The sequence below is a fragment of the Nymphaea colorata genome, chromosome 11 (genome assembly GCF_008831285.2).
Source record: "Nymphaea colorata isolate Beijing-Zhang1983 chromosome 11, ASM883128v2, whole genome shotgun sequence".
Lineage (NCBI taxonomy): Eukaryota > Viridiplantae > Streptophyta > Magnoliopsida > Nymphaeales > Nymphaeaceae > Nymphaea > Nymphaea colorata.
In genome coordinates this window covers 20,962,550-21,027,458 of record NC_045148.1, presented here as the reverse complement: position 1 = coordinate 21,027,458, position 64,909 = coordinate 20,962,550, and the positions used below count along the sequence as shown (strand labels likewise).

The following is a 64,909-nucleotide window of genomic DNA, read 5'->3' as shown; positions in this document are numbered from 1 at the left end:
AGCTGCAATAAACTCTGCTTCAGTAGTAGATAATGCTACACATTTTTGAAGTCTGGATTGCCAAGAAACTGCACCACCTACATATGTCAATAAATATATGGATATAGATCTTCTCCCATCACTGTCTCGTGCCATGTCTGAATCTGTATAGTCAACAAGAATAGATTTTCCTGCCCCAAAACAAAGTGAAAAACTGCTAGTCCCACGAAGATATCTCAAAATTTATTTAACTGCTTCCAGTGTTTCTTTCCAGGATTTGAGACAAACCGACTAACAACTTCACAATTGAGCAATGGCTCTAGTACATACCATAGCATACATCAGACTACTTGTGGCTGAGGCATATAATCTTCTCCATATCTTCCTTTTATGAATCTGTCATTGGACTCTTCTTGGTGCTCAACTTGAAATGCGGTGCAAAAGGGGTGCTAACAGGTTTTGCCTTGTCCATGTGAAATCTTTAAAGTACCTTTTCAATGTACTTCTCCTGAGATAGCCATAGCTTCTTCGACTTCCTATCTTGCGTGGTCTTCTACCCAAAATCTGACTAGCAGTCCCAAGTCTTTCATAGCGAAAGGCTTGCTCAACTCCTTTTTCAAGCTTGAAATCTCGATATATTGTTCCAACGATAAGCATGTCATCAACATAAATCAACAAAATGATAAAATCATCACCTGAGAATTTCTTCACGAAGACGCAGTGATATAAAGTAGTCTTGGTATAGTCATACTCTCCCATAAATGACTCGAACTTCTTGTACCACTGCCTAGGTGTCTGCTTCAGACCATACAAGTTTTCTTTAATCTGCAAACATGGTTTTCTTTACCTTTCACAAGAAAACCTTCGGGTTGCATCATGTAAATTTCCTCATCAAGATCACCATGAAAAAAAACTATCTTCACATCCATCTGCTCGATCTCCAAATCAAGACTGACTGCCAAACTAAGAACAATTCTGATATACGACATCTTGACCACCGGTGTGAATATCTCGTCAAAGTCAACTCCTTTCCTCTGATGAACCCCTTCACAACCAACCTAGCTTTGTATCTTGGGTTTAGAGAGTTTTCATCATGCTTCACTCTAAAAACGCATTTGTTTCAAAATGTCCTTTTGCCTTGGGCATTTCCACAAGCTTGAAGGTGTGGTTGTCGTAAAGTGACTGCATCTCATCTTTCATGGCTTCCATCCACTTTTCCTTGTGCACATCATGCATAGCTTCTTCATAGCATTTAGGCTCACCACTGTCCGTCAACAAAATATAGTCATGTGCGGATATCTAGTTGAGGAACGCCGCTCCCTCGTGGATCTCCATTGCCGATCTACATCTGAGGAAGAACCCTCCAAATTATGATTGTCACCTTCGTCATCTGAATTAGGAATATATGACATGTCTATTTGTTCTTCTCTATCATGCATCTGCCCAATAGACTCATCTGGTACTACTTTTGGAGCGTTCTGCAAGGGAATAGGCTCCACATCAACTGGCTGATAGCTGCTATGAGAAGAATCATTTACTGTTTTATGAATATCCTCAATATCCTGATCTTCAGCAAATACCATATCCCTGCTTCTGACAAGGTTCTTCCCAACTGGATCATACAATATGTAACCAAATTCATCATGGCCATAACCCAAAAACACGCACTGCCTGCTTTTTTATTCTAACTTTGATCTCTCATCCTTTGGTATATGCACAAATGCCTTGCATCCAAATACACGTAAGTGCTCACAGGATACATCCTTTCCATACCAAACTCTGTTAGGAACATCATCATCCAAAGGAACATGTGGAGACAAGTTAATCACATAAGCAGCAGTATGCAAAGCTTTATACCAAAAAGAATCAGATAATTTAGCTTCAGATAGAAGACATTTAGCCCTCTCCATGAGTGCCCTGTTCATTCTTTCTACCACACCATTCAACTGAGGAGACTTAGGTGGAGTCTTAGGTAGAGTCTTCTGGTACCTGATGTCATGAGATCTGCAATACTCATCAAATAAACCAATATACTCTCTCCCATTATCGCTGTGAACACACTTCAGCTTCTTTTCTGACTGCCTTTCAACCAGTGCATAAAAGTCCTTAAAAACACCAAGGACTTGGTCTTTCCTCTTTAAAGAATAGACCCAAACTTTCCTGGAAAAATCATCAATAAATGTAACGAAATAAAGTGCACCACCATGTAAATTTACTTTCATTGGACCGCATACATCTGTATGAACCAACTCAAGTGCTACTGACTTTCTGGAAGGTGGATGACTCTTGAAAGAGACCCGCGTCTGCTTTCCTGCAAAACAATGACTGCATTTGTCAAGTTTATCCTTCTTTACATCTTCTAGAAGATTCTTCTTGATCAAGAATTTCAGTCCCTTGTCACTCATATGTCTCAGCCTCCTATGCCAAAACTCAATAGATTCCTCATCTTGTGTCACATGTACCATGTCTCTGGAAATCAATGCCTGCATAGTATAAAGATTATTGCTGCATCTTTTGCCTCGAGCAATAATTAAGGAACCTCTGGTAAGCTTCCATGCTCACGTCTGTCAGCTTCAATAGAGCTTCATTCGCATTCTTCAGAATGACGTCGCTTCTGCCTACAACATAAGACAAAGAACCATTATCCATTCTCAAAGTGCCAAAATCACCAGAAATATATGAAGAGAAAAAATCCTTATGGGACGTAACAAGAAAAGCTGAACCACTATCAACAAGCCAACAAGTATCATCTCTCGCAACATTAACCATGACAGCATTACAAACAATGAACATTTCATGTTGTGCAGCAGCTGCGACATTATCATCTCGGTCATTTTTCTTCTCCTGTTTCTCTCCAATTTTATTCTCCTTCTTCAATTGGAAGCAGTACTTCTTTATGTGTCCTTTCTTTCCACAGTGGTGGCATTCCAAATTCTTATATCTCGATTTAGACTTGCTTCTGCTTTTATCTCTGCCCCTGTCACTCTTGAATTTACTCCTCCCCCTGTTCTCTGTGAAAAGAACCTTTGTCTAAGAAGAGCAAGCCTGGGATTTTCTTATCATTTCCTCATTGAGAATACCTGACTTAACAGTCTCTAAAGAAACTACCCCATTAGCTGCAGAATTAGTAAGCGAGACTCTAAATGTCTCCCACAAATCAGGCAAAGTAGCAAGCAATAATAATCCCAAAATCTCATCTTCAAATTTAACACCCATACTGGATAACTGACTGGTGATCCCTGAAAATCATTTAGAAAATCTGACACTGAACTGCCCTCCCTGAATCTCAAATTCATCAATCATTTTAGAAGAAATAATTTACTACTTCCTGTCTTGGAGGCATAAAGATTTTCTAATTTTTCCCACAAACTACATGAATGATTTTCATCTTGGATATGGTTATAAATATTTTCATCCACAAATTGTCGAATGAAACCACAAACTTGTTTGTGTTCAAATTTTCATTCCTCATCAGACTTAGAAGTAGGCTTTTCTTTGGAAAAAACAGGGAGGTGCATAGCCTTCACATATAAGAGATCTTTCATCTTATTTTTCCATAGACTATAATTAGTCCCATTTAGGCTAATCATACGGCTAGTACCAAAATCAATTTTGTTATCCACCATGTTGGCTCTGATACCACTTTGTTGGGATAAAAAATGGATAGGACACAAATCTACTAAAATTGATTCAACAACAAAATATATCCCAAATTGATCATGTAATGAGCAACGAATCAACTACCAAGCAATCCAAGCAAAGTAATCACAATCACAAACTGCACAAGAAGATTTTTACGTGGAAAACCCCTCAAAATAATGAGGGTAAAAACCACGGGGTATTACGACCCAAACTCAATCCACTATAATCAATGATATAAGTTATCCCACGAGGGGCTATACAAAGCCAACCCTCAAACAATAATATCTCATCAAAACTATATGAGAAAACAAGGGAAATATCACCGATGGATTGGGAGAAATCATGGATTGGGAGGAGATGTATCTGGCTTCCTCCTTGGAATCGAATCTTGCTGGAGCCAAGTGCTCGCAACCTTCTCTTCCTTGCCATCCTCTTCTCCTTCCATCATTTCCTCTTCTCCCTCTCTCCTCTTGTCGTGCAGCCACAAGAATTGCTCCCCCTTTCTTTTCCTTTTCCCAAAAGAAAACCCTAAAAGAGAGAGAGACGTAAGAAAAGAATGGGAGGCACCATCGAGTGCCCTCCCCTTTATTTCTCCCGCCCGTCACTTAAGTGACGGGCCGGGTCAGGTTCTCTTGTGGCTGGACCCGACCCAACACCACCATCGTTGATCCATCTGAATGCCACATGCTGCGAGGCTCTGGAGACAATTTCAGATGTCTCGAATTTGAATATGCTGCGAGAATTAAATCTAAACAAGTGCGGGAATCTCGTCGACATTCCTGGCCTTGAGAAATTGAAATGCTTGGAGGACTTGGATCTTAGAGAATGCACCAGCCTTTCCGATGCCTTGTGGAACAGGCTGAAGGTAAACAAAGAGAGAATTGTGCCTTCTGAATGGTGGCTTATTAAATTTGGTTTGCTAATCTGCAATTTATTATACTATAAATGTTTGTTTTCAGGAGGCGAATTTTGAAGGCTATGTAAAGCTCTGCCTTCCTGGATTTCTGAATTGTTCGAGCCCCAATGGGACGGCAGTAATATCTTTCCTTGTTCCAAATGTGCCGAGTGTGGGTTCTTTCAGCGTCCTTCGAGCGTTTCTGGAGGGGGCAGTCCGTGACAAGTACTCGGTTTATAGTCTCAAAGGATGATTTTTTGATCTGTGATCGGAGGGGAATGCAATGGAGAGAAATGTTGTTAAGGGAAATGGAATGTGGAGAGTTGGAATCAAATGCCCGCATCGGGTGTTTGGTTCTTCGAGAACAGAAGGAGGCAGAAGAAGTTACCCAGATGCTAGCAAACGGAAACGGCTACCGGACGATGGATCTTACAGTCGTCGGAGCTTACAAATTGAGAAAATGTAGTATCGTTTTGAGGAGGTAAACCCCCACTGCTGCGCATCATGGTTAAGCTACCGCTTAATTACTTGGTGCAACACACACTGCTGTTTTGGATCCTTGAATTGTGAGGAAGATTTTTCTTGTTCAAGGCAAACAGGGGATGAGCACATTTGTGACCTCTGAATAATTCATTTGAAACGAGAGATCATTAAAGGTTTAAGTGGTCGAGTATAGATCTTCCTAATCGATCACGAGCTAATCTTGATAAACAAGTTAAAGTTGTACAACCCAAGAAATTGGTTTCGCAATTTACTTTCATTCGTCAGGAGCAGAACCATTGTACTTCTTGGGGTTGCTTTTCTGAGGATTTATGCTTGTTTTCCAACTTGTGCCTTTTTCCTCAACCTGATAGACTTGCTGAAAACGAGGAATCACACAGGAAACTCGATGGGCATGCCCGTTTAGTGAAACGGTAAAGGAATATAATCAATATCATCAAACGGCTAGAATGAAGATTGTTGCGCCAGTTATAGAAAATCACAAATCAACGAGGCTGTCGATTACGTCAGTTACTAAAGAAGAAGGCAACGATGAAGGAAATCAGGCCACCATTACACAAAATGATAAATCAGCCAGATTGCGGATTACGACAGTTACTAAAGAAGATGACGATGAAGGGAATCCGGCCACGGTTACAAATGAGGATCCAAGAATGCAACGACTCAATAGGGAAAGTCAATCCCAAAACGTTAGCAACATGAAACGTATATGTACAGCTCGCAAGAGCAATCATGAAAGGACTATAATCTCTCCTGAAATCAAGGAGAAGTCTCAAGTGTAACATCATAAATAGTGGAATGAACCTCTCCACCACACACGGTGGAAGAGTCTCTCTCATGGACGTAGGTGTGCTTCACCGAACCACGTAAAAACTTGTCTCTTGTTTCTTTCTTTCACATGGTATCAGAGCATTAGGGTCTTGCACCGTGAGTTTTTTTTTTAGTATACCTTCAATGGCTTCCACCGTCTCTTCTCCTTACCCATACCCTTACAACTTAAAGTCGCAAACTTTCTTACCATTAAGTTGAACCAGACCAATTTTTTGATATGGAAAACCCAACTCCTTCGAGTCATTGAGAGCCAAGATATGATTGAGTTCATTGAAGGAGAGACAGCTGCGCCCGAACCTACAGTCCATCACACCAAAGAAGACGGTACGGTGGAGGAACGAGTGAATCCAATCTATCAAGCATGGCGAAAATCAGATCGACTATTGCGTGGATGGATCACCGGCACTCTTGCAGAAGAAGTCATGGGTACCGTCATTGGACTTCAAACATCTAAAGAGGTATGACATACACTTATGACACATTTCTCTCATAAATGTCAAGAGAGGGAACACTTGGTTATGCAAAAGCTTGAGACTTGTAAGAAAAGAAATCTGTCTATTGCTGATTTTATTTGTGAGTTCAAGAAGATATGTGACGAGCTTGCGGCTATAGGCAAGCCTATAGAAGACCATTCCAAAGTTTTTTGGCTCGTGGATTGGAACACGAATATGATTCCTTTACCACCACCATGATGAAACCCCCAACACCATCCTACATAGATGTGGTAGCTTTACTCCAGAGTCATGAAACTATGCGGAGTATGTATCATGAGGATACTAGTCAGCAGGTTGCACTTTACAGAGAGAAATATTCAAATTCCAAGTTTAAATCAAATAGAAATTAGTTCTTTAACTCAAAGGGGCGAGAATTCACACAAGCGGCCCAAGGAGGCCGGAGGAGCTTTTCAGTCGACCCAAGGAGGAGGACATTTTCAGTCGGCCCAAGGAGGAAGACAATTTCAATTCAATCAAGACAAGAATGGTGGACGCGGAGAGAACCAAAACAAGAACAAAGGTGTTCAATGTCAAATCTGCCACAAAATGAATCACAATGCTGCTAATTGTTGGCATTGATTCAATCACGCTTTCCAAGTGTAGGAAGTACCCTACGCTTTGGCAGCAATGAAGACAGCTGACGGACATGATGGCAAATGGTTTCCTGATACGGGGGCGTCCACACATATAATGTCTAATCCAGATAAACTTACAAACTATACTGAATATCATGGTAACGATCAAATTATGGTGGGAAATGGTGAAAAATTAAGTATCACTCATATTGGAAATGCTGATATTCAAAACGGGAAAAAAATGCGTGCCGCTCAATAATGTTCTAGTTGTGCCTCAAATTAAGAAAAATTTAGTCTCTATCAGCCAGTTAACGTCTGAATATCCATATGTTTTTCAATTATCTACTGATGGTTTTTCTGTTAAGGACAAGAGGGACAATCGTCTAATAGCGTTGGGCAGTAGAACCAGAGATCTTTATGCATTTCAAGAAAACTCCAAGGATCGACAACATGCAGTCTTCTTTTCCAACAGGTTTCAGTCAATCAATAAAGAAACGTGGCATCAACGTTTGGGCCATCCTCATCATCGGATAGTTGATTTTCTTGTTAGCAAAAATAATATTGAGGTGAGTGGACCTCAATCAAGAATGTCAGTTTGTTCTAGTTGTCAGCTTGCCAAAATGTGTCGGCTTCCATTTCTTCCTATAGAAGAGCATTCTCAAATCTTCCTTGAATGTGTTCATTGTGACTTATGGGAACCAGCCCCTATCACGTCTACAAAAAAATTTCAGTTTTATGCTATATTTGTTGATGAAGCTACAAGATTTGTTTGGTTATATCCTCTTCGACACAAATCTGAACTTTGTCAAGTGTTTATGGATTTCCACAAACTAGTTGAACGTCAATTCGAAACAAAATTAAAAAATTTTCAAACCAATGAAGGAGGTGAATTTAATAGTCGGATCCTAGAAAATTATTTGAGAAATCATGGCATCTGACATATTAAGTCATGCCCCAAAACGCCACCGCAAAACGGACTGGCTGAACGGCGTCATCGATCAATAGTTGAGTTGGGTCTCACCATGCTCTTCCATGCTCATATACCCATGAAATATTGGGTCGATGCTTTCTTGACTGATGCATGGTTAATCAATCGGTTGCCTATACCCACCTTGCAAATGAAATCACCATTTGAATGTGTTTTTGGAAAGAAATCATATTATACATGCCTTGGTATTTTTGGAAGTCGTTGCTTTCCTTACTTGAAAGATTATGCCAAGCATAAATTTGAACCAAGACCGTTACTTTGTGTATTCTTGGGATATAGTTCCATTCACAAAGGCTATCGCAGATTATATCCTCCTACTGGTTGTATATATACTTCACGGCATGTGGTTTTTGATGAAGCTAACTTTCCGTATCACAAGCCTGGCATATTATTTTCCAAAGTTGAATATCAACTGCAACCTACAACATTCAGGGATTAGACCGAGCCCCCTAATAATACTCAGAATGTGGATAGACAGCTTGTTGTTGGCTCCTCCACTTGTATGCATCATGAAGAGCTCCCAACTCCAGAAATGTTACTAGCTACACCTGCTGTATCTTCTCCTCATGAAAACTCACTGATTCAACAAGTTGTGCTATCCCCTATTGCAGCAGCCTCACCATCTTCTAGTGACGAGCTTCCACCTCAAGCTGAACCATCTCTCGATCTCCATGCCGCAGCCACTCAAGTTCCGCCTCCATCCTCAAACTCTCATGTCATGATTACTCGAGCAAAGGTTGGTGTCGTTAAGCCTAATCCTTGCTACTTGCTCACTATGAGTATTCATCTAGAGCCCAAAACGGTGAAAGATGCTCTCATGCATGATGGCTGGGTCGCGGCGATGAAAGGGGAATTACACGCACTTCACTATTGTCAAACTTGGACTCTAGTTCCTCGACAACCAAACATGAATGTGGTATTGGGTTTTTAAAACCAAATTAAAAAGTGATGGCACTTTGGAATGCTTGAAGGCACGGCTGGTAGCTAGCGAGTTCAACCAAATTCCTGGTGTTGACTTTATGGAAACTTTCTCTCCTGTTATCAAACCGACTACAATTTGCATTGTTCTTACTATTGCCTTGACCAACAATTGGGACATTAAGCAGCTCGATGTCAAAAATGTGTTTCTCCATAGCAACTTGGATCAAACTGTATTCATTGAACAGCCACGAGGATTCATTGATCCTTCCAAACCCACACATGTCTGCCGACTTCACCGAGCTTTATATGGAGTTCCCCAGGCACCTCGAGTTTGGTACAATCGGTTTGGCTCCTTGTTAACCAAAGGCTTTTACGCCAGCATCTCAGACTCTTCATTGTTTGTTTATCAAGAAGCTCAAGGTACTATCTTTCTCCTTCTTTATGTTGACGACACCATATTAACAGGAAGCAATAGTATCCTTCTTCAACAAATTATTAAAGAGTTGAGTATCGAGTTCGCCATGAAAGATCTTGGATATCTTCATCACTTCTTAGGTGTGGAAGTTATTAAGACTAAATCTGGACTGTTTCTTAAATCAACGGCGTTACGCCTTTAGTCTTCTCGAACGTGCAAAATTTCTTGGCTGTAAACCAGTCATCACCCCTTTAGTTCAACATTATCAATCACCTCTTCATGATGGACCTTTTTCAGATCCAACACTGTTTCACAGTTTGGTTGGGGGGCTACAATATTTGATGTTTACCAGGCCCGATATATCAGTCAGTGTTAATTATGTCAGTCGGTATATGCAGACACCAAAGAATAGTCATTTTCAGCTTGTTAAACTTATACTCTGCTACATTCACGAAACTATTTCTGATGGTTGTACTCTCTCCCCTCTGACTGATTTTCAACTTCATGCCTTCTCTGATTGAGACTGGGCAGGATGCAAGGACACTCGATGCTCAACTGCTAGATATTGCACTTTCATTGGCACAAATTGTATATCTTGGGCAGCTAAGAAACAACCTACTGTCGCTCGATCTATGACAGAAGCAGAATATAGATCTATGGCCTCTGCCGCCACCAAACTTACATGGATTCAATATATATTGAAAGATCTTGGAATATATCTAGCCTGCACTCCAATCTTATATTGTGACAATATGTCTGCCCTACAGGTTTCTATCAAACCAGTTTTTCACTCTCGAATGAAACATGTTGAGTTGGATTATCATTTCCTTCGTGAAAAGATCACGCTTGGACAACTTACCACGCAATTTGTGCCATCCTCTCAACAACTTGCTGATATATTCACCAAGGCATTGTCTAGCAACCACTTTAATTCACTTTGAGACAAACTGGGTCTGGCTAACGGCCCGCCCAATTTGAGGGGGGATGAAACGGTAAAGGAATATAATCAATATCATCAAACGACTAGAATGAAGATTGTTGTGCCAGTTACACAAAATCACAAATCAACCAGGCTGCCGATTACGTCAGTTACTAAAGAACAGAGCAACGATGAAGGAAATCAGGCCACCATTACACAAAATGATAAATCAGCCAGATTGCAGATTACGGCAGTTACTAAAGAAGATGACGATGAAGGGAATCAGGCCACAGTTACAAATAAGGATCCAAGAATGCAACGACTCAACAGGGAAAGTCAATCCCAAGACATTAGCAACATGAAACGTATATGTACAGCTCGCAAGAGCAATCATGGTAGGACTATAATCTCTCCTGAAATCAAGGAGAAGTCTCAAGTGTAACATTATAAATAGTAGAATGAACCTCTCCACCACACACGGTGGAAGAGTCTCTCTCGTGGACGTAGGTGTGCTTCACTGAACCACATAAAAACTTGTCTCTTGTTTCTTTCTTACACATTTAGATGTTAAACGTTTGCTTGGCACTCTGTTCCCTGCAGATACTTGGTTTCTCACCGGCGCCAAAGGTGCAGCTTTAGACAGATCGAAGATAATGAAAAATAACTGTGCTTCCTAAAAGAAGTGCATCCGAAGTCCAGATGGGAGATTCAGATGTTGAGTGGAGATGCAGGACTGTCTCAAGAAAGCTCTGGATTTGAATTCAAATTATATGTGATTCTGTGACAACGTGCAAGATTACATGATATGGTACATCGTCGATCATTTTTCGAGTATCAACGACTAGCAACAATTAAAATGAATGGGGTAGAATAAATTACTTTTTATTTGGATATGGCTATTACCTAGTTCAAGTTAACCGAATCAAACCTATTTTGATGTGGATCGAGTGTTCGACTCCAAATTGATTTTCTGAAACTAAATCCAAACTTGTCAAGCTAGTTTAAAATCTATCATTTTCTTGTACTTCGATTTTGGTTCTGCGTAGGATTGAGATTGGATTCATAGTCAAACGTGGAACTGAATACCAGATCCCAACATGGATTCTTTTCTCTTAGCAAGCTCTAGTCAAATCAACTTTTCTTTTACACAAGGTCTTTATACAAATCTTCAACAAATTAATTTATGCACGACATTGCAAACGTTTTGCAATTCGAAATCAAACAGACCATTCCTGCAGTTTCATACAAAAGAAAGCCAAACAACATATCAATCCACAAACAAGAAGTTCTTCAATCTCAAAAGCCACTCAGCAGTAGCAATCCGGAGCTTCACTCCCAGCCCCTTGAAAAAGCTCTGAATCCACTACCCATTTTAAACACCAAGTCAATTCGACCAAATTAAGCTTTGTCAAAGAACCCTTCATACTTATCCACCATCGATGATGCAGCGGCTAGGATCTTGGCAACCATGTCTTCTTCCTCAAATTCGCTCTCCCACTTGTTGAATTTGCCTTCAAACTTCATAGTCGTCGACGTCTCTAAGATTCTGCACTCTATGGTAACGTCATCTTTCCATGACTGTAGAGATGTACTTTGGTCAAAGAATTCAAAATCAGTAACACTTCTCACTACAAGTGCTAAATCATCTAAGCGTCTCAAGCCCAACAGCTCCTGCAAGCTGGCTTCACCGACCAGGCCCTCGCTTTGCCAAGCATAGGAACTGCCTCCCATCTTGAGGATTTCCAGAAAACAGAGTCTGGGCAAGATCCCACTAGCAACTCTCTTGAGATGCACAGTGGCAAACATGTGCAGGCGCCTCAGCTGAGTCAGTTCACCAATTTCCACTGGTAGCTCTTCTATTGGGGTGGCTGAGAGATCAAGAGTGATCAGTTGCTTGAGAGCCCCTACACCTGTTATGTTTCTCAAGGACCTGCAGAAGTCCAAATCAAGCAACCGAAGCTTCACAAGATGAGAGATTGATCTTGGCAGAGAATCAATTCCTGTCCATGACAAATCTAGAAAGCGAAGTTCCGGCATTTGCTCAAAAAACTCTGGGGAGATCTTTCTCAGCTGATGGTTGCTACAGAGGTGCAGGCAAGTGAGATTGGGACAGTTTGGGTTCTGCTCAAGGCTTGTTATTTGGTTTTCTTTTAGTGATATCATCTCTGCTTCTTCCCATGCTTCTCTGTCTGGTGCTTCGAGTAGCTTTTGATCGATCTTCTTTATGAACTCTTTGGATTTGATAATTAGAGCTAGGTCCCTCATCACATCATTGAATTTAATAAGGCCTCCATCACGAACTTGGATCATACTTGCATCTCTTAGATCTGCTATCAGATGAGCCCCCTTCTCATAAGCCTCCAACAATGCCATTTCCTCTGTAAGGTCAATGTAGCCTTCATAAATCCACCAGTGTATCAGTTCTATCACATTGACCTCCTGTTTTTCTGCATAGAAAGAACAAGCTAAGAAGCATTTTCTTAGGAGTTCACTTTCCAAGTGATCGTAACTCAACTTCAAACGCAGGAACAACTTTTCGAAGATTCGCCTTGAAGGCCTGAAGTGCATCCAATCACCCAACATTCTCAGCCAAGAAACCTCATCGCTTCTGCCCGCCATAGCCTACATTGTCGCTTTAAGTGCAAGAGGCATGCAATCACATTCTTTTGCAACTCGTTTAGCTATGGGCTCGATTGATGGCTGCTTCACGACGTCGCCGGCTGCTTCACAGATGTAGGTCCATGCATCTTCCTCAGTAAAACCAGGCACCCTGATATCAACCTGAGTGCCCATACGGTCACACAGTTTGCGGTTTCGAGTGATCACCAAGAGCTTGCAGCCATTTTCTTCGGTGGTTTCAGGAACTCCCAGCTCTTCTAAACTGATTGTTTCCCACAAGTCATCTAAGACGAGAAGGAACTTCTTCCCTCTCAGCCTCCTGTACAACAAGGCCGCAGCTTTCATGTCATCATCTTCACTATCAACCTTAATAACGCCTAGTTCCCTCATCAAATCATTTCTCAGAGTTCTCAAGCCGTCTTTGACGGTGAAGAAGAGGATAAAATCAAATATTTTATTTTTCAATTCATTTAAAGTTCCCAGTGCCGTCGTGACATTCAAGGTTTTGCCTGTTCCAGCCATGCCCCAGACTCCAATCTTTTGAATTGCCGGGTTTAAGAAGCATAGAATCAATTTTGCGTTGAGGCCAAGCTCACTGTCCTGTGATTCTTCGTTATTGGTGTCACGATTTTTTGAATCCTTTTTCCTGTTCTTTAGGCTAAAATGGCGTAACATGCCGGTAAATGTGCTCATGTCTGAGACAGAATGGGATGTGTCAATAGATCTGCAAAGGAGAGATATGTGCATGAGTTAATAACTTATCTCAACCTTGAAAAAACACCATCAATGAAGAAAGTCAGGTCTTTCCTCCATCCACATTCTTCACCCGATTTCAAGTAAAAAGACGTGCACATTGGCAGAGAAAAAACGATGTACAGGTGAGGAATGGAAGTCCTTGCTTTTCTCGCTAAGCGTTTCATCAGATAGATAGTTGGTTTGAGAGCAATGATGTTTTTTTTGTCCTAGTGATATTTTTTGCCCGAAGAACTTGACGTAGTTGGTCAGATTGATGGGCCGCTAATATTCTAGGCAGCTGCTGTGCTCTTATACTCTTATTTGGCTTAACGGTTCTAGCCTTTGCTATATATAAAAGAGAATATATTGTAATTCGGCTGATGAGAATTAAGTGAAATAGATCACTCAGTTCATGGATGTAGGCATCTAATAGCTGAACCACGTTATTCCACTCTTATTATGTTTCTATCTCAATCGAACATCTTGACAACAATGATAATACTACACGTTAGTTGACGAGTATATCAAACAGCCTTGAATGAGGGGCAGGAGAAAGGAAAGGGTTACAACCCTTGTTCAAGAGGTTTCCCCTCACATGAAGAAAGGAAGGAATTTTTTTTTTTTTGTAAACTAAGATGGTTAACGATGAATTTTGCATAATCTGTAAATTAAGATGGCTAAGAATGAGTTGGAGAAAAGGTATGGGGAGTGGCAAGCATGTTTGGTGTTTCTACATTTTTGGTCAAGGCATTCGATTGACAAACTGACGTGCGTTACAATTTAAGAGATTAAAATAGACTTGTTCACAATAGTAAAAATTATTTTATTTGAAATTAACAGGTCATGGTAATAATAATAAGATAATAACAATAGTAATAATAATAGTGAGAAATGGGTACCCCTTTGGCAAGTTATATTGCTTCGCACCAATGTTGCTAAAATCAATTGGAATCAAGCCAGAGTCGACCTATTTGATTAAATTTATGGAAAATAATATGGTTTTAGCATCGATTCGTGTCATGCCATTACTTAATTATACTTTTAGAGTTTTAAATTATCTTGTATTTTGTTATTGCTGAACGCCTTATGTTTTTTTTTTTTCTCTTAAGACTGATGAAACCTCATTGTTACTCCATTTCCCCAATTTGTTGTCAAATATTTGAACTTCTCTTATTTTTCTTTTTTTGTTTGATATATCTTTCGCTAATTTTGGAAAACCAAAGCTAATTTCAACCACAATTAGTCAAATGAATGGATTTGTTTCATTTAGGAAAATTTCGTTTAAATTACTCAAACTTTGAGCTGCTTACAGGATTTCTGTCAAGTATCCTAAAAATGGATTGCAGTAAATTATCTTGGACTTTTTTGACAAAAGTATGATTTAGTAGTAAATCAGCCATATGAATTCATAAATCTGACGAAATCCAATGAAATAATCTAAGACAAAGAGTTCTCCAAGGGGAAGACGTTTAGGAGATGGGAATCAGTTCCGGAGCCAGGAGATCCAAGTCAATGTTTGGTGTACTATGGAGCATATACATAGTATGGTATGTTACTGTTCCAATTGCCAAAAAACCCAAAGGGATCAAACTCAAATTGATAAGACACTTGTAATTAAACTCAATTTGGACTCACAGCAAAGTGAAATACCAGATCCAAATCTTTACTGATTATTGGATTCAGATATCCATCGGAAGCAGACACGAGTGGGCATAGAATCCAATTAATTATTAGATGTACAGATTCACAGCAAAATGAACTACAAGACCCAAATCTTTACTGGTTGCTAGATTCAGATATCCATCAGAATCAGATACCAATCGTATGCCACGGAGAATCCAACTAACTATTAAATCTCGTTTTCCTTACAGGATTTAAAACCTTGTCCTTGAACATGCGATTCAGGTTCATGAAATCTCTTGAACTTATTCCTATTTTTGCAAGTTACCCGGCCTATCATTTCAGCGTCGGAGTATACAATCCGGCGACGTCGATACTGTTATAAGGTCCTGACTCGTGATAATTCACCACAAATCTTTTGCCGGATTCTCCAAGATCAAAAGACTAAGGTTCAGTTTAATTAGTAACTAAGGAAACTCCTTTGACCACCCAAAGTAATCAACGTGTTCTAAGTTTAACTCAATAAAACGAATTACATGTAAAGTATCATTATATATCACAAAAGGTAATTGAATTACTTACCTTTAGGAGAGAGATGACGCAGAACGATGTAAGGAGAACCAAGATTTAAGTTAGAGGAATTAAGAGAGATGAATCCTACAATTGATCGATTGACTATATATAGCACATGGTAGTCATGCAGAATGTCGTTTATGTAGATTATTTATTGTTTGCTTATTCAAAGCAGAGAGGGAAGAGGTGACATTTTGAGATTAAACAAATGAAGGTAAACTAAAAAAAATGGGTTTCATTTGCCAAACCCAGGCATCCCTTGTGAGATTCGTTTGGTAAACAGTTGGCTTTCGTGCACTAACACGTTGAATACAAGCATTGTCGTCTGTGCTTTTCTTGGTCGAGAAGTTGCGCTCTTTGACCTGTTAAACGAAAGCGACATCGTGCGTTCCCAAAGACGAAACCGATAATACCAGAACCATGACAATGGCAGCTTAACTTCCAATTCATATGGCCCCTTCCGTGGTAAGAAAAATGAATGAGACACTTAAACGGTGACCCTGCAGTGTCATAGCTGACTCACATTTAAGACTAACATAGTCTTTGTTTCTCTCTCTCTCTCTCTTTAGAAGGAACCCAAAAAACAGGGTCTTCAGGGACACTTTCTCATCGTCGGAATCTGTGGCATGCTTTGTGCAGGGAGATGTTCACTTTGCTATTCGGCTACGGCACCGTCCTTCTTCATCTATTGCTGGGTGACTCTGTTGTTTCATCTGTCCACTCTCTCTCCACCTCTCTTATTATGTTTTATTGTGCTACTAACTTATATATTCCCTTTTTATATTTTGTTTATGTGATTTGTTTTTGTATTTAGGGGACTTCTTGTCCCTAAATTTTCTTATATATTTTTATTTATCGGCTCTCTCTCTCTCTCTCTCTCTATATATATATATATATATATATATATATATATATATATATATATATATATATATATATATATATATATATATATATATATATATATATATATATATATAATGACTAGCTTTTTAGATAGAGTCACCCAGCCACATAATTTGTACCGTCTAACATGATGAATGGTTAAGAAAAAAGAAGAGGAAGAAGGTGATGGACATTTTCGTCATTTAATATTAGTTTACACATTATTTTCTTTGTTTTTCGCTCAACCATATGTCTGCTTTAGATGGATGACCTTCGTTAGATAGCAGAAAATAACGTATAGACTAATTTTAAATGACAAAAATGCCTATCACTTTTTTCTTCTTTTTTCTTAACCATCCATCATATTAGACGGTGCATATTACATGGCTGGGTGACTCTAACTTTTCATAGTCACTGAGCCATCTAACCATGGTCATCCAATCTCAGAAAACAACAAGGAGAAAAAGGTGATGACTATCATCATTTAGTATTAGTTTATATCTTTTTTGTCCTTGTTTTTTTTTTCTCGACCATCTATGTACTTCAGGTGAATGGCCTTGGTTAGATGGCTGGTTGACTCTAGAGAATCAAAATTTTCATTCACTGACTATTATCATCAAGAACTCATTGCAATTCTTAATTAAAAAGCAGAGATGAATTTATCAATACCCATACTATGGAGACGAGTTGGGGTAATTGGCTAGTGACCCAGAATGTCAGTATTATGAATATAAAAAGGAAAACAAGAAATAAACATTTATCTTTCATTGTCAATGAGTAATGAAATATCAGCAGTTATCTCTTTTCTCGTGTGATAAGTCTTGGCGTCGAAGGCTAAAGTATCGTCGCAAATGGATTGGATCTGGAAAGAGATTTAGAAGATGATATTTCACATTTTACTTGTTCCAAAAAATGCAGTGTTCTTGTTACCAAACGCCCCTTCAGTAACATGGGTACAGGGGTATGCAGAAAGGCAACTGGGTACATGTTGAATCGGGTCTAGTTAATGGTACAAGCACTAGTAAAGTTTCAATCTTTCTTTGACTCTGAAAAGAATGCTTCTCTAGTTTCAACGTGTGTTTTGGCTATTTACCATGCAAAGAAACATATTATGTACTAGAACAGTTCTGTTTGAGATCATCATGATTCATTAAAATTCCAATTGATATAGATTCCTCCAGGAAACCGTGTAATTAGCCAAATAAAAAACATGATTAAAGAATATTTGCTAAGCACATATATAGAAACAAGCTATAAGGTATTCAAGAACCTTCCACGTTTTTCCATGGTAGATGCTCTAGAGAGTAAGGGACTCTCCCATTCTCCTCTTCAGTAGCAGTCGTTCAAGCGTGAGAATCAATGAAAGTTTATGTGTGCTGAGTGTGTTGATAGACGGCTGGTGAGGGGTTCAAAGATACAATCTTCCTAGGCCTACGGAGGTAAAAGTTTGTAGGTTCTAAGGCCATATTCGTTATATTAAAGCCGTTTTCTATAAATCCAATTGCAGAATGACGTCCAATTGTTTAAACTCTAAAATATAAAAGAAAAAAAATGTAAGTTTATGATGTTATACATATGCGTGTGTGTTTGGATGAAAACAAGTAGTTGTCAAACTCGTATAATAGATTTTGATGGGAATCATAGAGCTACCAATTCCAAAATCCAAGTTGATCAGATGGTAAAAATTAAGTTGTAAATGTAGAAACCAAATTGTTTTTTCAAGAGTTTGAAATATGCTTCAAAGGGTGAGAGTGGGAAAGAAAAAGAGAAAGAAGGAAACAAATGAGATTCCTTAAAAGGAAACTCTTGTTTGGGATAAGTATTTTGAACTCTTAAAAATACAATTGCCTTGTATATTTGCAATTTAATCTTAAAAGTCGAATCTTTTTGAAATCGATTGCTAGATAATTCCTATTAAATCAAGTATATGAGACTCTGTAGATGGTCGGCATCTGCGGGATGGGCGGGATCGGGAAGACCACCCTTGCCAAAGCAGTCTATAACAGATTACATTCCAGTTTCGAAGCCCGCAGCTTTCTTGCAAACGTCCGAGAAGTATCACCACATGCCATTGGCGTTGTCACCTTGCAAGAACAGCTGCTCCCTGACATTTTCAGGGACAATAAAACACGTAGAAGCAACTAGGACGAAGGCATCAGCCAAATCAGATGGCGAATTGGTGGTAAGAAAGTTCTCATTGTTCTCGACGACGTTGATCATAATGATCGACTTGACGAATTGGCTGGTAGTCGAGATTGGTTTGGGGGTAAAAGCAGAATCATCATCACCACTAGAGATGAAAAGGTGCTAAGTTCGTGGCTGCATGTCATGTACAAGCTTGCAGAATTGGATTGTGCCCAATCGCTTCAACTTTTCAGTTGGCATGCGTTTGGGCAGCCTGAGCCAAGGCCGGAATACGGCGAATTGTCGGAGAAAGTTGTGTCTGTTGCTGGTGGTTTACCTTTATGCCTTAAAGTATTTGGGTCGCTCTTCTATGATATCGAAAGTTTTGACGAATGGAACTCGATGTTGGAAAAGCTGAAAAGAGTCCAAGATAAAGAAGTTCATGAGAGATTGAGAATTAGCTACGACGGACTTGATGAGGAAAAAAAGTGCATATTCTTGGATATAGCATGTTTTTTCATTGGGAAGGACAGAAAGAATGCGGTTTCCATGTGGAAAGGTTCTAAACTCTCCAATTCCTGCAATTCGAATCTTAGAGCGTAAATCTCTCATCAGAATAAGTGATAAGACGGGGGAGTTTGAAATGCATGATCAAATTCGAGACATGGGAAGACAGATTGTTCGGCAGCAAAGCTCAGTGCCGAGCAGGTAATGGGAAAATGAGGAAACGTTAAACGTGCTACAGGAAAAACAAGTATCAGCTCCATATTGTTCTTTCTTTTCTTTTCTTTTAGTTAATAATGCAGAAAGTTTGATGCCATTTCTTTACTGATGGACGAGTGCAGCCTTCATAAAATGGAAAACTTGAGGGAATGTTTTATTATTGTCAGCAGTTACGGATGCGTTTGGATGTTTCTCTGAAAAAAACGTGTTTGGATGTATACCAAAATTAAATGCCTCTGTGCATTTATCTTTGAAGTAAGAGAACATTTTCAAATGCACTTAAAAATATTTATTTGGGTAAAATGAGTTGAAAATTTTCGGCTACAAAGGCTTTGATTTTTTTTTTTGACCTACCTCCCTTTCGGGTATTAAATATTTTATTTTGAGCCTTATTTGTTGGTGACAAAAATGTTATTTTACCTCCAAGTAGAGAGAAATTTCGTCTTCCTCAATACAATGCATACCTAGAGATTGTTTTCTTACTATAACTTGCCTTTTTTCTTTTGAAGCTTGATCCAAATGAGCTTAAGGGCTCTTGAAAATTTCCAAACAAAACATGAAAAGTACTCCTGCATTCCTGTCGTACTGAGGTTAAGGCTGGCCACAAGTGAATTCATGCTTGATGTTCAGTTTAGGTCTAGGACATTGCAGTATTCAGACCTGCATCATTTTCATTTTGCTGATACGCGAGTCTCATAGTTGTTTCAGGCATGGTCATTTGGCCAATTGAATGTCCTCGATCTTGGGCGGTGCAAGAACCTTAGGGGAACTCCAGATTTTAGGTGGATACCGAACGTAGCCAAGTTGATATTTGATGGATGCACCAGTTTGAGACGAGTCGATGAATCCATCGGCCACCTCCGTAGCCTGGTTCGCTTGAACCTGAGAGAGTGCTCTTCTCTGGAGCAAATACCTGATACCATCTCTCGCTTCAGTTGCTTGGAGACGCTGGACCTTCACGGATACTCCAATGTTTCAACCTTGCCAGAGAATTTGGGAAATTTGACATCATTGAAGAACCTCATCCTCAACGCTACCAATCTAACAGGTTTGCCTGAATCTGTGACGCTCATGGTGAATCTGAAGTTGCTATCTTTATGCCGGTGCCGGTCGCTGAAGCAACTCCCGAAACTGATCGGAAGGGTGAAATCCTTAACGGAGTTCCAAATAAGTCAAGGGGAGATACCAAGTATTCCGGAATCCATCGGCTCCGGAAACTGAAAATTGAAGGATGCAGATCACTCGTTGCTTTGCCAGCTTCCATCAGATCGCTGGAAAACCTTGAGGACTTATCAATTGAGGGCTGCAAAGGCATCAGAGACATCCCTGATTTCTTCGGAGGTATATTGAAACTGAAAAGGCTAAGCATGGGAGGTACTGATCTCTTGAAAGCGCTTCCTTCAAGTTTCTTCCATCTCCGCTCACTGGAGAGATGGAGTTTCTCTTCCATCGGCCAGCAGTTCGAGTGGGCAGGTGGGGCTGACTTCAGTCATCTCTCTTCGTTAACTCACGTGGACTTCAGCCCGCATTTTGTGAGCTACAGTTATGCATGCCGCGGCTTGCACTCAGGCTTGGACACCTTCCCTCTACTTGAGAGCCTCGACTTAAGCAGATGTCGCGATGTTGGTAGCATACCGAAACTCCCACTTGTTGGGATAAAAAACGGATAGGACACGAATCTACTAAAATTGATTCAACAACAAAATATATCCCAAATCGATCATGTAATGAGCAACGAATCAACTACCAAGCAATCCAAGCAAAGTAATCACAATCACAAACTGCACAAGAAGATTTTTACGTGGAAAACCCCTCAAAAACAATGAGGGTAAAAACCACGGGGTACTACGACCAAAACTCAATCCACTATAATCAATGATATAACTTATCCCACGATGGGCTATACAAAGCCAACCCTCAAACAATAATATCTCATCAAAACTATATGAGAAAAGAAGGGAAATATCACCGATGGATTGGGAGGAGATGCGCCTGGCTTCCTTCTTGGAATCGAATTTTGCTCGAGCCAAGTGCTCGCAACCTTCTCTTCCTTGCCTTCCTCTTCTCATTCTCTCCTTTCCTCTTCTCCTTCTCTCTTGTTGTGTAGCCACATGAATTGCTCCCCCTTTCTTTTCCTTTTTCCAAAAGAAAACCCTAAAAGAGAGAGAGACCTAAGAAAAGAATGGGGGGCACCATCGGGTGCCCTCCCCTTTATTTCTCCCGCCCGTCACTTAAGTGACGGGCCGGGTCAGGTCTTCTCTTGAGGCTGGACCCAACCCAACAAACTCCCCCTCCAACTTCAAGAGAGGAAACATACCTGCAAAATGAACAAAATTAATATGCTGCCTTAAAGGCAGTCATCCCAACTAAGTCTCTACACATATCATGCTTCTCTTTAGGTAGAAATTTTGTCATTATATCTGTAGGATTATTATCTATATGGATCTCGACTCTAGAACATCACGTATCCTATGATACCTCACATCTATATGCTTTGACCTTGCATAAAAGGTAGAATTCTTTCCAAGGTAAATAACACTCTGACTGTCACAGTAAAACTCATACTCGTCTTAACTGAACTAAAGTTCCTGCATGAACTTCTTCATCCATAGGAGCTCTTTGCTCGCCTCTATAGCTGCAATAAACTCTGCTTCAGTAGTAGATAATGCTACACATTTTTGAAGTCTGGATTGCCAAGAAACTGCACCACCTACATATGTCAATAAATATATGGATATAGATCTTCTCCCATCACTGTCTCGTGCCATGTCTGAATCTGTATAGCCAACAAGAATAGATTTTCCTGCCCCAAAACAAAGTGAAAAACTGCTAGTCCCACGAAGATATCTCAAAATTTACTTAACTGCTTTCCAGTGTTTCTTTCCAGGATTTGAGACAAACCGACTAACAACTTCAACTGAATGAGCAATATCAGGTCTAGTACATACCATAGCATACATCAGACTACTTGTGGCTGAGGCATATGGAATCTTCTCCATATCTTCCTTTTATGAATCTGTCATTGGACTCTTCTTGGTGCTCAACTTGAAATGCGGTGCAAAAGGGGTGCTAACAGGTTTTGCCTTGTCCATGTGAAATCTTTGAAGTACCTTCTCAATGTACTTCTCCTGAGATAGCCATAGCTTCTTCGACTTCCTATCTTGCGTGGTCTTCATACCCAAAATCTGACTAGCAGTCCCAAGTCTTTCATAGCAAAAGGCTTGCTCAACTCCTTTTTCAAGCTTGAAATTCTCGATATATTGTTGCCAACGATAAGCATGTCATCAACATAAATCAACAAAATGATAAAATCATCACCTGAGAATTTCTTCACGAAGACGCAGTGATATAAAGTAGTCTCGGTATAGTCATACTCTCCCATAAATGACTCGAACTTCTTGTACCACTGCCTAGGTGTCTGCTTCAGACCATACAAGTTTTCTTTAATCTGCAAACATGGTTTTCTTTACCTTTCACAAGAAAACCTTCGGGTTGCATCATGTAAATTTCTTCATCAAGATCACCATGAAAAAAAACTATCTTCACATCCATCTGCTCGATCTCCAAATCAAGACTGACTGCCAAACTAAGAACAATTCTGATATACGACATCTTGACCACCGGTGTGAATATCTCGTCAAAGTCAACTCCTTTCCTCTGATTGAACCCCTTCACAACCAACCTAGCTTTGTATCTTGGGTTTAGAGAGTTTTCATCATGCTTCACTCTAAAAACGCATTTGTTTCAAAATGTCCTTTTGCCTTGGGGCATTTCCACAAGATTGAAGGTGTGGTTGTCGTAAAGTGACTGCATCTCATCTTTCATGGCTTCCATCCACTTTTCCTTGTGCACATCATGCATAGCTTCTTCATAGCATTTAGGCTCACCACTGTCCGTCAACAAAATATAGTCATGTGCGGGATATCTAGTTGAGGAACGCCGCTCCCTCGTGGATCTCCACTGCCGATCTATATCTGAGGAAGAACCCTCCAAATTATGATTGTCACCTTCGTCATCTGAATTAGGAATATATGACATGTCTATTTGTTCTTCTCTATCATGCATCTGCCCAATAGCCTCATCTGGTACTACTTTTGGAGCGTTCTGCAAGGGAATAGGCTCCACATCAACTGGCTGATAGCTGCTATGAGAAGAATCATTTACTGTTTTATGAATATCCTCAATATCCTGATCTTCAGCAAATACCATATCCCTGCTTCTGACAAGGTTCTTCCCAACTGGATCATACAATATGTAACCAAATTCATCATGGCCATAACCCAAAAACACGCACTGCCTGCTTTTTTATTCTAACTTCGATCTCTCATCCTTTGGTATATGCACAAATGCCTTTCATCCAAATACACGTAAGTGCTCACAGGATACATCCTTTCCATACCAAACTCTGTTAGGAACATCATCATCCAAAGGAACATGTGGAGACAAGTTAATCACATAAGCAGCAGTATGCAAAGCTTCATACCAAAAAGAATCAGATAATTTAGCTTCAGATAGAAGACATTTAACCCTCTCCATGAGTGCCCTGTTCATTCTTTCTGCCACACCATTCAACTGAGGAGACTTAGGTGGCGTCTTAGGTAGAGTCTTCTGGTACCTGATGTCATGAGATCTGCAATACTCATCAAATAAACCAATATACTCTCTCCCATTATCGCTGCGAACACACTTCAGCTTCTTTTCTGACTGCCTTTCAACCAGTGCATAAAAGTCCTTAAAAACACCAAGGACTTGGTCTTTCCTCTTTAAAGAATAGACCCAAACTTTCCTGGAAAAATCATCAATAAATGTAACGAAATAAAGTGCACCACCATGTAAATTTACTTTCATTGGACCGCATACATCTGTATGAACCAACTCAAGTGCTACTGACTTTCTGGAAGGTGGATGACTCTTGAAAGAGACCCGCGTCTGCTTTCCTGCAAAACAATGACTGCATTTGTCAAGTTTATCCTTCTTTACATCTTCTAGAAGATTCTTCTTGATCAAGAATTTCAGTCCCTTGTCACTCATATGTCTCAGCCTCCTATGCCAAAACTCAATAGATTCCTCATCTTGTGTCACATGTACCATGTCTCTGGAAATCGATGCCTGCATAGTATAAAGATTATTGCTACATCTTTTGCCTCGAGCAATAATTAAGGAACCTCTGGTAAGCTTCCATGCTCACGTCTGTCAGCTTCAATAGAGCTTCATTCGCATTCTTCAGAATGACGTCGCTTCTGCCTACAACATAAGACAAAGAACCATTACCCATTCTCAAAGTGCCAAAATCACCAGAAATATATGAAGAGAAAAAATCCTTATGGGACGTAACAAGAAAAGCTGAACCACTATCAACAAGCCAACAAGTATCATCTCTCGCAACATTAACCATGACAGCATTACAAACAATGAACATTTCATGTTGTGCAGCAGCTGCGACATTATCATCTCGGTCATTTTTCTTCTCCTGTTTCTCTCCAATTTTATTCTCCTTCTTCAGTTGGAAGCAGTACTTCTTTATGTGTCCTTTCTTTCCACAATGGTGGCATTCCAAATTCTTATATCTCGATTTAGACTTGCTTCTGCTTTTATCTCTGCCCCTGTCACTCTTGAATTTACTCCTCCCCCTGTTCTCTGTGAAAAGAACCTTTGTCTAAGAAGAGCAAGCCTGGGATTTTCTTATCATTTCTTCATTGAGAATACCTGACTTAACAGTCTCTAAAGAAACTACCCCATTAGCTGCAGAATTAGTAAGCGAGACTCTAAATGTCTCCCACAAATCAGGCAAAGTAGCAAGCAATAATAATCCCAAAATCTCATCTTCAAATTTAACACCCATACTGGATAACTGACTGGTGATCCCTGAAAATCATTTAGAAAATCTGACACTGAACTGCCCTCCCTGAATCTCAAATTCATCAATCATTTTAGAAGAAATAATTTACTACTTCCTGTCTTGGAGGCATAAAGATTTTCTAATTTTTCCCACAAACTACATGAATGATTTTCATCTTGGATATGGTTATAAATATTTTCATCCACAAATTGTCGAATGAAACCACAAACTTGTTTGTGTTCAAATTTTCATTCCTCATCAGACTTAGAAGTAGGCTTTTCTTTGGAAAAAACAGGGAGGTGCATAGCCTTCACATATAAGAGATCTTTCATCTTATTTTTCCATAGACTATAATTAGTCCCATTTAGGCTAATCATACGGCTAGTACCAAAATCAATTTTGTTATCCACCATGTTGGCTCTGATACCACTTTGTTGGGATAAAAAATGGATAGGACACAAATCTACTAAAATTGATTCAACAATAAAATATATCCCAAATTGATCATGTAATGAGCAACGAATCAACTACCAAGCAATCCAAGCAAAGTAATCACAATCACAAACTGCACAAGAAGATTTTTACGTGGAAAACCCCTCAAAATAATGAGGGTAAAAACCACGGGGTACTACGACCCAAACTCAATCCACTATAATCAATGATATAAGTTATCCCACGAGGGGCTATACAAAGTCAACCCTCAAACAATAATATCTCATCAAAACTATATGAGAAAACAAGGGAAATATCACCGATGGATTGGGAGAAATCATGGATTGGGAGGAGATGTATCTGGCTTCCTCCTTGGAATCGAATCTTGCTGGAGCCAAGTGCTCGCAACCTTCTCTTCCTTGCCATCCTCTTCTCCTTCCATCATTTCCTCTTCTCCCTCTCTCCTCTTGTTGTGCAGCCACAAGAATTGCTCCCCCTTTCTTTTCCTTTTCCCAAAAGAAAACCCTAAAAGAGAGAGAGACGTAAGAAAAGAATGGGAGGCACCATCGAGTGCCCTCCCCTTTATTTCTCCCGCCCGTCACTTAAGTGACGGGCCGGGTCAGGTTCTCTTGAGGCTGGACCCGACCCAACACCACCATCGTTGATCCATCTGAATGCCACATGCTGCGAGGCCCTGGAGACAATTTCAGATGTCTCGAATTTGAATATGCTGCGAGAATTAAATCTAAACAAGTGCGGGAATCTCGTCGACATTCCTGGCCTTGAGAAATTGAAATGCTTGGAGGACTTGGATCTTAGAGAATGCACCAGCCTTTCCGATGCCTTGTGGAACAGGCTGAAGGTAAACAAAGAGAGAATTGTGCCTTCTGAATGGTGGCTTATTAAATTTGGTTTGCTAATCCGCAATTTATTATACTATAAATGTTTGTTTTCAGGAGGCGAATTTTGAAGGCTATGTAAAGCTCTGCCTTCCTGGATTTCTAAATTGTTCGAGCCCCAACGGGACGGCAGTAATATCTTTCCTTGTTCCAAATGTGCCGAGTGTGGGTTCTTTCAGCGTCCTTCGAGCGTTTCTGGAGGGGGCAGTCCGTGACAAGTACTCGGTTTATAGTCTCAAAGGATGATTTTTTGATCTGTGATCGGAGGGGAATGCAATGGAGAGAAATGTTGTTAAGGGAAATGGAATGTGGAGAGTTGGAATCAAATGCCCGCATCGGGTGTTTGGTTCTTCGAGAACAGAAGGAGGCAGAAGAAGTTACCCAGATGCTAGCAAATGGAAACGGCTACCGGACGATGGATCTTACAGTCGTCGGAGCTTACAAATTGAGAAAATGTAGTATCGTTTTGAGGAGGTAAACCCCCACTGCTGCGCATCATGGTTAAGCTACCGCTTAATTACTTGGTGCAACACACACTGCTGTTTTGGATCCTTGAATTGTGAGGAAGATTTTTCTTGTTCAAGGCAAACAGGGGATGAGCACATTTGTGACCTCTGAATAATTCGTTTGAAACGAGAGATCATTAAAGGTTTAAGTGGTCGATTATAGATCTTCCTAATCGATCACGAGCTAATCTTGATAAACAAGTTAAAGTTGTACAACCCAAGAAATTGGTTTCGCAATTTACTTTCATTCGTCAGGAGCAGAACCATTGTACTTCTTGGGGTTGCTTTTCTGAGGATTTATGCTTGTTTTCCAACTTGTGCCTTTTTCCTCAACCTGATAGACTTGCTGAAAACGAGGAATCACACAGGAAACTCGATGGGCATGCCCGTTTAGTGAAACGGTAAAGGAATATAATCAATATCATCAAACGGCTAGAATGAAGATTGTTGCGCCAGTTATAGAAAATCACAAATCAACGAGGCTGTCGATTACGTCAGTTACTAAAGAAGAAGGCAACGACGAAGGAAATCAGGCCACCATTACACAAAATGATAAATCAGCCAGATTGCAGATTACGACAGTTACTAAAGAAGATGACGATGAAGGGAATCCGGCCACGGTTACAAATGAGGATCCAAGAATGCAACGACTCAATAGGGAAAGTCAATCCCAAAACGTTAGCAACATGAAACGTATATGTACAGCTCGCAAGAGCAATCATGAAAGGACTATAATCTCTCCTGAAATCAAGGAGAAGTCTCAAGTGTAACATCATAAATAGTGGAATGAACCTCTCCACCACACACGGTGGAAGAGTCTCTCTCATGGACGTAGGTGTGCTTCACCGAACCACGTAAAAACTTGTCTCTTGTTTCTTTCTTTCACATGGTATCAGAGCATTAGGGTCTTGCACCGTGAGTTTTTTTTTTAGTATACCTTCAATGGCTTCCACCGTCTCTTCTCCTTACCCATACCCTTACAACTTAAAGTCACAAACTTTCTTACCATTAAGTTGAACCAGACCAATTTTTTGATATGGAAAACCCAACTCCTTCGAGTCATTGAGAACCAAGATATGATTGAGTTCATTGAAGGAGAGACAGCTGCGCCCGAACCTACAGTCCATCACACCAAAGAAGATGGTACGGTGGAGGAACGAGTGAATCCAATCTATCAAGCATGGCGAAAATCAGATCGACTATTGCGTGGATGGATCACCGGCACTCTTGCAGAAGAAGTCATGGGTACCGTCATTGGACTTCAAACATCTAAAGAGGTATGACATACACTTATGACACATTTCTCTCATAAATGTCAAGAGAGGGAACACTTGGTTATGCAAAAGCTTGAGACTTATAAGAAAAGAAATCTGTCTATTGCTGATTTTATTTGTGAGTTCAAGAAGATATGTGACGAGCTTGCGGCTATAGGCAAGCCTATAGAAGACCATTCCAAAGTTTTTTGGCTCGTGGATTGGAACACGAATATGATTCCTTTACGACCACTATGATGAAACCCCCAACACCATCCTACATAGATGTGGTAGCTTTACTCCAGAGTCATGAAACTATGCGGAGTATGTATCATGAGGATACTAGTCAGCAGGTTGCACTTTACAGAGAGAAATATTCAAATTCCAAGTTTAAATCAAATAGAAATTAGTTCTTTAACTCAAAGGGGCGAGAATTCACACAAGCGGCCCAAGGAGGCCGGAGGAGCTTTTCAGTCGACCCAAGGAGGAGGACATTTTCAGTCGGCCCAAGGAGGAAGACAATTTCAATTCAATCAAGACAAGAATGGTGGACGCGGAGAGAACCAAAACAAGAACAAAGGTGTTCAATGTCAAATCTGCCACAAAATGAATCACAATGCTGCTAATTGTTGGCATTGATTCAATCACGCTTTCCAAGTGTAGGAAGTACCCTACGCTTTGGCAGCAATGAAGACAGCTGACGGACATGATGGCAAATGGTTTCCTGATACGGGGGCGTCCACACATATAATGTCTAATCCAGATAAACTTACAAACTATACTGAATATCATGGTAACGATCAAATTATGGTGGGAAATGGTGAAAAATTAAGTATCACTCATATTGGAAATGCTGATATTCAAAACGGGAAAAAAATGCATGCCGCTCAATAATGTTCTAGTTGTGCCTCAAATTAAGAAAAATTTAGTCTCTATCAGCCAGTTAACGTCTGAATATCCATATGTTTTTCAATTATCTACTGATGGTTTTTCTGTTAAGGACAAGAGGGACAATCGTCTAATAGCGTTGGGCAGTAGAACCAGAGATCTTTATGCATTTCAAGAAAACTCCAAGGATCGACAACATGCAGTCTTCTTTTCCAACAGGTTTCAGTCAATCAATAAAGAAACGTGGCATCAACGTTTGGGCCATCCTCATCATCGGATAGTTGATTTTCTTGTTAGCAAAAATAATATTGAGGTGAGTGGACCTCAATCAAGAATGTCAGTTTGTTCTAGTTGTCAGCTTGCCAAAATGTGTCGGCTTCCATTTCTTCCTATAGAAGAGCATTCTCAAATCTTTCTTGAATGTGTTCATTGTGACTTATGGGAACCAGCCCCTATCACGTCTACAAAAAAATTTCAGTTTTATGCTATATTTGTTGATGAAGCTACAAGATTTGTTTGGTTATATCCTCTTCGACACAAATCTGAACTTTGTCAAGTGTTTATGGATTTCCACAAACTAGTTGAACGTCAATTCGAAACAAAATTAAAAAATTTTCAAACCAATGAAGGAGGTGAATTTAATAGTCGGATCCTAGAAAATTATTTGAGAAATCATGGCATCTGACATATTAAGTCATGCCCCAAAACGCCACCGCAAAACGGACTGGCTGAACGGCGTCATCGATCAATAGTTGAGTTGGGTCTCACCATGCTCTTCCATGCTCATATACCCATGAAATATTGGGTCGATGCTTTCTTGACTGATGCATGGTTAATCAATCGGTTGCCTATACCCACCTTGCAAATGAAATCACCATTTGAATGTGTTTTTGGAAAGAAATCATATTATACATGCCTTGGTATTTTTGGAAGTCGTTGCTTTCCTTACTTGAAAGATTATGCCAAGCATAAATTTGAACCAAGATCGTTACTTTGTGTATTCTTGGGATATAGTTCCATTCACAAAGGCTATCGCAGATTATATCCTCCTACTGGTTGTATATATACTTCACGGCATGTGGTTTTTGATGAAGCTAACTTTCCGTATCACAAGCCTGGCATATTATTTTCCAAAGTTGAATATCAACTGCAACCTACAACATTCAGGGATTAGACCGAGCCCCCTAATAATACTCAGAATGTGGATAGACAGCTTGTTGTTGGCTCCTCCACTTGTATGCATCATGAAGAGCTCCCAACTCCAGAAATGTTACTAGCTACACCTGCTGTATCTTCTCCTCACGAAAACTCATTGATTCAACAAGTTGTGCTATCCCCTATTGCAGCAGCCTCACCATCTTCTAGTGACAAGCTTCCACCTCAAGCTGAACCATCTCTCGATCTCCATGCCGCAGCCACTCAAGTTCCGCCTCCATCCTCAAACTCTCATGTCATGATTACTCGAGCAAAGGTTGGTGTCGTTAAGCCTAATCCTTGCTACTTGCTCACTATGAGTATTCATCTAGAGCCCAAAACGGTGAAAGATGCTCTCATGCATGATGGCTGGGTCGCGGCGATGAAAGGGGAATTACACGCACTTCACTATTGTCAAACTTGGACTCTAGTTCCTCGACAACCAAACATGAATGTGGTATTGGGTTTTTAAAACCAAATTAAAAAGTGATGGCACTTTGGAACGCTTGAAGGCACGGCTGGTAGCTCGCGAGTTCAACCAAATTCCTGGTGTTGACTTTATGGAAACTTTCTCTCCTGTTATCAAACCGACTACAATTTGCATTGTTCTTACTATTGCCTTGACCAACAATTGGGACATTAAGCAGCTCGATGTCAAAAATGTGTTTCTCCATAGCAACTTGGATCAAACTGTATTCATTGAACAGCCACCAGGATTCATTGATCCTTCCAAACCCACACATGTCTGCCGACTTCACCGAGCTTTATATGGAGTTCCCCAGGCACCTCGAGTTTGGTACAATCGGTTTGGCTCCTTGTTAACCAAAGGCTTTTACGCCAGCATCTCAGACTCTTCATTGTTTGTTTATCAAGAAGCTCAAGGTACTATCTTTCTCCTTCTTTATGTTGACGACACCATATTAACAGGAAGCAATAGTATCCTTCTTCAACAAATTATTAAAGAGTTGAGTATCGAGTTCGCCATGAAAGATCTTGGATATCTTCATCACTTCTTAGGTGTGGAAGTTATTAAGACTAAATCTGGACTGTTTCTTAAATCAACGGCGTTACGCCTTTAGTCTTCTCGAACGTGCAAAATTTCTTGGCTGTAAACCAGTCATCACCCCTTTAGTTCAACATTATCAATCACCTCTTCATGATGGACCTTTTTCAGATCCAACACTGTTTCACAGTTTGGTTGGGGGGCTACAATATTTGATGTTTACCAGGCCCGATATATCAGTCAGTGTTAATTATGTCAGTCGGTATATGCAGACACCAAAGAATAGTCATTTTCAGCTTGTTAAACTTATACTCTGCTACATTCACGAAACTATTTCTGATGGTTGTACTCTCTCCCCTCTGACTGATTTTCAACTTCATGCCTTCTCTGATTGAGACTGGGCAGGATGCAAGGACACTCGATGCTCAACTGCTAGATATTGCACTTTCATTGGCACAAATTGTATATCTTGGGCAGCTAAGAAACAACCTACTGTCGCTCGATCTATGACAGAAGCAGAATATAGATCTATGGCCTCTGCCGCCACCAAACTTACATGGATTCAATATATATTGAAAGATCTTGGAATATATCTAGCCTGCACTCCAATCTTATATTGTGACAATATGTCTGCCCTACAGGTTTCTATCAAACCAGTTTTTCACTCTCGAATGAAACATGTTGAGTTGGATTATCATTTCCTTCGTGAAAAGATCACGCTTGGACAACTTACCACGCAATTTGTGCCATCCTCTCAACAACTTGCTGATATATTCACCAAGGCATTGTCTAGCAACCACTTTAATTCACTTTGAGACAAACTGGGTCTGGCTAACGGCCCGCCCAATTTGAGGGGGGATGAAACGGTAAAGGAATATAATCAATATCATCAAACGACTAGAATGAAGATTGTTGTGCCAGTTACACAAAATCACAAATCAACCAGGCTGCCGATTACGTCAGTTACTAAAGAACAGAGCAACGATGAAGGAAATCAGGCCACCATTACACAAAATGATAAATCAGCCAGATTGCAGATTACGGCAGTTACTAAAGAAGATGACGATGAAGGGAATCAGGCCACAGTTACAAATAAGGATCCAAGAATGCAACGACTCAACAGGGAAAGTCAATCCCAAGACATTAGCAACATGAAACGTATATGTACAGCTCGCAAGAGCAATCATGGTAGGACTATAATCTCTCCTGAAATCAAGGAGAAGTCTCAAGTGTAACATTATAAATAGTAGAATGAACCTCTCCACCACACACGGTGGAAGAGTCTCTCTCGTGGACGTAGGTGTGCTTCACTGAACCACATAAAAACTTGTCTCTTGTTTCTTTCTTACACATTTAGATGTTAAACGTTTGCTTGGCACTCTGTTCCCTGCAGATACTTGGTTTCTCACCGGCGCCAAAGGTGCAGCTTTAGACAGATCGAAGATAATGAAAAATAACTGTGCTTCCTAAAAGAAGTGCATCCGAAGTCCAGATGGGAGATTCAGATGTTGAGTGGAGATGCAGGACTGTCTCAAGAAAGCTCTGGATTTGAATTCAAATTATATGTGATTCTGTGACAACGTGCAAGATTACATGATATGGTACATCGTCGATCATTTTTCGAGTATCAACGACTAGCAACAATTAAAATGAATGGGGTAGAATAAATTACTTTTTATTTGGATATGGCTATTACCTAGTTCAAGTTAACCGAATCAAACCTATTTTGATGTGGATCGAGTGTTCGACTCCAAATTGATTTTCTGAAACTAAATCCAAACTTGTCAAGCTAGTTTAAAATCTATCATTTTCTTGTACTTCGATTTTGGTTCTGCGTAGGATTGAGATTGGATTCATAGTCAAACGTGGAACTGAATACCAGATCCCAACATGGATTCTTTTCTCTTAGCAAGCTCTAGTCAAATCAACTTTTCTTTTACACAAGGTCTTTATACAAATCTTCAACAAATTAATTTATGCACGACATTGCAAACGTTTTGCAATTCGAAATCAAACAGACCATTCCTGCAGTTTCATACAAAAGAAAGCCAAACAACATATCAATCCACAAACAAGAAGTTCTTCAATCTCAAAAGCCACTCAGCAGTAGCAATCCGGAGCTTCACTCCCAGCCCCTTGAAAAAGCTCTGAATCCACTACCCATTTTAAACACCAAGTCAATTCGACCAAATTAAGCTTTGTCAAAGAACCCTTCATACTTATCCACCATCGATGATGCAGCGGCTAGGATCTTGGCAACCATGTCTTCTTCCTCAAATTCGCTCTCCCACTTGTTGAATTTGCCTTCAAACTTCATAGTCGTCGACGTCTCTAAGATTCTGCACTCTATGGTAACGTCATCTTTCCATGACTGTAGAGATGTACTTTGGTCAAAGAATTCAAAATCAGTAACACTTCTCACTACAAGTGCTAAATCATCTAAGCGTCTCAAGCCCAACAGCTCCTGCAAGCTGGCTTCACCGACCAGGCCCTCGCTTTGCCAAGCATAGGAACTGCCTCCCATCTTGAGGATTTCCAGAAAACAGAGTCTGGGCAAGATCCCACTAGCAACTCTCTTGAGATGCACAGTGGCAAACATGTGCAGGCGCCTCAGCTGAGTCAGTTCACCAATTTCCACTGGTAGCTCTTCTATTGGGGTGGCTGAGAGATCAAGAGTGATCAGTTGCTTGAGAGCCCCTACACCTGTTATGTTTCTCAAGGACCTGCAGAAGTCCAAATCAAGCAACCGAAGCTTCACAAGATGAGAGATTGATCTTGGCAGAGAATCAATTCCTGTCCATGACAAATCTAGAAAGCGAAGTTCCGGCATTTGCTCAAAAAACTCTGGGGAGATCTTTCTCAGCTGATGGTTGCTACAGAGGTGCAGGCAAGTGAGATTGGGACAGTTTGGGTTCTGCTCAAGGCTTGTTATTTGGTTTTCTTTTAGTGATATCATCTCTGCTTCTTCCCATGCTTCTCTGTCTGGTGCTTCGAGTAGCTTTTGATCGATCTTCTTTATGAACTCTTTGGATTTGATAATTAGAGCTAGGTCCCTCATCACATCATTGAATTTAATAAGGCCTCCATCACGAACTTGGATCATACTTGCATCTCTTAGATCTGCTATCAGATGAGCCCCCTTCTCATAAGCCTCCAACAATGCCATTTCCTCTGTAAGGTCAATGTAGCCTTCATAAATCCACCAGTGTATCAGTTCTATCACATTGACCTCCTGTTTTTCTGCATAGAAAGAACAAGCTAAGAAGCATTTTCTTAGGAGTTCACTTTCCAAGTGATCGTAACTCAACTTCAAACGCAGGAACAACTTTTCGAAGATTCGCCTTGAAGGCCTGAAGTGCATCCAATCACCCAACATTCTCAGCCAAGAAACCTCATCGCTTCTGCCCGCCATAGCCTCCATTGTCGCTTTAAGTGCAAGAGGCATGCAATCACATTCTTTTGCAACTCGTTTAGCTATGGGCTCGATTGATGGCTGCTTCACGACGTCGCCGGCTGCTTCACAGATGTAGGTCCATGCATCTTCCTCAGTAAAACCAGGCACCCTGATATCAACCTGAGTGCCCATACGGTCACACAGTTTGCGGTTTCGAGTGATCACCAAGAGCTTGCAGCCATTTTCTTCGGTGGTTTCAGGAACTCCCAGCTCTTCTAAACTGATTGTTTCCCACAAGTCATCTAAGACGAGAAGGAACTTCTTCCCTCTCAGCCTCCTGTACAACAAGGCCGCAGCTTTCATGTCATCATCTTCACTATCAACCTTAATAACGCCTAGTTCCCTCATCAAATCATTTCTCAGAGTTCTCAAGCCGTCTTTGACGGTGAAGAAGAGGATAAAATCAAATATTTTATTTTTCAATTCATTTAAAGTTCCCAGTGCCGTCGTGACATTCAAGGTTTTGCCTGTTCCAGCCATGCCCCAGACTCCAATCTTTTGAATTGCCGGGTTTAAGAAGCATAGAATCAATTTTGCGTTGAGGCCAAGCTCACTGTCCTGTGATTCTTCGTTATTGGTGTCACGATTTTTTGAATCCTTTTTCCTGTTCTTTAGGCTAAAATGGCGTAACATGCCGGTAAATGTGCTCATGTCTGAGACAGAATGGGATGTGTCAATAGATCTGCAAAGGAGAGATATGTGCATGAGTTAATAACTTATCTCAACCTTGAAAAAACACCATCAATGAAGAAAGTCAGGTCTTTCCTCCATCCACATTCTTCACCCGATTTCAAGTAAAAAGACGTGCACATTGGCAGAGAAAAAACGATGTACAGGTGAGGAATGGAAGTCCTTGCTTTTCTCGCTAAGCGTTTCATCAGATAGATAGTTGGTTTGAGAGCAATGATGTTTTTTTTGTCCTAGTGATATTTTTTGCCCGAAGAACTTGACGTAGTTGGTCAGATTGATGGGCCGCTAATATTCTAGGCAGCTGCTGTGCTCTTATACTCTTATTTGGCTTAACGGTTCTAGCCTTTGCTATATATAAAAGAGAATATATTGTAATTCGGCTGATGAGAATTAAGTGAAATAGATCACTCAGTTCATGGATGTAGGCATCTAATAGCTGAACCACGTTATTCCACTCTTATTATGTTTCTATCTCAATCGAACATCTTGACAACAATGATAATACTACACGTTAGTTGACGAGTATATCAAACAGCCTTGAATGAGGGGCAGGAGAAAGGAAAGGGTTACAACCCTTGTTCAAGAGGTTTCCCCTCACATGAAGAAAGGAAGGAATTTTTTTTTTTTTGTAAACTAAGATGGTTAACGATGAATTTTGCATAATCTGTAAATTAAGATGGCTAAGAATGAGTTGGAGAAAAGGTATGGGGAGTGGCAAGCATGTTTGGTGTTTCTACATTTTTGGTCAAGGCATTCGATTGACAAACTGACGTGCGTTACAATTTAAGAGATTAAAATAGACTTGTTCACAATAGTAAAAATTATTTTATTTGAAATTAACAGGTCATGGTAATAATAATAAGATAATAACAATAGTAATAATAATAGTGAGAAATGGGTACCCCTTTGGCAAGTTATATTGCTTCGCACCAATGTTGCTAAAATCAATTGGAATCAAGCCAGAGTCGACCTATTTGATTAAATTTATGGAAAATAATATGGTTTTAGCATCGATTCGTGTCATGCCATTACTTAATTATACTTTTAGAGTTTTAAATTATCTTGTATTTTGTTATTGCTGAACGCCTTATGTTTTTTTTTTTTCTCTTAAGACTGATGAAACCTCATTGTTACTCCATTTCCCCAATTTGTTGTCAAATATTTGAACTTCTCTTATTTTTCTTTTTTTGTTTGATATATCTTTCGCTAATTTTGGAAAACCAAAGCTAATTTCAACCACAATTAGTCAAATGAATGGATTTGTTTCATTTAGGAAAATTTCGTTTAAATTACTCAAACTTTGAGCTGCTTACAGGATTTCTGTCAAGTATCCTAAAAATGGATTGCAGTAAATTATCTTGGACTTTTTTGACAAAAGTATGATTTAGTAGTAAATCAGCCATATGAATTCATAAATCTGACGAAATCCAATGAAATAATCTAAGACAAAGAGTTCTCCAAGGGGAAGACGTTTAGGAGATGGGAATCAGTTCCGGAGCCAGGAGATCCAAGTCAATGTTTGGTGTACTATGGAGCATATACATAGTATGGTATGTTACTGTTCCAATTGCCAAAAAACCCAAAGGGATCAAACTCAAATTGATAAGACACTTGTAATTAAACTCAATTTGGACTCACAGCAAAGTGAAATACCAGATCCAAATCTTTACTGATTATTGGATTCAGATATCCATCGGAAGCAGACACGAGTGGGCATAGAATCCAATTAATTATTAGATGTACAGATTCACAGCAAAATGAACTACAAGACCCAAATCTTTACTGGTTGCTAGATTCAGATATCCATCAGAATCAGATACCAATCGTATGCCACGGAGAATCCAACTAACTATTAAATCTCGTTTTCCTTACAGGATTTAAAACCTTGTCCTTGAACATGCGATTCAGGTTCATGAAATCTCTTGAACTTATTCCTATTTTTGCAAGTTACCCGGCCTATCATTTCAGCGTCGGAGTATACAATCCGGCGACGTCGATACTGTTATAAGGTCCTGACTCGTGATAATTCACCACAAATCTTTTGCCGGATTCTCCAAGATCAAAAGACTAAGGTTCAGTTTAATTAGTAACTAAGGAAACTCCTTTGACCACCCAAAGTAATCAACGTGTTCTAAGTTTAACTCAATAAAACGAATTACATGTAAAGTATCATTATATATCACAAAAGGTAATTGAATTACTTACCTTTAGGAGAGAGATGACGCAGAACGATGTAAGGAGAACCAAGATTTAAGTTAGAGGAATTAAGAGAGATGAATCCTACAATTGATCGATTGACTATATATAGCACATGGTAGTCATGCAGAATGTCGTTTATGTAGATTATTTATTGTTTGCTTATTCAAAGCAGAGAGGGAAGAGGTGACATTTTGAGATTAAACAAATGAAGGTAAACTAAAAAAAATGGGTTTCATTTGCCAAACCCAGGCATCCCTTGTGAGATTCGTTTGGTAAACAGTTGGCTTTCGTGCACTAACACGTTGAATACAAGCATTGTCGTCTGTGCTTTTCTTGGTCGAGAAGTTGCGCTCTTTGACCTGTTAAACGAAAGCGACATGGTGCGTTCCCAAAGACGAAACCGATAATACCAGAACCATGACAATGGCAGCTTAACTTCCAATTCATATGGCCCCTTCCGTGGTAAGAAAAATGAATGAGACACTTAAACGGTGACCCTGCAGTGTCATAGCTGACTCACATTTAAGACTAACATAGTCTTTGTTTCTCTCTCTCTCTCTCTTTAGAAGGAACCCAAAAAACAGGGTCTTCAGGGACACCTTCTCATCGTCGGAATCTGTGGCATGCTTTGTGCAGGGAGATGTTCACTTTGCTATTCGGCTACGGCACCGTCCTTCTTCATCTATTGCTGGGTGACTCTGTTGTTTCATCTGTCCACTCTCTCTCCACCTCTCTTATTATGTTTTATTGTGCTACTAACTTATATATTCCCTTTTTATATTTTGTTTATGTGATTTGTTTTTGTATTTAGGGGACTTCTTGTCCCTAAATTTTCTTATATATTTTTATTTATCGGCTCTCTCTCTCTCTCTCTCTCTCTCTCTCTCTATATATATATATATATATATATATATATATATATATATATATATATATATATAATGACTAGCTTTTTAGATAGAGTCACCCAGCCACATAATTTGTACCGTCTAACATGATGAATGGTTAAGAAAAAAGAAGAAGAAGAAGGTGATGGACATTTTCGTCATTTAATATTAGTTTACACATTATTTTCTTTGTTTTTCGCTCAACCATATGTCTGCTTTAGATGGATGACCTTCGTTAGATAGCAGAAAATAACATATAGACTAATTTTAAATGACAAAAATGCCTATCACTTTTTTCTTCTTTTTTCTTAACCATCCATCATATTAGACGGTGCATATTACATGGCTGGGTGACTCTAACTTTTCATAGTCACTGAGCCATCTAACCATGGTCATCCAATCTCAGAAAACAACAAGGAGAAAAAGGTGATGACTATCATCATTTAGTATTAGTTTATATCTTTTTTGTCCTTGTTTTTTTTTTCTCGACCATCTATGTACTTCAGGTGAATGGCCTTGGTTAGATGGCTGGTTGACTCTAGAGAATCAAAATTGTCATTCACTGACTATTATCATCAAGAACTCATTGCAATTCTTAATTAAAAAGCAGAGATGAATTTATCAATACCCATACTATGGAGACGAGTTGGGGTAATTGGCTAGTGACCCAGAATGTCAGTATTATGAATATAAAAAGGAAAACAAGAAATAAACATTTATCTTTCATTGTCAATGAGTAATGAAATATCAGCAGTTATCTCTTTTCTCGTGTGATAAATCTTGGCGTCGAAGGCTAAAGTATCGTCTCAAATGGATTGGATCTGGAAAGAGATTTAGAAGATGATATTTCACATTTTACTTGTTCCAAAAAATGCAGTGTTCTTGTTACCAAACGCCCCTTCAGTAACATGGGTACAGGGGTATGCAGAAAGGCAACTGGGTACATGTTGAATCGGGTCTAGTTAATGGTACAAGCACTAGTAAAGTTTCAATCTTTCTTTGACTCTTAAAAGAATGCTTCTCTAGTTTCAACGTTGTGTTTTGGCTATTTACCGTGCAAAGAAACATATTATGTACTAGAACAGTTCTCTTTGAGATCATCATGATTCATTAAAATTCTAATTGATATAGATTCCTCCAGGAAACCGTGTAATTAGCCAAATAAAAAACATTATTGAAGAATATTTGCTAAGCACATATATAGAAACAAGTTATAAGGTATTCAAGAACCTTCCACGTTTTTCCATGGTAGATGCTCTAGAGAGTAAGGGACTCTCCCATTCTCCTCTTCAGTAGCAGTCGTTCAAGTGTGAAAATCAATGTCAAAGTTTATGTGTGCTGAGTGTGTTGATAGACGGCTGGTGAGGGGTTCAAATCTTACGCAAGATACAATCTTACTAGGCCTACGTAGGTAAAAGTTTGTAGGTTCAAAGGCCGTTTTCGTTATATTAAAGCCGTTCTATAAATCCAATTGCAGAATGACGTCCAATTGTTTAAATTCTAAAATATAAAAGAAAAAAATGTAAGTTTATGATGTCGCGTGTGTGTTTGGATGAAAACAAGTAGCTGTCAAACTCATATAATAGATTTTGATGGGAATCATAGAGCTACCAATTCCAAAACCCAAGGAGATCAGATGGTAAAAATTAAGTTGTAAATGTAGAAACCAAATTGTTTTTTCAAGAGTTTGAAATATGCTTCAAAGGATGAGAGAGGGAAAGAAAAAGAGAAAGAAGGAAACAAATGAGATTCCTTAAATGAAACTCCTGTTTGGGATAAGAATTTTGAACTCTTAAAAATACAATTGCCTTGTATATTTGCAATTTAATCTTAACAGCTGAATCTTTTTGGAATCGATTGCTAGATAATTCCGACCAAATTAGTATATGAGAGTCTATAGCTACTTTTATTCTCTCTCTCTCTCTCTCTCTCTCGCTCTCTCTCTCTCTCTCTCTCTCTCTCTCTCTCTCTATATATATATATATATATATATATATATATATATATATATATATATATATATATATATATATATATATCCTTCTTTCAGTGACGGCTCCTGGCTGTCTAGCAATTTGACCAATTCTCGCGTTGTCTTTCACAAATTTAACCGTAAAATGAATATGAAATATCCAAGAATGCATGCTCAGGAAAAAAATGAAAATCTTACATATAAATTGGGTTTTGAAAGAGTTTTAACATTGATAGTTTTAACTTCTTTGTTCATAAAATTGATTTATACAGCGATCTTTACAATTTTAACATTAGTTTTTAACATGCCACACATGTCATTTCTGATCAGCTACTAAAAGATTACAAAGTTTAATAGCGTATCCCTTATATCAAGGCAGAAGAATGTGGACAACTGAATAAGCAAGAGCAGGTAAACGAGAGGAAGGGCGTGGCTATTAAACTGCCAGTCATGACTCTGACGGACATTTATCTCTTGCCCATGGTTGATCCTGTTAGCATGCCTCCATTAGGTACACCACCACCTTGGGGGCATCTCTAAGAAATTTGGAAGGAAGTTGGTGCCAAGAAAGCATCCAAGAGGCATTCAATAAAAATAATGAATATTCCACATTCTATTGCTAATGAATATTCCAAATGGTCGGCATCTGCGGGATGGGCGGGATCGGCAAGACCACCCTTGCCAAAGCAGTCTATAACAGATTACATTCCAGTTTCGAAGCCTGCAGCTTTCTTGCAAACGTCCGAGAAGTATCATCACATGCCAATGGCGTTGTCACCTTGCAAGAACAGCTGCTCCGTGACATTTTCAGGGACAATAAAACACGTATAAGCAACAAGGACGAAGGCATCAGCCAAATCAGAAGACGAATTGGTGGTAAGAAAGTTCTTATTGTTATCGACGACGTTGATCATAAAGATCGACTTGACGAATTGGCTGGTAGTCGAGATTGGTTTGGTGGTAAAAGCAGAATCATCATCACCACTAGAGATGAAAAGGTGCTAAGTTCGCGGCTGCATGTCATCTACAAGCTTGCAGAATTGGATTGTGCCCAATCGCTTCAACTTTTCAGTTGGCATGCGTTTGGGCAGCCTGAGCCAAGGCCGGAATACGGCGAATTGTCGGAGAAAGTTGTTGCTGGTGGTTTACCTTTATGCCTTAAAGTATTTGGGTCGCTCTTCTATGATATCGAAAGTTTTGACGAATGGAACTCGATGTTGGAAAAGCTGAAAAGAGTCCAAGATAAAGAAGTTCATGAGAGATTGAGAATTAGCTACGACGGACTTGATGAGGAAACAAAGTGCATATTCTTGGATATAGCATGTTTTTTCATTGGGAAGGACAGAAAGAATGCGGTTTCCATGTGGAAAGGTTCTAAACTCTCCAATTCCTGCAATTCGAATCTTAGAGCGTAAATCTCTCATCAGAATAAGTGATAAGACGGGGGAGTTTGAAATGCATGATCAAATTCGAGACATGGGAAGACAGATTGTTCGGCAGCAAAGCTCAGTGCCGAGCAGGTAATGGGAAAATGAGGAAACGTTAAACGTGCTACAGGAAAAACAAGTATCAGCTCCATATTGTTCTTTCTTTTCTTTTCTTTTAGTTAATAATGCAGAAAGTTTGATGCCATTTCTTTACTGATGGACGAGTGCAGCCTTCATAAAATGGAAAACTTGAGGGAATGTTTTATTATTGTCAGCAGTTACGGATGCGTTTGGATGTTTCTCTTAAAAAAACGTGTTTGGATGTATACCAAAATTAAATGCCTCTGTGCATTTATCTTTGAAGTAAGAGAACATTTTCAAATGCACTTAAAAATATTTATTTGGGTAAAATGAGTTGAAAATTTTCGGCTACAAAGGCTTTGATTTTTTTTTTTGACCTACCTCCCTTTCGGGTATTAAATATTTTATTTTGAGCCTTATTTGTTGGTGACAAAAATGTTATTTTACCTCCAAGTAGAGAGAAATTTCGTCTTCCTCAATACAATGCGTACCTAGAGATTGTTTTCTTACTATAACTTGCCTTTTTTCTTTTGAAGCTTGATCCAAATGAGCTTAAGGGCTCTTGAAAATTTCCAAACAAAACATGAAAAGTACTCCTGCATTCGTGTCGTACTGAGGTTAAGGCTGGCCACAAGTGAATTCATGCTTGAGGTTCAGTTTAGGTCTAGGACATTGCAGTATTCAGACCTGCATCATTTTCATTTTGCTGATACGCGAGTCTCATAGTTGTTTCAGGCATGGTCATTTGGCCAATTGAATGTCCTCGATCTTGGGCGGTGCAAGAACCTTAGGGGAACTCCAGATTTTAGGTGGATACCGAACGTAGCCAAGTTGATATTTGATGGATGCACCAGTTTGAGACGAGTCGATGAATCCATCGGCCACCTCCGTAGCCTGGTTTGCTTGAACCTGAGAGAGTGCTCTTCTCTGGAGCAAATACCTGATACCATCTCTCGCTTCAGTTGCTTGGAGACGCTGGACCTTCACGGATACTCCAATGTTTCAACCTTGCCAGAGAATTTGGGAAATTTGACATCATTGAAGAACCTCATCCTCAACGCTACCAATCTAACAGGTTTGCCTGAATCTGTGACGCTCATGGTGAATCTGAAGTTGCTATCTTTATGCCGGTGCCGGTCGCTGAAGCAACTCCCGAAACTGATCGGAAGGCTGAAATCCTTAACGGAGTTCCAAATAAGTCAAGGGGAGATACCAAGTATTCCGGAATCCATCGGCCTCTTGACCAACCTCCGGAAACTGAAAATTGAAGGATGCAGCTCACTCGTTGCTTTGCCAGCTTCCATCAGATCGCTGGAAAACCTTGAGGACTTATCAATTGAGGGCTGCAAAGGCATCAGAGACATCCCTGATTTCTTCGGAGGTATATTGAAACTGAAAAGGCTAAGCATGGGAGGTACTGATCTCTTGAAAGCGCTTCCTTCAAGTTTCTTCCATCTCCGCTCACTGGAGAGATGGAGTTTCTCTTCCATCGGCCAGCAGTTCGAGTGGGCAGGTGGGGCTGACTTCAGTCATCTCTCTTCGTTAACTCACGTGGACTTCAGCCCGCATTTTGTGAGCTACAGTTATGCATGCCGCGGCTTGCACTCAGGCTTGGACACCTTCCCTCTACTTGAGAGCCTCGACTTAAGCAGATGTCGCGATGTTGGTAGCATACCGAAACTCCCACTTGTTGGGATAAAAAACGGATAGGACACGAATCTACTAAAATTGATTCAACAACAAAATATATCCCAAATCGATCATGTAATGAGCAACGAATCAACTACCAAGCAATCCAAGCAAAGTAATCACAATCACAAACTGCACAAGAAGATTTTTACGTGGAAAACCCCTCAAAAACAATGAGGGTAAAAACCACAGGGTACTACGACTAAAACTCAATCCACTATAATCAATGATATAACTATCCCACGATGGGCTATACAAAGCCAACCCTCAAACAATAATATCTCATCAAAACTATATGAGAAAAGAAGAGAAATATCACTGATGGATTGGGAGGAGATGCGTCTGGCTTCCTTCTTGGAATCGAATTTTGCTCGAGCCAAGTGCTCGCAACCTTCTCTTCCTTGCCTTCCTCTTCTCATTCTCTCCTTTCCTCTTCTCCTTCTCTCTTGTTGTGTAGCCACATGAATTGCTCCCCCTTTCTTTTCCTTTTCCCAAAAGAAAACCCTAAAAGAGAGAGAGACGTAAGAAAAGAATGGGGGGCACCATCGGGTGCCCTCCCCTTTATTTCTCCCGCCCGTCACTTAAGTGACGGGCCGGGTCAGGTCTTCTCTTGAGGCTGGACCCGACCCAACAAACTCCCCCTCCAACTTCAAGAGAGGAAACATACCTGCAAAATGAACAAAATTAATATGCTGCCTTAAAGGCAGTCGTCCCAACTAAGTCTCTACACATATCATGCTTCTCTTTAGGTAGAAATTTTGTCATTATATCTGTAGGATTATTATCTATATGGATCTCGACTCTAGAACATCACGTATCTTATGATACCTCACATCTATATGCTTTGACCTTGCATAAAAGGTAGAATTCTTTCCAAGGTGAATAACACTCTGACTGTCACAGTAAAACTCATACTCGTCTTAACTGAACTAAAGTTCCTGCATGAACTTCTTCATCCATAGGAGCTCTTTGCTCGCCTCTATAGCTGCAATAAACTCTGCTTCAGTAGTAGATAATGCTACACATTTTTGAAGTCTGGATTGCCAAGAAACTGCACCACCTACATATGTCAATAAATATATGGATATAGATCTTCTCCCATCACTGTCTCGTGCCATGTCTGAATCTGTATAGTCAACAAGAATAGATTTTCCTGCCCCAAAACAAAGTGAAAAACTGCTAGTCCCACGAAGATATCTCAAAATTTATTTAACTGCTTCCCAGTGTTTCTTTCCAGGATTTGAGACAAACCGACTAACAACTTCAATTGAATGAGCAATATCAGGTCTAGTACATACCATAGCATACATCAGACTACTTGTGGCTGAGGCATATGGAATCTTCTCCATATCTTCCTTTTATGAATCTGTCATTGGACTCTTCTTGGTGCTCAACTTGAAATGCGGTGCAAAAGGGGTGCTAACAGGTTTTGCCTTGTCCATGTGAAATCTTTAAAGTACCTTTTCAATGTACTTCTCCTGAGATAGCCATAGCTTCTTCGACTTCCTATCTTGCGTGGTCTTCATACCCAAAATCTGACTAGCAGTCCCAAGTCTTTCATAGCGAAAGGCTTGCTCAACTCCTTTTTCAAGCTTGAAATTCTCGATATATTGTTTCCAACGATAAGCATGTCATCAACATAAATCAACAAAATGATAAAATCATCACCTGAGAATTTCTTCACGAAGACGCAGTGATATAAAGTAGTCTTGGTATAGTCATACTCTCCCATAAATGACTCGAACTTCTTGTACCACTGCCTAGGTGTCTGCTTCAGACCATACAAGTTTTCTTTAATCTGCAAACATGGTTTTCTTTACCTTTCACAAGAAAACCTTCGGGTTGCATCATGTAAATTTCCTCATCAAGATCACCATGAAAAAAAACTATCTTCACATCCATCTGCTCGATCTCCAAATCAAGACTGACTGCCAAACTAAGAACAATTCTGATATACGACATCTTGACCACCGGTGTGAATATCTCGTCAAAGTCAACTCCTTTCCTCTGATTGAACCCCTTCACAACCAACCTAGCTTTGTATCTTGGGTTTAGAGAGTTTTCATCATGCTTCACTCTAAAAACGCATTTGTTTCAAAATGTCCTTTTGCCTTGGGGCATTTCCACAAGCTTGAAGGTGTGGTTGTCGTAAAGTGACTGCATCTCATCTTTCATGGCTTCCATCCACTTTTCCTTGTGCACATCATGCATAGCTTCTTCATAGCATTTAGGCTCACCACTGTCCGTCAACAAAATATAGTCATGTGCGGGATATCTAGTTGAGGAACGCCGCTCCCTCGTGGATCTCCATTGCCGATCTACATCTGAGGAAGAACCCTCCAAATTATGATTGTCACCTTCGTCATCTGAATTAGGAATATATGACATGTCTATTTGTTCTTCTCTATCATGCATCTGCCCAATAGACTCATCTGGTACTACTTTTGGAGCGTTCTGCAAGGGAATAGGCTCCACATCAACTGGCTGATAGCTGCTATGAGAAGAATCATTTACTGTTTTATGAATATCCTCAATATCCTGATCTTCAGCAAATACCATATCCCTGCTTCTGACAAGGTTCTTCCCAACTGGATCATACAATATGTAACCAAATTCATCATGGCCATAACCCAAAAACACGCACTGCCTGCTTTTTTATTCTAACTTTGATCTCTCATCCTTTGGTATATGCACAAATGCCTTGCATCCAAATACACGTAAGTGCTCACAGGATACATCCTTTCCATACCAAACTCTGTTAGGAACATCATCATCCAAAGGAACATGTGGAGACAAGTTAATCACATAAGCAGCAGTATGCAAAGCTTTATACCAAAAAGAATCAGATAATTTAGCTTCAGATAGAAGACATTTAGCCCTCTCCATGAGTGCCCTGTTCATTCTTTCTACCACACCATTCAACTGAGGAGACTTAGGTGGAGTCTTAGGTAGAGTCTTCTGGTACCTGATGTCATGAGATCTGCAATACTCATCAAATAAACCAATATACTCTCTCCCATTATCGCTGTGAACACACTTCAGCTTCTTTTCTGACTGCCTTTCAACCAGTGCATAAAAGTCCTTAAAAACACCAAGGACTTGGTCTTTCCTCTTTAAAGAATAGACCCAAACTTTCCTGGAAAAATCATCAATAAATGTAACGAAATAAAGTGCACCACCATGTAAATTTACTTTCATTGGACCGCATACATCTGTATGAACCAACTCAAGTGCTACTGACTTTCTGGAAGGTGGATGACTCTTGAAAGAGACCCGCGTCTGCTTTCCTGCAAAACAATGACTGCATTTGTCAAGTTTATCCTTCTTTACATCTTCTAGAAGATTCTTCTTGATCAAGAATTTCAGTCCCTTGTCACTCATATGTCTCAGCCTCCTATGCCAAAACTCAATAGATTCCTCATCTTGTGTCACATGTACCATGTCTCTGGAAATCAATGCCTGCATAGTATAAAGATTATTGCTGCATCTTTTGCCTCGAGCAATAATTAAGGAACCTCTGGTAAGCTTCCATGCTCACGTCTGTCAGCTTCAATAGAGCTTCATTCGCATTCTTCAGAATGACGTCGCTTCTGCCTACAACATAAGACAAAGAACCATTATCCATTCTCAAAGTGCCAAAATCACCAGAAATATATGAAGAGAAAAAATCCTTATGGGACGTAACAAGAAAAGCTGAACCACTATCAACAAGCCAACAAGTATCATCTCTCGCAACATTAACCATGACAGCATTACAAACAATGAACATTTCATGTTGTGCAGCAGCTGCGACATTATCATCTCGGTCATTTTTCTTCTCCTGTTTCTCTCCAATTTTATTCTCCTTCTTCAATTGGAAGCAGTACTTCTTTATGTGTCCTTTCTTTCCACAGTGGTGGCATTCCAAATTCTTATATCTCGATTTAGACTTGCTTCTGCTTTTATCTCTGCCCCTGTCACTCTTGAATTTACTCCTCCCCCTGTTCTCTGTGAAAAGAACCTTTGTCTAAGAAGAGCAAGCCTGGGATTTTCTTATCATTTCCTCATTGAGAATACCTGACTTAACAGTCTCTAAAGAAACTACCCCATTAGCTGCAGAATTAGTAAGCGAGACTCTAAATGTCTCCCACAAATCAGGCAAAGTAGCAAGCAATAATAATCCCAAAATCTCATCTTCAAATTTAACACCCATACTGGATAACTGACTGGTGATCCCTGAAAATCATTTAGAAAATCTGACACTGAACTGCCCTCCCTGAATCTCAAATTCATCAATCATTTTAGAAGAAATAATTTACTACTTCCTGTCTTGGAGGCATAAAGATTTTCTAATTTTTCCCACAAACTACATGAATGATTTTCATCTTGGATATGGTTATAAATATTTTCATCCACAAATTGTCGAATGAAACCACAAACTTGTTTGTGTTCAAATTTTCATTCCTCATCAGACTTAGAAGTAGGCTTTTCTTTGGAAAAAACAGGGAGGTGCATAGCCTTCACATATAAGAGATCTTTCATCTTATTTTTCCATAGACTATAATTAGTCCCATTTAGGCTAATCATACGGCTAGTACCAAAATCAATTTTGTTATCCACCATGTTGGCTCTGATACCACTTTGTTGGGATAAAAAATGGATAGGACACAAATCTACTAAAATTGATTCAACAACAAAATATATCCCAAATTGATCATGTAATGAGCAACGAATCAACTACCAAGCAATCCAAGCAAAGTAATCACAATCACAAACTGCACAAGAAGATTTTTACGTGGAAAACCCCTCAAAATAATGAGGGTAAAAACCACGGGGTATTACGACCCAAACTCAATCCACTATAATCAATGATATAAGTTATCCCACGAGGGGCTATACAAAGCCAACCCTCAAACAATAATATCTCATCAAAACTATATGAGAAAACAAGGGAAATATCACCGATGGATTGGGAGAAATCATGGATTGGGAGGAGATGTATCTGGCTTCCTCCTTGGAATCGAATCTTGCTGGAGCCAAGTGCTCGCAACCTTCTCTTCCTTGCCATCCTCTTCTCCTTCCATCATTTCCTCTTCTCCCTCTCTCCTCTTGTCGTGCAGCCACAAGAATTGCTCCCCCTTTCTTTTCCTTTTCCCAAAAGAAAACCCTAAAAGAGAGAGAGACGTAAGAAAAGAATGGGAGGCACCATCGAGTGCCCTCCCCTTTATTTCTCCCGCCCGTCACTTAAGTGACGGGCCGGGTCAGGTTCTCTTGTGGCTGGACCCGACCCAACACCACCATCGTTGATCCATCTGAATGCCACATGCTGCGAGGCTCTGGAGACAATTTCAGATGTCTCGAATTTGAATATGCTGCGAGAATTAAATCTAAACAAGTGCGGGAATCTCGTCGACATTCCTGGCCTTGAGAAATTGAAATGCTTGGAGGACTTGGATCTTAGAGAATGCACCAGCCTTTCCGATGCCTTGTGGAACAGGCTGAAGGTAAACAAAGAGAGAATTGTGCCTTCTGAATGGTGGCTTATTAAATTTGGTTTGCTAATCTGCAATTTATTATACTATAAATGTTTGTTTTCAGGAGGCGAATTTTGAAGGCTATGTAAAGCTCTGCCTTCCTGGATTTCTGAATTGTTCGAGCCCCAATGGGACGGCAGTAATATCTTTCCTTGTTCCAAATGTGCCGAGTGTGGGTTCTTTCAGCGTCCTTCGAGCGTTTCTGGAGGGGGCAGTCCGTGACAAGTACTCGGTTTATAGTCTCAAAGGATGATTTTTTGATCTGTGATCGGAGGGGAATGCAATGGAGAGAAATGTTGTTAAGGGAAATGGAATGTGGAGAGTTGGAATCAAATGCCCGCATCGGGTGTTTGGTTCTTCGAGAACAGAAGGAGGCAGAAGAAGTTACCCAGATGCTAGCAAACGGAAACGGCTACCGGACGATGGATCTTACAGTCGTCGGAGCTTACAAATTGAGAAAATGTAGTATCGTTTTGAGGAGGTAAACCCCCACTGCTGCGCATCATGGTTAAGCTACCGCTTAATTACTTGGTGCAACACACACTGCTGTTTTGGATCCTTGAATTGTGAGGAAGATTTTTCTTGTTCAAGGCAAACAGGGGATGAGCACATTTGTGACCTCTGAATAATTCATTTGAAACGAGAGATCATTAAAGGTTTAAGTGGTCGAGTATAGATCTTCCTAATCGATCACGAGCTAATCTTGATAAACAAGTTAAAGTTGTACAACCCAAGAAATTGGTTTCGCAATTTACTTTCATTCGTCAGGAGCAGAACCATTGTACTTCTTGGGGTTGCTTTTCTGAGGATTTATGCTTGTTTTCCAACTTGTGCCTTTTTCCTCAACCTGATAGACTTGCTGAAAACGAGGAATCACACAGGAAACTCGATGGGCATGCCCGTTTAGTGAAACGGTAAAGGAATATAATCAATATCATCAAACGGCTAGAATGAAGATTGTTGCGCCAGTTATAGAAAATCACAAATCAACGAGGCTGTCGATTACGTCAGTTACTAAAGAAGAAGGCAACGATGAAGGAAATCAGGCCACCATTACACAAAATGATAAATCAGCCAGATTGCGGATTACGACAGTTACTAAAGAAGATGACGATGAAGGGAATCCGGCCACGGTTACAAATGAGGATCCAAGAATGCAACGACTCAATAGGGAAAGTCAATCCCAAAACGTTAGCAACATGAAACGTATATGTACAGCTCGCAAGAGCAATCATGAAAGGACTATAATCTCTCCTGAAATCAAGGAGAAGTCTCAAGTGTAACATCATAAATAGTGGAATGAACCTCTCCACCACACACGGTGGAAGAGTCTCTCTCATGGACGTAGGTGTGCTTCACCGAACCACGTAAAAACTTGTCTCTTGTTTCTTTCTTTCACATGGTATCAGAGCATTAGGGTCTTGCACCGTGAGTTTTTTTTTAGTATACCTTCAATGGCTTCCACCGTCTCTTCTCCTTACCCATACCCTTACAACTTAAAGTCGCAAACTTTCTTACCATTAAGTTGAACCAGACCAATTTTTTGATATGGAAAACCCAACTCCTTCGAGTCATTGAGAGCCAAGATATGATTGAGTTCATTGAAGGAGAGACAGCTGCGCCCGAACCTACAGTCCATCACACCAAAGAAGACGGTACGGTGGAGGAACGAGTGAATCCAATCTATCAAGCATGGCGAAAATCAGATCGACTATTGCGTGGATGGATCACCGGCACTCTTGCAGAAGAAGTCATGGGTACCGTCATTGGACTTCAAACATCTAAAGAGGTATGACATACACTTATGACACATTTCTCTCATAAATGTCAAGAGAGGGAACACTTGGTTATGCAAAAGCTTGAGACTTGTAAGAAAAGAAATCTGTCTATTGCTGATTTTATTTGTGAGTTCAAGAAGATATGTGACGAGCTTGCGGCTATAGGCAAGCCTATAGAAGACCATTCCAAAGTTTTTTGGCTCGTGGATTGGAACACGAATATGATTCCTTTACCACCACCATGATGAAACCCCCAACACCATCCTACATAGATGTGGTAGCTTTACTCCAGAGTCATGAAACTATGCGGAGTATGTATCATGAGGATACTAGTCAGCAGGTTGCACTTTACAGAGAGAAATATTCAAATTCCAAGTTTAAATCAAATAGAAATTAGTTCTTTAACTCAAAGGGGCGAGAATTCACACAAGCGGCCCAAGGAGGCCGGAGGAGCTTTTCAGTCGACCCAAGGAGGAGGACATTTTCAGTCGGCCCAAGGAGGAAGACAATTTCAATTCAATCAAGACAAGAATGGTGGACGCGGAGAGAACCAAAACAAGAACAAAGGTGTTCAATGTCAAATCTGCCACAAAATGAATCACAATGCTGCTAATTGTTGGCATTGATTCAATCACGCTTTCCAAGTGTAGGAAGTACCCTACGCTTTGGCAGCAATGAAGACAGCTGACGGACATGATGGCAAATGGTTTCCTGATACGGGGGCGTCCACACATATAATGTCTAATCCAGATAAACTTACAAACTATACTGAATATCATGGTAACGATCAAATTATGGTGGGAAATGGTGAAAAATTAAGTATCACTCATATTGGAAATGCTGATATTCAAAACGGGAAAAAAATGCGTGCCGCTCAATAATGTTCTAGTTGTGCCTCAAATTAAGAAAAATTTAGTCTCTATCAGCCAGTTAACGTCTGAATATCCATATGTTTTTCAATTATCTACTGATGGTTTTTCTGTTAAGGACAAGAGGGACAATCGTCTAATAGCGTTGGGCAGTAGAACCAGAGATCTTTATGCATTTCAAGAAAACTCCAAGGATCGACAACATGCAGTCTTCTTTTCCAACAGGTTTCAGTCAATCAATAAAGAAACGTGGCATCAACGTTTGGGCCATCCTCATCATCGGATAGTTGATTTTCTTGTTAGCAAAAATAATATTGAGGTGAGTGGACCTCAATCAAGAATGTCAGTTTGTTCTAGTTGTCAGCTTGCCAAAATGTGTCGGCTTCCATTTCTTCCTATAGAAGAGCATTCTCAAATCTTCCTTGAATGTGTTCATTGTGACTTATGGGAACCAGCCCCTATCACGTCTACAAAAAAATTTCAGTTTTATGCTATATTTGTTGATGAAGCTACAAGATTTGTTTGGTTATATCCTCTTCGACACAAATCTGAACTTTGTCAAGTGTTTATGGATTTCCACAAACTAGTTGAACGTCAATTCGAAACAAAATTAAAAAATTTTCAAACCAATGAAGGAGGTGAATTTAATAGTCGGATCCTAGAAAATTATTTGAGAAATCATGGCATCTGACATATTAAGTCATGCCCCAAAACGCCACCGCAAAACGGACTGGCTGAACGGCGTCATCGATCAATAGTTGAGTTGGGTCTCACCATGCTCTTCCATGCTCATATACCCATGAAATATTGGGTCGATGCTTTCTTGACTGATGCATGGTTAATCAATCGGTTGCCTATACCCACCTTGCAAATGAAATCACCATTTGAATGTGTTTTTGGAAAGAAATCATATTATACATGCCTTGGTATTTTTGGAAGTCGTTGCTTTCCTTACTTGAAAGATTATGCCAAGCATAAATTTGAACCAAGACCGTTACTTTGTGTATTCTTGGGATATAGTTCCATTCACAAAGGCTATCGCAGATTATATCCTCCTACTGGTTGTATATATACTTCACGGCATGTGGTTTTTGATGAAGCTAACTTTCCGTATCACAAGCCTGGCATATTATTTTCCAAAGTTGAATATCAACTGCAACCTACAACATTCAGGGATTAGACCGAGCCCCCTAATAATACTCAGAATGTGGATAGACAGCTTGTTGTTGGCTCCTCCACTTGTATGCATCATGAAGAGCTCCCAACTCCAGAAATGTTACTAGCTACACCTGCTGTATCTTCTCCTCATGAAAACTCACTGATTCAACAAGTTGTGCTATCCCCTATTGCAGCAGCCTCACCATCTTCTAGTGACGAGCTTCCACCTCAAGCTGAACCATCTCTCGATCTCCATGCCGCAGCCACTCAAGTTCCGCCTCCATCCTCAAACTCTCATGTCATGATTACTCGAGCAAAGGTTGGTGTCGTTAAGCCTAATCCTTGCTACTTGCTCACTATGAGTATTCATCTAGAGCCCAAAACGGTGAAAGATGCTCTCATGCATGATGGCTGGGTCGCGGCGATGAAAGGGGAATTACACGCACTTCACTATTGTCAAACTTGGACTCTAGTTCCTCGACAACCAAACATGAATGTGGTATTGGGTTTTTAAAACCAAATTAAAAAGTGATGGCACTTTGGAATGCTTGAAGGCACGGCTGGTAGCTAGCGAGTTCAACCAAATTCCTGGTGTTGACTTTATGGAAACTTTCTCTCCTGTTATCAAACCGACTACAATTTGCATTGTTCTTACTATTGCCTTGACCAACAATTGGGACATTAAGCAGCTCGATGTCAAAAATGTGTTTCTCCATAGCAACTTGGATCAAACTGTATTCATTGAACAGCCACGAGGATTCATTGATCCTTCCAAACCCACACATGTCTGCCGACTTCACCGAGCTTTATATGGAGTTCCCCAGGCACCTCGAGTTTGGTACAATCGGTTTGGCTCCTTGTTAACCAAAGGCTTTTACGCCAGCATCTCAGACTCTTCATTGTTTGTTTATCAAGAAGCTCAAGGTACTATCTTTCTCCTTCTTTATGTTGACGACACCATATTAACAGGAAGCAATAGTATCCTTCTTCAACAAATTATTAAAGAGTTGAGTATCGAGTTCGCCATGAAAGATCTTGGATATCTTCATCACTTCTTAGGTGTGGAAGTTATTAAGACTAAATCTGGACTGTTTCTTAAATCAACGGCGTTACGCCTTTAGTCTTCTCGAACGTGCAAAATTTCTTGGCTGTAAACCAGTCATCACCCCTTTAGTTCAACATTATCAATCACCTCTTCATGATGGACCTTTTTCAGATCCAACACTGTTTCACAGTTTGGTTGGGGGGCTACAATATTTGATGTTTACCAGGCCCGATATATCAGTCAGTGTTAATTATGTCAGTCGGTATATGCAGACACCAAAGAATAGTCATTTTCAGCTTGTTAAACTTATACTCTGCTACATTCACGAAACTATTTCTGATGGTTGTACTCTCTCCCCTCTGACTGATTTTCAACTTCATGCCTTCTCTGATTGAGACTGGGCAGGATGCAAGGACACTCGATGCTCAACTGCTAGATATTGCACTTTCATTGGCACAAATTGTATATCTTGGGCAGCTAAGAAACAACCTACTGTCGCTCGATCTATGACAGAAGCAGAATATAGATCTATGGCCTCTGCCGCCACCAAACTTACATGGATTCAATATATATTGAAAGATCTTGGAATATATCTAGCCTGCACTCCAATCTTATATTGTGACAATATGTCTGCCCTACAGGTTTCTATCAAACCAGTTTTTCACTCTCGAATGAAACATGTTGAGTTGGATTATCATTTCCTTCGTGAAAAGATCACGCTTGGACAACTTACCACGCAATTTGTGCCATCCTCTCAACAACTTGCTGATATATTCACCAAGGCATTGTCTAGCAACCACTTTAATTCACTTTGAGACAAACTGGGTCTGGCTAACGGCCCGCCCAATTTGAGGGGGATGAAACGGTAAAGGAATATAATCAATATCATCAAACGACTAGAATGAAGATTGTTGTGCCAGTTACACAAAATCACAAATCAACCAGGCTGCCGATTACGTCAGTTACTAAAGAACAGAGCAACGATGAAGGAAATCAGGCCACCATTACACAAAATGATAAATCAGCCAGATTGCAGATTACGGCAGTTACTAAAGAAGATGACGATGAAGGGAATCAGGCCACAGTTACAAATAAGGATCCAAGAATGCAACGACTCAACAGGGAAAGTCAATCCCAAGACATTAGCAACATGAAACGTATATGTACAGCTCGCAAGAGCAATCATGGTAGGACTATAATCTCTCCTGAAATCAAGGAGAAGTCTCAAGTGTAACATTATAAATAGTAGAATGAACCTCTCCACCACACACGGTGGAAGAGTCTCTCTCGTGGACGTAGGTGTGCTTCACTGAACCACATAAAAACTTGTCTCTTGTTTCTTTCTTACACATTTAGATGTTAAACGTTTGCTTGGCACTCTGTTCCCTGCAGATACTTGGTTTCTCACCGGCGCCAAAGGTGCAGCTTTAGACAGATCGAAGATAATGAAAAATAACTGTGCTTCCTAAAAGAAGTGCATCCGAAGTCCAGATGGGAGATTCAGATGTTGAGTGGAGATGCAGGACTGTCTCAAGAAAGCTCTGGATTTGAATTCAAATTATATGTGATTCTGTGACAACGTGCAAGATTACATGATATGGTACATCGTCGATCATTTTTCGAGTATCAACGACTAGCAACAATTAAAATGAATGGGGTAGAATAAATTACTTTTTATTTGGATATGGCTATTACCTAGTTCAAGTTAACCGAATCAAACCTATTTTGATGTGGATCGAGTGTTCGACTCCAAATTGATTTTCTGAAACTAAATCCAAACTTGTCAAGCTAGTTTAAAATCTATCATTTTCTTGTACTTCGATTTTGGTTCTGCGTAGGATTGAGATTGGATTCATAGTCAAACGTGGAACTGAATACCAGATCCCAACATGGATTCTTTTCTCTTAGCAAGCTCTAGTCAAATCAACTTTTCTTTTACACAAGGTCTTTATACAAATCTTCAACAAATTAATTTATGCACGACATTGCAAACGTTTTGCAATTCGAAATCAAACAGACCATTCCTGCAGTTTCATACAAAAGAAAGCCAAACAACATATCAATCCACAAACAAGAAGTTCTTCAATCTCAAAAGCCACTCAGCAGTAGCAATCCGGAGCTTCACTCCCAGCCCCTTGAAAAAGCTCTGAATCCACTACCCATTTTAAACACCAAGTCAATTCGACCAAATTAAGCTTTGTCAAAGAACCCTTCATACTTATCCACCATCGATGATGCAGCGGCTAGGATCTTGGCAACCATGTCTTCTTCCTCAAATTCGCTCTCCCACTTGTTGAATTTGCCTTCAAACTTCATAGTCGTCGACGTCTCTAAGATTCTGCACTCTATGGTAACGTCATCTTTCCATGACTGTAGAGATGTACTTTGGTCAAAGAATTCAAAATCAGTAACACTTCTCACTACAAGTGCTAAATCATCTAAGCGTCTCAAGCCCAACAGCTCCTGCAAGCTGGCTTCACCGACCAGGCCCTCGCTTTGCCAAGCATAGGAACTGCCTCCCATCTTGAGGATTTCCAGAAAACAGAGTCTGGGCAAGATCCCACTAGCAACTCTCTTGAGATGCACAGTGGCAAACATGTGCAGGCGCCTCAGCTGAGTCAGTTCACCAATTTCCACTGGTAGCTCTTCTATTGGGGTGGCTGAGAGATCAAGAGTGATCAGTTGCTTGAGAGCCCCTACACCTGTTATGTTTCTCAAGGACCTGCAGAAGTCCAAATCAAGCAACCGAAGCTTCACAAGATGAGAGATTGATCTTGGCAGAGAATCAATTCCTGTCCATGACAAATCTAGAAAGCGAAGTTCCGGCATTTGCTCAAAAACTCTGGGGAGATCTTTCTCAGCTGATGGTTGCTACAGAGGTGCAGGCAAGTGAGATTGGGACAGTTTGGGTTCTGCTCAAGGCTTGTTATTTGGTTTTCTTTTAGTGATATCATCTCTGCTTCTTCCCATGCTTCTCTGTCTGGTGCTTCGAGTAGCTTTTGATCGATCTTCTTTATGAACTCTTTGGATTTGATAATTAGAGCTAGGTCCCTCATCACATCATTGAATTTAATAAGGCCTCCATCACGAACTTGGATCATACTTGCATCTCTTAGATCTGCTATCAGATGAGCCCCCTTCTCATAAGCCTCCAACAATGCCATTTCCTCTGTAAGGTCAATGTAGCCTTCATAAATCCACCAGTGTATCAGTTCTATCACATTGACCTCCTGTTTTTCTGCATAGAAAGAACAAGCTAAGAAGCATTTTCTTAGGAGTTCACTTTCCAAGTGATCGTAACTCAACTTCAAACGCAGGAACAACTTTTCGAAGATTCGCCTTGAAGGCCTGAAGTGCATCCAATCACCCAACATTCTCAGCCAAGAAACCTCATCGCTTCTGCCCGCCATAGCCTCCATTGTCGCTTTAAGTGCAAGAGGCATGCAATCACATTCTTTTGCAACTCGTTTAGCTATGGGCTCGATTGATGGCTGCTTCACGACGTCGCCGGCTGCTTCACAGATGTAGGTCCATGCATCTTCCTCAGTAAAACCAGGCACCCTGATATCAACCTGAGTGCCCATACGGTCACACAGTTTGCGGTTTCGAGTGATCACCAAGAGCTTGCAGCCATTTTCTTCGGTGGTTTCAGGAACTCCCAGCTCTTCTAAACTGATTGTTTCCCACAAGTCATCTAAGACGAGAAGGAACTTCTTCCCTCTCAGCCTCCTGTACAACAAGGCCGCAGCTTTCATGTCATCATCTTCACTATCAACCTTAATAACGCCTAGTTCCCTCATCAAATCATTTCTCAGAGTTCTCAAGCCGTCTTTGACGGTGAAGAAGAGGATAAAATCAAATATTTTATTTTTCAATTCATTTAAAGTTCCCAGTGCCGTCGTGACATTCAAGGTTTTGCCTGTTCCAGCCATGCCCCAGACTCCAATCTTTTGAATTGCCGGGTTTAAGAAGCATAGAATCAATTTTGCGTTGAGGCCAAGCTCACTGTCCTGTGATTCTTCGTTATTGGTGTCACGATTTTTGAATCCTTTTTCCTGTTCTTTAGGCTAAAATGGCGTAACATGCCGGTAAATGTGCTCATGTCTGAGACAGAATGGGATGTGTCAATAGATCTGCAAAGGAGAGATATGTGCATGAGTTAATAACTTATCTCAACCTTGAAAAAACACCATCAATGAAGAAAGTCAGGTCTTTCCTCCATCCACATTCTTCACCCGATTTCAAGTAAAAAGACGTGCACATTGGCAGAGAAAAAACGATGTACAGGTGAGGAATGGAAGTCCTTGCTTTTCTCGCTAAGCGTTTCATCAGATAGATAGTTGGTTTGAGAGCAATGATGTTTTTTTTGTCCTAGTGATATTTTTTGCCCGAAGAACTTGACGTAGTTGGTCAGATTGATGGGCCGCTAATATTCTAGGCAGCTGCTGTGCTCTTATACTCTTATTTGGCTTAACGGTTCTAGCCTTTGCTATATATAAAAGAGAATATATTGTAATTCGGCTGATGAGAATTAAGTGAAATAGATCACTCAGTTCATGGATGTAGGCATCTAATAGCTGAACCACGTTATTCCACTCTTATTATGTTTCTATCTCAATCGAACATCTTGACAACAATGATAATACTACACGTTAGTTGACGAGTATATCAAACAGCCTTGAATGAGGGGCAGGAGAAAGGAAAGGGTTACAACCCTTGTTCAAGAGGTTTCCCCTCACATGAAGAAAGGAAGGAATTTTTTTTTTTTTGTAAACTAAGATGGTTAACGATGAATTTTGCATAATCTGTAAATTAAGATGGCTAAGAATGAGTTGGAGAAAAGGTATGGGGAGTGGCAAGCATGTTTGGTGTTTCTACATTTTTGGTCAAGGCATTCGATTGACAAACTGACGTGCGTTACAATTTAAGAGATTAAAATAGACTTGTTCACAATAGTAAAAATTATTTTATTTGAAATTAACAGGTCATGGTAATAATAATAAGATAATAACAATAGTAATAATAATAGTGAGAAATGGGTACCCCTTTGGCAAGTTATATTGCTTCGCACCAATGTTGCTAAATCAATTGGAATCAAGCCAGAGTCGACCTATTTGATTAAATTTATGGAAAATAATATGGTTTTAGCATCGATTCGTGTCATGCCATTACTTAATTATACTTTTAGAGTTTTAAATTATCTTGTATTTTGTTATTGCTGAACGCCTTATGTTTTTTTTTTTCTCTTAAGACTGATGAAACCTCATTGTTACTCCATTTCCCCAATTTGTTGTCAAATATTTGAACTTCTCTTATTTTTCTTTTTTTGTTTGATATATCTTTCGCTAATTTTGGAAAACCAAAGCTAATTTCAACCACAATTAGTCAAATGAATGGATTTGTTTCATTTAGGAAAATTTCGTTTAAATTACTCAAACTTTGAGCTGCTTACAGGATTTCTGTCAAGTATCCTAAAAATGGATTGCAGTAAATTATCTTGGACTTTTTTGACAAAAGTATGATTTAGTAGTAAATCAGCCATATGAATTCATAAATCTGACGAAATCCAATGAAATAATCTAAGACAAAGAGTTCTCCAAGGGGAAGACGTTTAGGAGATGGGAATCAGTTCCGGAGCCAGGAGATCCAAGTCAATGTTTGGTGTACTATGGAGCATATACATAGTATGGTATGTTACTGTTCCAATTGCCAAAAAACCCAAAGGGATCAAACTCAAATTGATAAGACACTTGTAATTAAACTCAATTTGGACTCACAGCAAAGTGAAATACCAGATCCAAATCTTTACTGATTATTGGATTCAGATATCCATCGGAAGCAGACACGAGTGGGCATAGAATCCAATTAATTATTAGATGTACAGATTCACAGCAAAATGAACTACAAGACCCAAATCTTTACTGGTTGCTAGATTCAGATATCCATCAGAATCAGATACCAATCGTATGCCACGGAGAATCCAACTAACTATTAAATCTCGTTTTCCTTACAGGATTTAAACCTTGTCCTTGAACATGCGATTCAGGTTCATGAAATCTCTTGAACTTATTCCTATTTTTGCAAGTTACCCGGCCTATCATTTCAGCGTCGGAGTATACAATCCGGCGACGTCGATACTGTTATAAGGTCCTGACTCGTGATAATTCACCACAAATCTTTTGCCGGATTCTCCAAGATCAAAAGACTAAGGTTCAGTTTAATTAGTAACTAAGGAAACTCCTTTGACCACCCAAAGTAATCAACGTGTTCTAAGTTTAACTCAATAAAACGAATTACATGTAAAGTATCATTATATATCACAAAAGGTAATTGAATTACTTACCTTTAGGAGAGAGATGACGCAGAACGATGTAGGAGAACCAAGATTTAAGTTAGAGGAATTAAGAGAGATGAATCCTACAATTGATCGATTGACTATATATAGCACATGGTAGTCATGCAGAATGTCGTTTATGTAGATTATTTATTGTTTGCTTATTCAAAGCAGAGAGGGAAGAGGTGACATTTTGAGATTAAACAAATGAAGGTAAACTAAAAAAAATGGGTTTCATTTGCCAAACCCAGGCATCCTTGTGAGATTCGTTTGGTAAACAGTTGGCTTTCGTGCACTAACACGTTGAATACAAGCATTGTCGTCTGTGCTTTTTCTTGGTCGAGAAGTTGCGCTCTTTGCCTGTTAACGAAAGCGACATGGTGCGTTCCCAAAGACGAAACCGATAATACCAGAACCATGACAATGGCAGCTTAACTTCCAATTCATATGGCCCTTCCGTGGTAAGAAAAATGAATGAGACACTTAAACGGTGACCCTGCAGTGTCATAGCTGACTCACATTTAAGACACATAGTCTTTGTTTCTCTCTCTCTCTCTCTTTAGAAGGAACCCAAAAAACAGGGTCTTCAGGGACACTTCTCATCGTCGGAATCTGTGGCATGCTTTGTGCAGGGAGTGTTCACTTTGCTATTCGGCTACGGCACCGTCCTTCTTCATCTTTGCTGGGTGACTCTGTTGTTTCATCTGTCCACTCTCTCTCCACTCTCTTATTATGTTTTATTGTGCTACTAACTTATATATTCCCTTTTTATATTTTGTTTATGTGATTTGTTTTTGTATTTAGGGACTTCTTGTCCCTAAATTTTCTTATATATTTTTATTTATCGGCTCTCTCTCTCTCTCTCTCTCTCTCTCTATATATATATATATATATATATATATATATATATATATATATATATATATATATATATATATATATATATATATATATATATGACTAGCTTTTTAGATAGAGTCACCCAGCCACATAATTTGTACCGTCTAACATGATGAATGGTTAAGAAAAAAGAAGAGAAGAAGGTGATGGACATTTTCGTCATTTAATATTAGTTTACACATTATTTTCTTTGTTTTTCGCTCAACCATATGTCTGCTTTAGATGGATGACCTTCGTTAGATAGCAGAAAATAACATATAGACTAATTTTAAATGACAAAAATGCCTATCACTTTTTTCTTCTTTTTTCTTAACCATCCATCATATTAGACGGTGCATATTACATGGCTGGGTGACTCTAACTTTTCATAGTCACTGAGCCATCTAACCATGGTCATCCAATCTCAGAAAACAACAAGGAGAAAAAGGTGATGACTATCATCATTTAGTATTAGTTTATATCTTTTTTGTCCTTGTTTTTTTTTTCTCGACCATCTATGTACTTCAGGTGAATGGCCTTGGTTAGATGGCTGGTTGACTCTAGAGAATCAAAATTGTCATTCACTGACTATTATCATCAAGAACTCATTGCAATTCTTAATTAAAAAGCAGAGATGAATTTATCAATACCCATACTATGGAGACGAGTTGGGGTAATTGGCTAGTGACCCAGAATGTCAGTATTATGAATATAAAAAGGAAAACAAGAAATAAACATTTATCTTTCATTGTCAATGAGTAATGAAATATCAGCAGTTATCTCTTTTCTCGTGTGATAAATCTTGGCGTCGAAGGCTAAAGTATCGTCTCAAATGGATTGGATCTGGAAAGAGATTTAGAAGATGATATTTCACATTTTACTTGTTCCAAAAAATGCAGTGTTCTTGTTACCAAACGCCCCTTCAGTAACATGGGTACAGGGGTATGCAGAAAGGCAACTGGGTACATGTTGAATCGGGTCTAGTTAATGGTACAAGCACTAGTAAAGTTTCAATCTTTCTTTGACTCTTAAAAGAATGCTTCTCTAGTTTCAACGTGTGTTTTGGCTATTTACCGTGCAAAGAAACATATTATGTACTAGAACAGTTCTGTTTGAGATCATCATGATTCATTAAAATTCTAATTGATATAGATTCCTCCAGGAAACCGTGTAATTAGCCAAATAAAAAACATTATTAAGAATATTTGCTAAGCACATATATAGAAACAAGTATAAGGTATTCAAGAACCTTCCACGTTTTTCCATGGTAGATGCTCTAGAGAGTAAGGGACTCTCCCATTCTCCTCTTCAGTAGCAGTCGTTCAAGCGTGAAATCAATGAAAGTTTATGTGTGCTGAGTGTGTTGATAGACGGCTGGTGAGGGGTTCAAAGATACAATCTTACTAGGCCTACGTAGGTAAAAGTTTGTAGGTTCAAAGGCCATTTTCGTTATATTAAAGCCGTTCTATAAATCCAATTGCAGAATGACGTCCAATTGTTTAAATCTAAAATATAAAAGAAAAAAATGTAAGTTTATGATGTCGCGTGTGTGTTTGGATGAAAACAAGTAGTGTCAAACTCGTATAATAGATTTTGATGGGAATCATAGAGCTACCAATTCCAAAACCAAGGATCAGATGGTAAAAATTAAGTTGTAAATGTAGAAACCAAATTGTTTTTTCAAGAGTTTGAAATATGCTTCAAAGGGTGAGAGTGGGAAAGAAAAAGAGAAAGAAGGAAACAAATGAGATTCCTTAAAAGGAAACTCTTGTTTGGGATAAGTATTTTGAACTCTTAAAAATACAATTGCCTTGTATATTTGCAATTTAATCTTAAAAGTCGAATCTTTTTGAAATCGATTGCTAGATAATTCCTATTAAATCAAGTATATGAGACTCTGTAGATGGTCGGCATCTGCGGGATGGGCGGGATCGGGAAGACCACCCTTGCCAAAGCAGTCTATAACAGATTACATTCCAGTTTCGAAGCCCGCAGCTTTCTTGCAAACGTCCGAGAAGTATCACCACATGCCATTGGCGTTGTCACCTTGCAAGAACAGCTGCTCCCTGACATTTTCAGGGACAATAAAACACGTAGAAGCAACTAGGACGAAGGCATCAGCCAAATCAGATGGCGAATTGGTGGTAAGAAAGTTCTCATTGTTCTCGACGACGTTGATCATAATGATCGACTTGACGAATTGGCTGGTAGTCGAGATTGGTTTGGGGGTAAAAGCAGAATCATCATCACCACTAGAGATGAAAAGGTGCTAAGTTCGTGGCTGCATGTCATGTACAAGCTTGCAGAATTGGATTGTGCCCAATCGCTTCAACTTTTCAGTTGGCATGCGTTTGGGCAGCCTGAGCCAAGGCCGGAATACGGCGAATTGTCGGAGAAAGTTGTGTCTGTTGCTGGTGGTTTACCTTTATGCCTTAAAGTATTTGGGTCGCTCTTCTATGATATCGAAAGTTTTGACGAATGGAACTCGATGTTGGAAAAGCTGAAAAGAGTCCAAGATAAAGAAGTTCATGAGAGATTGAGAATTAGCTACGACGGACTTGATGAGGAAAAAAAGTGCATATTCTTGGATATAGCATGTTTTTTCATTGGGAAGGACAGAAAGAATGCGGTTTCCATGTGGAAAGGTTCTAAACTCTCCAATTCCTGCAATTCGAATCTTAGAGCGTAAATCTCTCATCAGAATAAGTGATAAGACGGGGGAGTTTGAAATGCATGATCAAATTCGAGACATGGGAAGACAGATTGTTCGGCAGCAAAGCTCAGTGCCGAGCAGGTAATGGGAAATGAGGAAACGTTAAACGTGCTACAGGAAAAACAAGTATCAGCTCATATTGTTCTTTCTTTTCTTTCTTTTAGTTAATAATGCAGAAAGTTTGATGCCATCTTTACTGATGGACGAGTGCAGCCTTCATAAAATGGAAAACTTGAGGGAATGTTTTATTATTGTCAGCAGTTACGGATGCGTTTGGATGTTTCTCTGAAAAAACGTGTTTGGATGTATACCAAAATTAAATGCCTCTGTGCATTTATCTTTGAAGTAAGAGAACATTTTCAAATGCACTTAAAAATATTTATTTGGGTAAAATGAGTTGAAAATTTTCGGCTACAAAGGCTTTGATTTTTTTTTTTGACCTACCTCCCTTTCGGGTATTAAATATTTTTATTTTGAGCCTTATTTGTTGGTGACAAAAATGTTATTTTACCTCCAAGTAGAGAGAAATTTCGTCTTCCTCAATACAATGCATACCTAGAGATTGTTTTCTTACTATAACTTGCTTTTTTTCTTTTGAAGCTTGATCCAAATGAGCTTAAGGGCTCTTGAAAATTTCCAAACAAAACATGAAAAGTACTCCTGCATTCCTGTCGTACTGAGGTTAAGGCTGGCCACAAGTGAATTCATGCTTGATGTTCAGTTTAGGTCTAGGACATTGCAGTATTCAGACCTGCATCATTTTCATTT

The 64,909-nt window shown here is 39.7% G+C and overlaps 4 protein-coding genes and 1 pseudogene across 4 annotated transcripts; 2 read left to right on the top strand and 3 right to left on the bottom strand.

Annotated features, from left to right (window-relative positions):
- Positions 1-11,558: 11,558 nt before the first annotated feature.
- On the bottom strand, positions 11,559-12,779 carry LOC116263678 (disease resistance protein RPS2-like). The gene has a single exon (XM_031643410.1). The coding sequence runs from the start codon at positions 12,777-12,779 to the stop codon at positions 11,559-11,561; it is 1,221 nt and encodes a 406-aa protein (XP_031499270.1).
- A 20,865-nt stretch (positions 12,780-33,644) lies between these two features.
- Positions 33,645-35,540, bottom strand: LOC116263677 (probable disease resistance protein At4g27220). The gene has a single exon (XM_031643409.1). The coding sequence runs from the start codon at positions 35,538-35,540 to the stop codon at positions 33,645-33,647; it is 1,896 nt and encodes a 631-aa protein (XP_031499269.1).
- A 5,768-nt stretch (positions 35,541-41,308) lies between these two features.
- On the top strand, positions 41,309-42,070 carry LOC116263676 (disease resistance protein Roq1-like). Its single transcript, XM_031643408.1, has one exon. The coding sequence runs from the start codon at positions 41,309-41,311 to the stop codon at positions 42,068-42,070; it is 762 nt and encodes a 253-aa protein (XP_031499268.1).
- Positions 42,071-42,131: 61 nt separating this feature from the next.
- On the top strand, positions 42,132-43,873 carry LOC116263675 (disease resistance protein RPV1-like). Its single transcript, XM_031643406.1, has 3 exons — positions 42,132-42,175; positions 42,700-42,814; positions 42,899-43,873. The coding sequence occupies exons 1-3, from the start codon at positions 42,132-42,134 to the stop codon at positions 43,871-43,873; spliced, it is 1,134 nt and encodes a 377-aa protein (XP_031499266.1).
- Positions 43,874-56,346: 12,473 nt separating this feature from the next.
- On the bottom strand, positions 56,347-58,147 carry LOC116263674 (disease resistance protein RPS2-like; annotated as a pseudogene).
- Positions 58,148-64,909: the final 6,762 nt, after the last annotated feature.

Bases quoted from the DNA above. Each gene is read 5' to 3' on its own strand.
- LOC116263678 (XM_031643410.1), bottom strand. From the start codon at position 12,779: ATGGCGGGCAGAAGCGATGAGGTTTCTTGGCTGAGAATGTTGGGTGAT.
- LOC116263675 (XM_031643406.1), top strand. From the start codon at position 42,132: ATGGGAAGACAGATTGTTCGGCAGCAAAGCTCAGTGCCGAGCAG. The intron at 42,176-42,699 runs GTAATGGGAAAA...TTTCTTTTGAAG, and splicing joins CAAAGCTCAGTGCCGAGCAG to CTTGATCCAAATGAGCTTAA. The intron at 42,815-42,898 runs GTTCAGTTTAGG...TAGTTGTTTCAG, and splicing joins CAAGTGAATTCATGCTTGAG to GCATGGTCATTTGGCCAATT.
- LOC116263676 (XM_031643408.1), top strand. From the start codon at position 41,309: ATGGGCGGGATCGGCAAGACCACCCTTGCCAAAGCAGTCTATAACAGA.
- LOC116263677 (XM_031643409.1), bottom strand. From the start codon at position 35,540: ATGTTACGCCATTTTAGCCTAAAGAACAGGAAAAAGGATTCAAAAAAT.